This window comes from Arachis hypogaea, chromosome 12, assembly GCF_003086295.3.
Source record: "Arachis hypogaea cultivar Tifrunner chromosome 12, arahy.Tifrunner.gnm2.J5K5, whole genome shotgun sequence".
NCBI lineage: Eukaryota > Viridiplantae > Streptophyta > Magnoliopsida > Fabales > Fabaceae > Arachis > Arachis hypogaea.
The window spans coordinates 85435107-85497783 of NC_092047.1; the positions used below are offsets into that span (position 1 = coordinate 85435107).

The window sequence follows — 62677 nt, forward strand, 5'->3', positions numbered from 1 at the left end:
CGACAACGGCAAAAGTAGCCAGAATCTCTGGCGGTGGTTCCGGTGGCCTCAGAACTCCGGCAGCAGCGCTGTCAGACTCCGATGGTGTTTCAGGACAGCTCCGGTGACCATACACAGTAGACCCCCAACCACAGCAGCGACTAGGAGACCGGCGGCCATGGCGGCAGACTCTGACGGCACGGCAGCAAGGGTGGTGGAGCCACCCACGGCGATGGGGATACCCTCAACCACAACCGTGGCAGCAGCGGCGATGGAAGGGTAGCGTTGCTTCCTCGTGACTCATCCCTTTCCCTCTTCTCTGTTCGCAGCTTCAACGGCGGCGGCAAAGGACGGGTTCGACGACGGCGACGAGACGGGCTGGTCGGCGATGAGGAGGACGGCGGCGACGAGACAGAGAGGCGCGGCGCTGGTAGCGGCAGAGCACGACGACGCTTTTCTTCCTCGTGTTGTCAGTGACCGTAGCGACCTCTACCTGGTGCGCCCCTGACTTGCACGTCTTCTTCCTCCATCGATCGGCGTCGGCGAGCGGCAGGGCATGACGGAAGCCCCGACGTCGGTGACCCACGGCCACCCTCTTCCTCGCGTAGCTCTCTGTTTTAACATCTCTCTCTCCTCTGTTTGCAGTTCATGGCGGTGGCAGAAGCTTCACCCATGGCGGCGCTGCAACACGGTGACAGATCAGCAGCAAGGCGCGGCTTTACGGGGCGGTGATGCATGCGAAAACGGCGGCGGTGAGACAGCAGACGCAACCGGCTGTGGCGGCAGGGCGTGTCGGGTTCGGCGAATCAGTGGGGCGGCAGTGGCAGGAGGCGCGGCAAGATGCACGGCGGCGCCAAGCCCTTCTCCCTCTCTACCTCACTGCTCTCTTGGACCTTCCCCCTTTCCCTGATTCCGTTTTTCCCCGTTCACTTCCTTTCTTCCTTTCTTTCTTTCTGATGGCAGCTGCGGCTATGTGTGTTTAGGGGGGTGGCTAGGGTTTCATTTTTTTGAAAATTAGGGTTAGGGGTACTTTTGTAATTTCAAATAAAGTGGGGATATTATAGTAATTAGAAATAAATTCTAATCCATTAATAATAATGTATAAAAATACTATTTGCTCATCAATTTCATAAATTATTTTCAATAAAATGTCCCCACCAAATAATTAGAAATAATATACTTATTTTCTTCATTTTCCAAAATAGTAATATCAATATTCTAAAATATTAATTACTTAGTCCAAAATCATATAAAAATCCTTTTTATTTCATAACTACCAACTATATGATTCAAATATAGAAAATAATCCAATAATTGTAAAATTGGATAATAACCATAACTTATCTCAAATTCAATAAATCAAAATTTGCCTTAATTATCTTTAATAAAATAATTTCTGAAATTAAGGCTATAAATAACAATATGATTTGAGACTTGATCATAATAAAACTTTTCAAAAGTTCTGGGTCTTACATCCTACCCACCTTATAAAAATTTTTGCCCTCGAAAATTGATACAAAATGAAAGGAATTTCATAACAGTTCACCCTTGAACACATTTAAAGAAGAAGCAAAAATATCCCCAAAACATAAACATATATACGGTTTTCAAATACTTGGGTGGTCGTATGCATAACGATACAAAGGTAGGAGTGTGATTGCAAAGCAAACGTTACAAGATAGGCTCAATGCACAAGGCCATATGATCTCAAAGCTTTACAAAAACTTGAGGTACCAAATAGGATGCAAATCAAGATGGGCGTTCACAAAGTAATGATGACATGGTTCAAACATGTGATAGTAAGGCAAGGCATTGAAGGTTATAAAACATGATGGGGTTAAAACGATGTGCTCAATATCCGCACACTAATCTTATATCAACCTCAAGGTTTCAACTTTCCAACTCCATCAACCACTTTACAATCCCCATACTCGATCACAAGCCTGACAACCGCAAACCCGTTCGCAAGGAACAAAACACCCACAACTTATAACGTTGCACACCTACCGCTTCAACTTCCGTATACACATATCACGCCTTAAAGAACTAACGCATCGCGTTACTACGTCTACAAGTCGCACATGATATCAAAATAATTCTCGAGTCTACTCAGAAGGATACAAGACTTTAGAAAGGAGAGTCAAATGTCAAGGATAATACTCAAAGATTTGAGAGAGTGTATCCAATTCCAGATAAACAAGGATGCTCAAGCAGTGAAGTTTGCTAGAAATGAATCAATTGACAACTTCAAAGATAACCCTTGGATCAAAGAAGTTCAACAAGATCAATAGGAGGAAAACTAGCACATCAGTCTGAAACAAACTCAAGCTGGGTCGAAGAAGTATAAGGTTTACAGAAAAAAAAAATATTTCAAACCCAAGACAAAACTCACAGAACTTAAGAGCATGATTAAAAATACTTCTGAATACATTGTTCTTAAAAGAATCGGAAACTTGCAGGAAAATCACCTCGCAGTCTAAAAGAAAAGTTAAGCAACAAATATCCTTCAAGAGAGTAACAAAAGCATGAATGTGACTTTACTTCAATACAATTTCATGTTGAAGTAGATTTTGTAGAGTTCCAAAAACAAATGCACACAACTTTGGCTAAGAGCTAAAATATTTCCTCAAATATTTTAGAAAGATAATTAGATGCACAACTTAACCAAAAGCAGTTCATAAAAACTCGGAAGTATCAAATGCTTGTTCAAAATTCTCAAAATTTCATATTCAAACAAGCATGTATAACATTTATAGCAAGTACGAAAGAGGAAGTTAAACTCTTTTTAGAAAAGAAACTCCGAAGTAAAAATTTGCTTACAATTTGGTAAAGGAAATAAGTGGTGCGTTACAAACGAATCGGTTTCCACTAAACAAGGAAGTCCTCCAAAACCTCATTTAAAATAGCGCATGCCGAATTTTAAATTAACTTCATCAAAATTGAACAATGGTTTCGATCTCAATCAAGCAACAGAAGGTAAATTCCGTTTAATGTGTCTTCAAAGAGAATTCAAAACTTCTTTAAAAAGATTCAAAACAAGACTCCAAAAGTGTTCTTGAAATCACCATCTCAGAAGAACATTCAAGAAGTTTAAGATGTACTAAAAAGGAGTCAAGCCATACTAGAAAAGATCTTAAATCAAAGTAGTTTAAACAAGATCCACTAGACATGCGACATCAAACAAGCTTTCAATTGATCTAAAAGAAAAAGTCATAGGAAAAGACAACTCAATCATTTGTGATTTCTAAATGATAAATCTCTGACTAAAAACTCTTGTAGAGATAACGGGAGAATAAACAATGCACTAACTTGAACGAATCAAACTGACTCATATACGAATGAGATTCATAAAAAGGAAAAACCAAGATCAATGGCAATATTCACAAGATGTAAAAGATCAGTTAAAAACAAGGTCAAACATGACATTCATGGAGATGGAAGATTTAATAGAGAATTTAGTCTGTCCATAGAAAGAAAGCTATGAGTCCAACATTTTCAAAAGAACAACAATGGCATAAACCATGTAGTATGTTAAATCAAACTCCAATCAAAATGAATTAAGTGAAGTTTACCAAACGAAACTCAACCTAAGTAAAAGCGAAAAATTCTTTCTTTCTAGAATCTTGAAGAATAACCAAATACATAATCAAATGAAGATATCCATTGGAACTATAGTAAAGTTACTAGAAAGTCAAATTGTATTTTAAGTAGGTGCAGTTCTATAAACCAGTAAAAGTACTGTCGAGGTAATAGGAGTAAATAATTGTTAAACTGTATAAGAAATCTTCAAAATTTGTATATAGATAAGTATGTATCTAATCAACAGCAATTTTTATAAAAATCTCAAAATTAGCTGTAATCACTGTCAAATAAGAGGAAAACTGAATCAACAAGTTCTCTAAGAATGAACACGGAACCCGGAGTTAAAAGTCACAGCACATTAAGATAAGTTCAAGACTATATCAAAGAATACTTGAATCAAGAAGAACTCAAACAGAGAAAGATAGATACAACAAGGAGTTCAACCAAGCATATGCACTTAAGATCAAACAAGAATGCATATGAATAGAGGAATAGAGTCGAGAAAATCAAACTACTTTTCAAGAGGATTAGCAAACAAGAACTTCAGGTTAGGGTATAAAAGAACAGATCGACTCGAATAAAATTCAAGACACACAACTGAATAGCCTCGAGAAATAGTTTTTAACGTTCCCAAAGCCCGCGATTCGATTTACTCAAAACTCGTATTTCATCTATGATAACCCATCAATGCTTTCATATACATAATTCACTAGTATTAAGCCGGCCAAACTTAATATCAGGAAGTATGCAATGCAAGACTAACAGCGTTAATCAATAGATCGTCATGTGCATAAAGCTCTAATTCTTGTCATTCGACAAGGCCTAATACATGACAAACACTCAGAGTATGCAACTGAAGCATAGTCAGTCCATTCCTCAGGCTCTACAGGAAGAACTGCTCTGATACCATAATGTAACATCCTAACTACCAAAGCTCACACTTCCGGCTGCGCGACTCTGATAGTTCGGACATTACGACGACTTTATATTATTTAATACTAAAATATGAGCCTGTTTAAAACTTTAAATCGCAATACCGATCCAAAAATACTTTCATCCGATATCATACATCCATAAATACCATACAACTTACAAAACTCATAAAGAGTACATCCATATATATACATACATATATATAAGTAATATTACAACCATAATCTAATACAATTCCTATCCCTCTTACAGATTATATCAAGATAAAGGCGAGGGTACAATAAACCATAGCTAAAACAATACAGAGCATCACAATAATTAAATAAACTCTTCGTAACTTCGGCGCCCATATCCTGAAAGGGGAAAAATGTAGGGGGTGAGAACATCATCCTCGAAAGGGTTCTCAGTAGAGGGTTTTTGGGAATTACTGTAATAGGATACATGAAGATAACCGCACCAGTGATTCATAACCGTCTTATGCCTCTTTTCAAAAACAACGGTTTACAATAGAAGTAAAGTCGGAAATCTTTTCTGAAAGAGGAACCATTCAATTCTCAAAAACTCAAAAGCCTTTCAAAACGGTTTATCTATACTGAAACAAAATAGGCTTTCATATTTTATTCCAAATCAGAAACATAAAACCGAAATCAACCATCGGTTCATCTCATTCCAACCACGGCCCTAGGCCCAAACAATCCAACAATCAACCAATCACCACAGTCCAACAGAGTCCCAGTAGCAAACACAATTAGGAAGTTCAAGCACAAACAAACAGTTATTACAAGTAGAACAGTTAGCAATTAATCACATAGGCAAACCAAGTATAATATGCACACCCAACCAATGTCACACAAATGCATATGATGCATGCCTGTCCTTAGTGGCTGATGATATCATCTGTCGGTTACCAAGCCAACCCGACGTGTCCGGTAGCTAACCCAGACACAGTCTCTCTGTTGCGCTTTATTATCATTAGAGGGTATCTGCGCCCTGTCGCCATTAGAGGGTATCTGCGCCCTGTCGCCATTAGAGGGTATCTGCGCCCTGTCGCCATTAGAGGGTATCGGTGCCCTGTCACCCTTACAACCAGAGAGAAAACACAAGCATACTCGCATACAACATTCATCTCAGCCATCCGGCTTAAATTCACAATTCATTCAATTGCATACATGCATTTATACTCAACCATGGATCACCATCCATCTCAGCCATCCGGCTCACGGTTCAATCCAGAACCAGCCAATTTATCAATAAATACAGCCCTTCGGCTTAAGTTCATAATTCATAATCAGTCATACGGCTCACAACTCATTCGGCAATCAGCCATAGTTCAATAGCATACACGGCCATTCCGGCTCACAACAAAACAACACTTCCACCATTCAACATCATCAAATTCATAAAACCGGCATTTAAGCCATAAATCACTTTTCTCAAGCCATTTCACCTTGAAATCAAATTTCAACTCTTTTTAGCCTTGGCTTTAAAGATCTCATTTCTCAAATCATCTCAGGCTCATAAGCCAAATCTACTCAAAGTGAGTTCCCTTTTTAAAACAAAGCCACTCTCGGCATTCTCTTTCCAAAACTTCCAAAACCATGGAAAGTTAAAGATTCTTTTTGGGAACATTCAAAATCACCCATCCAACAATGGGATTTTATAACAAAAGTTTCTTGCCAGAGTCCCAAGTCTTTAGGGAAGGTCAACTTATATAAATTCCTTAAAATTCATTGAAACTTTTAAAATCATAGATTCCCGGTTCAAGTAAATAAAACTGAAGTTATTATGAAACCGATCATACAAAATCACAAGTTCCAACCCGGTCCAAAAATCAACTCATTTGAAACGGAACCGGTTCATTTGAATCAAACCACTTTCAGGTTTCTTTTTGGAACCCATTTTTCTAGCTCTTCCAAAATGCCTCAAACTTGATTATCAAAAGTCTAAATTCCTTTAAAATCACTAAAAGCTCCTTTTTATATTGAAATCAATATTAGAGCATCATTCTTTCCTTCAGTGATTCAAACTGTACAAATAGTTCATTTCTAAATAAGCCGAAATCAACGCATAAAGTTCATTAAATAAATTAAGCTTGAAAACATAAATATTCTCTTAATAAATCAAATAATACAATTTCTCAAATCCAACCCTTTTTAAATAACTTTACAAACAAGTGTAGGATTTTGTAGAAATTTCGGCAGCACCTCCCCTAAAACTTAGACTTTTGCCACCCGGTTTGGGTCCCAACTAAACCGTTTCTCATTCCTTTTCAACAGCTCAAAACCAGAAATCAATTCAAAAGCAAGCTAATTCAACAGTCGCCTCAGTGGCATACCTCAAGGAAACCATTTCAAAAATCAACTCAATATCAACCGATTTAACTCATTTCTAAAGCTTTAAAGAAATGGCTCAATAACAAATCATTTGTCCAAAACCAAATCAATTAAAGTAAACCAGGCTGAATTCAAAAGTGCATTCGACTTTGCAATTCATCAAAACAATTAACTCAAATCAAATCAATCCTCAGCGGATTAAACTCAGATTTCAAATCTTTAAAGAATCAACTTCAAAACATTACATTTTACAAAGCCGCACAACAATTCAGCCAAACCAACATCCATAATCATTCGAGTCAGTCAAATAATACATGAGACAGATACAATCACCAAACACACAATATCTCACATCAGTATCCATATGTAATAATTCCAATACATAAAACATAGTTTTTAGAAAGCGCCCCTACCTCAAAACGCAATTCCATAACCCAAACGCCTCACAGAGTCCTTTCCACCTCAACCCGAACTGACGGCAACCAAAACCTTAGCTCCCAGCCACTTTCGCAATAATCATAGCAACACTAATCGCAACATATAATAATCAGGACTCGATCCCACATTACCAAGACTCATATTCATTAATCAAACACAACCGAATACTAACGCGATGCTTTTCGAAACATAATTTCTTACCGGAATAACAACACGAAGCAGTTGCGATTTCGAACCGGCCTCGACAACAGCTCCGGCGGCAGCCAGAAGCTCCGGTGGATCAACTATAAAAACCGCGCAACATTAAAACCTTCTCAAGTTCCAAAATGACCAAAACTGCAAATTAAAACCCTTACCGACAATGGCAAAAGTAGCCAGAATCTCTGGCGGTGGTTCCGGTGGCCTCAGAACTCCGGCAGCAGCGCTATCAGACTCCGATGGTGTTTCAGGACAGCTCCGATGACCATACACAGCAGACCCCCAACCACAGCAGCGACTAGGAGACCGGCGGCCATGGCGGCAGACTCTGACGGCACGGCAGCAAGGGTGGTGGAGCCACCCACGGCGATGGGAATACCCTCAACCACAACCGTGGCAGCAGCGGCGATGGAAGGGTAGCGTTGCTTCCTCGCGACTCATCCCTTTCCCTCTTCTCTGTTCGCAGCTTCAACGGCGGCGGCAAAGGACGGGTTCGACGACGGCGACGAGACGGGCTGGTCGGCGATGAGGAGGACGGCGGCGACGAGACAGAGAGGCGCGGCGCTGGTAGCGGCAGAGCACGACAACGCTTTTCTTCCTCGCGTTGTCAGCGACCGTAGCGACCTCTACCTGGTGCGCCCCTGACTTGCACGTCTTCTTCCTCCATCGATCGGCGTCGGCGAGCGGCAGGGCATGACGGAAGCCCCGACGTCGGTGACCCACGGCCACCCTCTTCCTCGCGTAGCTCTCTGTTTTAACATCTCTCTCTCCTCTGTTTGCAGTTCATGGCGGTGGCAGAAGCTTCACCCATGGCGGCGCTGCAACACGGTGACAGATCAGCAGCAAGGCGCGGCTTTACGGGGCGGTGATGCATGCGAAAACGGCGGCGGTGAGGCAGCAGACGCAACCGGCTGTGGCGGCAGGGCGTGTCGGGTTCGGCGAATCAGTGGGGCGGCAGTGGCAGGAGGCGCGGCAAGATGCACGGCGGCGCCAAGCCCTTCTCCCTCTCTACCTCACTGCTCTCTTGGACCTTCCCCCTTTCCCTGATTCCGTTTTTCCCCGTTCACTTCCTTTCTTCCTTTCTTTCTTTCTGATGGCAGCTGCGGCTATGTGTGTTTAGGGGGGTGGCTAGGGTTTCATTTTTTTGAAAATTAAGGTTAGGGGTACTTTTGTAATTTCAAATAAAAGTGGGGATATTATAGTAATTAGAAATAAATTCTAATCCATTAATAATAATGTATAAAAATACTATTTGCTCATCAATTTCATAAATTATTTTCAATAAAATGTCCCCACCAAATAATTAGAAATAATATACTTATTTTCTTCATTTTCCAAAATAGTAATATCAATATTCTAAAATATTAATTACTTAGTCCAAAATCATATAAAAATCCTTTTTATTTCATAACTACCAACTATATGATTCAAATATAGAAAATAATCCAATAATTGTAAAATTGGATAATAACCATAACTTATCTCAAATTCAATAAATCAAAATTTGCCTTAATTATCTTTAATAAAATAATTTCTGAAATTAAGGCTATAAATAACAATATGATTTGAGACTTGATCATAATAAAACTTTTCAAAAGTTCTGGGTCTTACATTGTAAGCATAGGTTCCAAACGGACATGTGAAAGTGGTCTTTTCCTGATCCTCAGGAGCTATATGAATATGGAAATAACCTGTGTAACGATCTAAAAAACAATAATGTGATTTACCTGACAGGCGATCCAGCATTTGATCAATGAATGGAAGAGGATAGTGATCCTTACGAGTGGCCTGGTTGAGGCGTCTGTAGTCAATGCAGACCCTCCATGCATTCTGAACTCTGGTTGCCATGAGATCTCCATGCTCATTCTTCACTGTAGTGACTCCAGACTTCTTGGGCACCACTTGTACTGGCCTTACCCATTCACTGTCTGAAATGGGGTAGATGATATCTGCCTCTAGTAGTCTGGTCACTTCCTTCTTGACAACCTCTAAGATAGTGGGGTTCAGTCTTCTTTGGGGTTGACGGACAGGTCTTGCTCCCTCTTCTAAAAATATCCTATGCTCACAGACTTCAGGGTTGATGCCTACTATGTCTGCCAAACTCCAACCAATTGCCTTCTTGTGCCTCCTCAGCACATTAAGTAACTGCTCTTCCTGTTGAGAAGTGAGTTCTCTTGCAATGATAACTGGAAACTTCTGCTCGTCTTCAAGGTAAGCATATTTAAGGTGTAGAGGAAGGGGTTTTAATTCTAACTTCTGATCATGGTCAGGCTCTGGGTTGTCTGGAGCTGATAACAATGGTAAAGCACTGTCATTGTCCTCTGAGAATGTCCCCACACTTGGACCTTGTCCTATGTACTTCTCTTCAAATTCCTCCTGGTGAACTTCAGCCACGGTTTCATCTATGATGTCACACTGGAGGATAGAATGATCCTCCGGAGGATGCTTCATAACTCCATTCAGATTGAAGATTACTACTCGGCCATCTATTTCAAAAGAGTATGTTCCTGAAAAAGCATCTAATTTGAACTTCGAGGTCTTTAGGAATGGTCTTCCGAGTAGGATTGATGATGGCTTCTCTGAGTCATTTTGGGGCATCTCCAGGATATAAAAATCAATGGGAAATGTGAGCCCCTTAATGCCCACTAATACATCTTCAGCAACTCCAGCCACTGTAATAATGCTTTTATCTGCTAACACAAAACGAGCTGCCGACCCTTTTAAGGGAGGGAGCCTCAAAATATCATATATAGACAAAGTCATTATACTCACACATGCTCCTAAATCACACATGCAGTTAGAAAATACTACACCACTAATAGTACAATTAACCATACATGGACCTGGGTTACTACACTTTTCAGGTAAACCTCCCATTAAAGCAGATATGGAACTACCTAAAGGAATAGTTTCTAATTCATTAATTTTGTCTTTTTGTATACATAAATCTTTTAGAAACTTTGCATATTTAGGTACATGTTGAATAACATCAAAAAGAGGAACAGTTACCTCAACCTTTTTGAATATCTCTACCATTTTGGGATCAGGTTCCAGCTGCTTCCTGGGCTTCCTTGCAAGTTGTGGAAATGGAATGGGAGTGGTATCTTCTACAGTGTCTGCGCCCTTTGGTGCTTCCTCCTATGGTTGAACTTCTTCTTTTTTAGCCATGTCCTGTATGTCCTCTTCCTCTTCAACATCTTCTATTTCTACTATCTCTTCAGCTGAGGCGTGTTTTGGTGGGCTTGGCTCCTCCTGATTCCTCTCTTGCAGTGTGGTTCCGGACCTTAGGGTGATGGCATTAATGCCACCCTTTGGATTGGGTAATGGTTGAGAGGGGATGCCACTGGAGCTCAAAGGCTGGTTATTGGAGTTATTCATTGATCCAATCTGTGAGACAAGAGCTTGCAAAGTAGATTTCAGACTATTTAGTGTAGCATAAAGGTTATTTTCCATGGTCTGTTGTCTTCGATCAATAGATTGTAGTAAGTCGTCATTAGAAGATGAAGAAGGATAAGTAATTTGAGAGGTCTGCTGTTGGGTATTCTGTGGTCCTTGGGATTGCCTCAGGTGAAGTGCTCTATAAGGCTGGTTCTGGTTCTGCTGCCTGTTGTTGTTATTATTCCACCTCTGATTTCCCGGATTGTCTCTGCCTCCTCTGTTGTTGTTGTCCCTCCAATTCTGGTTAGAATTGTCCTGCCATCCATGGATGTAATTGCCACCTTGATTGTACAATTGGTTGGGGCGGTCATAGAAGTTATGAGTGGCTGCCATAGTGTTGTCTTCCTGCTGGAGCTGCGGACATTCATCAGTATAATGGCTATAATCAGCACAGACTCTGAAAACTCTCTGTGGGACTAACTGTTGGCTTTGCTGTGGTGGAGAAGGTTGAGCTTGCTGAACTTGTTGTTGATTCAATTGCATCTGCTTTAGCAAGTTGGTCATTTCACAGATACTCTGAGTTAGAGCAGCAGTCTCTCTGCTAGAGGATACTTCTGCAACGGCTTTTGAACGGCCTTGTTTCTGCCTGTGATTCCGAGTAGATTCAGCTAAGTCACTGATCAATTGCCATGCCTCATCAGTGGTTTTGTACTTTTTCATAGACCCATTGCTAGCACTTTCCAATGTGGTCTTATCTTTGGGCCTCATGCCCTGTGTGACGTAACCGAGTAATACTATCTTGTCAATCATATGGTGGGGGCATGCTTCCAGAAGATTATTGAAGCGCTCTCAGTATTCATAGAGAGTCTCGAATTCGTCCTGAACAATCATGGAAATGTCTTTCCTCAGTTTATCAGTAACTTCAGCTGGAAAGAACTTTTCCAAAAATTCTCTTCTAATTGTATCCCAGTCGGATACAGTTGCTGCGAGTTGAGTGTAGTACCACTCTCTTGCCTTTCTCTCAAGAGAAAACGGAAAAGCTTTCAACAAAATTGAAGTTTCATTTGCACCATCACGCCTGATAGTAGAACAGGCTGCTTGAAAATCTCTCAGGTGCTTGATAGGCTCTTGAGCAGGTAAGCCATGAAACTTGGGCATCAAATTGAGCAGTGCAGTCTTTATTTCAAAGTCTGTAGCCACCGCTGGGTGATGCGCTTGAAACGGTTGCATTGAAAAATCAGGAGCTCCGGCCTCCTGGATAGTAACTCTCCTAGCTGCTGCCATGTCACCTACACGTAAATAAACCGAATTAGTAGAACGGGGGCTGGTTTCTTCCTCAAGTGACGTTTCAGATCCACCCTCAGAGAGGACTAACCGACGCCGAGCTTGCCTTATTCGTGAATAGTTCTTTCAATCTCAGGATCGAATACTGGCAAACTTGGATCAGGAAGTGAACGCGTCATCTAACAAAAGAAACAAGCAGCTCATAGTAGCAAGATAAAATAAAATGCAAATAAATAAATTTCAATTAATAACTTAGCACTCTATTGCAACTCCCCGGCAACGGCGCCAAAAATTGATGTGGCGGAAATTGACGAGTCAATAATTGTTATAAGATATGCATTGCAAGTATAGTTCTTAACCAACCAGAAATCCGCTTATCAATTTAGAAGGGTGTCACAAAAATTAAAATTAAAATACCGGGAGTATGAATCCCAGGTCGTCTCCCAACGAGTTGCAGAAAGGTGTGCTATTTTATTAATCAGATGTTTTCAAAAAGGGTTTGAGTTGAATAAACAGGAATTTAAATTAGAGAAATTAAATAATTTAAATAAAAGCCTTGACTGGGAGTAGATTAGTTGGAAGCCCTATTCTTGTTGAAGTACTCTCTAGATTAATTGATAATTGAAGATTGTTCTGTTTAGTTATCCCTTACTAGGTAAGGAAAAGTCAAACAAGTTGGAATGCTACTTCTATTCACAAGTTCCAACCCACTCAATTAAAAGGGATTGCTGTCAGTGACTAGAGGGCAATCCAACAATAAACCCAATTACAATTTTTCTTTTGAGCATTCCAACTCAAGGGTTCCTTTCAATCAACTCTCCATCAAGTTAGTGAACTACTCACTCATTGTGAATGTAGAATTCATAACATAGGAAAGGGAATTAAGGAAAGTCATGATAAATAATAATCAAAGAAATCAATTAAAAATAAAAGTAATTCTTGTATTAATAAATTATAAAATAATCCAATAGTAAAATTGAGCAAATTAAGGACATGGAAGAGTAAGAGCCAAGTAAACAAAACGAACTAGAATGACGAAGTCTTGCTAAGGTAATAACTCTTCTCAATATTCCAATGCAAAAGCAGTAAAATAAAAAATCCTAAGAACTATGAATGTGTAGAGAGAAAACCTAGAGGAGGAGTAATACTAGATCTAAAAACTAATATTGTGTAGAATGAATGTTGTTGTTGGTTTCTACATGTTCTTTGGCTCTAGTATGCTTTTCTGGGCCAAAAATTGGGTCAAAACAGGGCCCAAAATCGCCCCCAGTGAATTCTGCAGATTATGCAGATCGTGCACGTCACGCTATCGTGTCATTCATGCGGCCACATCATTCGGCATTTTGCCCTGCCACGTGAGCGCGTCGTCCACGCCTCCGCGTCACTTGTGCTATTCCAATCCGCCCGGTCGCGTGAACCATGCGGCCGCGTCACTGCGATTTCCTCTCTTTCGCGCGGTCGCGTGAGCCATGCGGCCGCGTCACTTCTCGATGGTCATCTCCTCAATTTCTTGTGTTCCTTCCATTTTTGCAAGCTTCCTTTCCAATCTCCAACTCATTTATGCCCTATAAAGCCTGAAACACTTAACACACAGATCACGGCATCGAATGGAATAAAGGAGAATTAAAATACATAATTAAAAGTCTCTAGGAAGCAAGTTTTCAATCATGTAATAATTTTAGGAAGGAAATATAAATGCATGCTAATCATATGAATAAGTGGGTAAAGATCATGATAAAACCACACAATTAAACACATTATAAACCATAAAATAGTGGTTTTTCAGTACTCTCCACATATCGTGCAAATTGGTAGTAGTTTTGAGAAGTAAGTTACATTGAAGCAGAATTAAAATCGTAGCTGGGCTTTCACTCGGATGCAGGTAATACGGGCTGATAGGATCAGAGATTGGAGAATAAGAGTTCGATCTGTTGAGCTGAGCTTGAAATTGCGAGAACTGACGCATAAACGCTGTGAATCGTTCGAAATCTACAGCGAAATCTACTTAAGTGTTAGCATTTGTGCTGTTTTCTTCGTTTGTCTCCATTGATGTAACCTAATTTTGATACCATATAAAAATGGTACCAATCTTGAGCAACAAATTAGCAACAAAGGGAGAAAGAATGGTTATTGACTGCCAGTGAAATAGCTGTAGCAGAATGAAAAAGAAAAAAAAGAAAAGAATGATTAGAGAAGAAACCGAGAGAGAGAAGAATATGGTGATGATGAATATTTTAATTGCAATTGAATAATACATCATAAGAATTTTACACTATGCTATACAGTTTATATAGTTATACAATAAGTGTGAAAAGAATGAAAGAAAATAACAAATTATTAGTTAACCTTAACAAATTAACTAATAGTATAATTTAACAAACAAAAAAATATATTGACAAATATTTTACATTTAAAAATATTATTTTCAACATCTATATTAACTAATAAAATGAGTGCAAAGATACAATTACTACCATATGGGAATACTTACTAGTTACTGCTTATGGCACTATATCACACGACATATATAGTTTTAAAAAAGAAAAATGGGGTTTGGCGATTTTAATGCAAATAAGTTGAATGTTGACAGTTGAAAAGGATGAATTTACTTAATAGAATTATGTTTTTCCTTCGAACACAAAAAATACAACTTTAAAAGAATTTTATTATAATCTTCTTCGTGTGTGTGTCTATATATATATATATATATATATATCAAAATTGTTACGTGATGATTTTAATTCAATTATATTTTAATTAGCAATTTTGACTATTGAAAATTCAATCCGACTAATTTATAAAATAATTATGATAATAAATTAATTGTTTTGTGAGTTAGATAATAATGTATCAATATCACATGTTAAATGATTTATTGCATGTCATATTAGTATTACGTGATATTATCTAATATATTATAAATTTATACAGTTTAATTAATTAATTTGTTTTTTAACCCCTATTTGATAAACATGGTCTGATCTGGTTTGTTTGCTTGTTTATATGGTTCTTGTATCTGTTTGGTGTTCTTACATTATTAATTTTATTATTTTTTATGTATCTAATATTGTGGATATGAGTAATAATAACCATTGATAGAAATAATTAATTATTAAATTATTACAAAGTCACTTTTTCAAATTCTTGTTTTTTAACATTTTTAAATGTCAGTAACCTTTGTAATGGACAAATTTTTTTTAAATGATTTTATCAAATAATTCTTAATTATATACTTACTAGAATTTTTTTTAATGAATTCCATATGGAATAAATATAGTGTTTATTTTAAAATTTTAGTCACTTGGGCCATTCTCTTTGAATTATAAAAATATTCTTAGTTTAGAAAAATAGTAATCCTCTTAAATAATTAACTTATAATTACTTTGTAAATATAGATTGGCCAAGAATAAATAGAGAGAAAGTCTCAATGGCTATCATTTTTAATAATTTTTAGCCAAAATTTAATTAGCATTAGGCCTTTAACACTTTGTTGTTTTGATTTTTTTTAGAATATAAAAATACTAATTGTTCCGAGAATTATTTAAAATTGATGTGGTTTGGACCTGAATATGAAGTTCAGACTTCTTTTGATGAGAGTTTCGACGTCTTTTCCGACAAAGCAAAATTGTCCGAATTCCTTAGTGAGAACAGGGGGTGTTACCTGTAAAGGACTTCAATATGCTTAAGTTAGCAAAGATTTTAGATAGATTTTTATAAATTAAGACTGAGAAATACCTATGTGTGATGGAATATTTATATAGTTAAGGTGAAAGCTTGACCATCATGTTGTAACTCTTCCACCTATAGTGGTGGGTAGTTACTTTCTTTTGTTTAGAGAGTTGTTGAGTAAAAAATTAATTTTGGGTTAATAATATGATGACAAATATTGTTATTGGGTTAAAAGCCCAAAAGTGTGCTAATGGGTTTATGAGTATTGCAGACCTAAGATATTCATCTCAACCCACTTCATGTTGCTTCAACAAACTTCCACAATGTAAAAATAAAAGCATCATCCTAATGCATATGAAGACAAAAATCATAACCAAAATACAATGAGAGAAGGTTCTGCATTTGCTAAGAGAAAGAAAAATGCAAATGGAACATTTGGCAACATTATGGAGAACAAGAGACAACAAGGACACAAAGACAACAACATTGCATTAAAAACAACAAAGAGTCAAACATCAGAGGTTGGTAGAGCAAAAATGAAATGTATGAACAATAGAGGTTAGTGGAGCAGCTACAAGGACAACAGAAGTGGTGGAGCAAAATAGAAAAGCAATGCATGCCAAGGAAGATAGCTACAACAGACAGAATCAACAATGAAAATAAAAAGGCAATGAACTAATTTGATGGAGCAAACTTCTCACTATATAGTTGGCCCTCAACAACATTTGAAGGGAAGAAAAATAGAGTGAAAAATTCAGAGCATCATCTCATACATGTAGAATTATCTTTCTTCTTCTTGAGCTTCATTTTAAATTTCATTGTTATGGCTATCTAATGCTTATCTTTTAATAATTGAGAAAAAGACATCATGGTGAGGTAAAAATTGAAAAAGTCACGAGAGAAAAGAGGAAAGAGAAATACATTTAAAAAACCAAAAGAAATTTTCTATGTATTTGGTATTGAACTAGGATTAGTTTCTCTTGCCAGGTTGGGATAATACTTGGTGGCTGTTGAACCAGTTAGGTTTTCCTTAGCCAAGTTGGGACAGTATTTGGTGGTGATTAGGCTTCGTTAGAAGTTTAGTAGTTAATACTAGAAGAATTAGGTTATAATTCATTAGTATTGGTATATGTAATTAGTTTGATTATTGTAACACCTTATCACCCTAAGCCTTACTTCTAGCCATAAAGCAAAGAATAACAAAGCGTCACGACAGTTTTAAAGCTCCATACAATAGTATATAATCAAGAAATATTAAGACTAGAAGCTCAATGAAGGAAAAGAAGACCAAAGATGTATAAAACAGAGATACAAAGCGCGAAAAGTTCACACACGATAACTAAAGCACATTGGTACGAAAGGAACAGAACATAACATATAAAACCTTATAAACAGCTCCAGGATACAAAAGGTAATAGATAGAGTAAACAAGTTAAAACCTGATATAACAGAGTGTTTGATAAAAATAGATACATCATGTCTCTCAAAGTTTAAGCCTTTAAGGCAATCATATACAAAAAGAGGAGAGATACTACAACAAAATAAAGCAAAAGTAAAGTTGAGCCATCCTCCGCTCTGTCACCATCCGCAAATTCACCGAGGTGGGTTGTTACCTGTATCTTAAAAACAACAATATATGGTATGAGAACTGGAGGTTCTTAGTATGGTAACACTGCCCAATAGATAAGATATAATGTTCCGGGAAGGCAAAGACAATCCTAGAACTTCAAACTGATGTAAAAATTCAACTTATAATAAAATTCTAAACCATAAAGGGTTATCTAATTTAAGGATTTTCTATTCTATAGAACACCTCTGTCCCACAACCTTCTCTAACCTATCCTCCATGCAATCCCATCGTCACTGCCTACCGAACCTCCTCAATCCCAGCAGAAAACATAGATAGATACAAGCAAGTAAAACACAAGTAAACAACTTATATCGCAAGTAATTCAATTAGCAATTAAACATGTTATACAAGTTGGCATAATGCAAGTAAACAAAGCAAATAAACACATAAGAATGCATATGATGAATGTTGTCCTATTGGCGATGATATCACTTGTCAGTTCAACTACTAACCCGACACATTCCCTCGGAATGTCGCCTTTCTGTAACATATATAAATTGCGCCTTGGGATATAGTACTGGTACACGAAATTGTGATTACACTTTTCACAACTCCGCACAACTAACCAGCAAGTGCACTGGGTCGTCCAAGTAATACCTTACGTGAGTAAAGGTCGATCCCACAGAGATTGTCGGCTTGAAGCAAGCTATGGTTATTTTGTAAATCTTAGTCAGGAGATTAATGATAAGAATGATTGTATTTATGAAAAATAAATAACATGAAATAAATAGTACTTGTGATTCAATAATGAGAAATAGGCTGAGGTTCCGGAGATGCTCTGTCGTCTGAATCTCTGCTTTTCTACTGTCTTCTTCTCCAAACACGCATGGCTTCCTTCAATGGCAAGCTGTATGATCCTCTCGGATGAAAACAAATCCATATGCGCTGTCACCGCACGGCTAATCATCTGTCGGTTCCCACTAGCATCGAAATAGGACCATTGTCCTTTTGCACACTGTCATTGCGCCCAACATTCGCAAGTTTAAAGTTCATCACAGTCATCTCTTTCCAGATCCTACTCAGAATACCACAGATAAGGTTTAGACTTTCCGGATCCCAGGAATGCTGCCAATTGGTTCTAGCCTATACCACGAAGGTTCTAACCTCCGGATTCGGTCCGTGGATTAGAAACCCAAGAGATACGCACTCAAGCTGTCACCCAATGACTACGTTGAGCTCAGATAGAACGGGAGTGGTTGTCAGACACGCGTTCATAGGTTGAGGATAATGATGAGTGTCACGGATCATCATATTCTCTATATTGAAGTACGAGTGAGTATCTTAGAACAGAATCAAGCGTGATTGAATAGAAAACAGTAGTAATTGCATTAATCCATTGAAACACAGGAGAGCTCCTCACCCCCACCTATGGGGTTTAGAGACTCATGTCGTAGAAGATACAATATGAAGTGTAAAATTTCATGAGGTACAAAATGAATCTCTAAAAGTAGTTTTTATACTAGACTAATAACTTAGGTTTACAGAAAATGAGTAACTAAGTGCAGATAGTGCAGAAATCTACTTCCGGGACCCACTTGGTACATGTCTGGGCTGAGCTTCCAAGCTTTCACGTGCATATGCCCAAAGTTGGCGTTAAACGCTACCCTGGGTGCCAGAATGGGCGTTTAACACCGAAAAAGGTGCCAGCTTTGACATTTTACGCCAAAAAGATTTAGGCTGACTTTGAACGCCAGTTTGGGCCATCAATGTTCGGGCAAAGTATAGACCATTATATATTGCTGAAAATCTCAGGATGTCTACTTTTCAACGCAATTGAGATCGCGCCAATTGAGCTTTTGTAGCTTGCAAAAATCCATTTCGAGTGCAGGAGGGTCAGAATCCAATAGCATCTGCAGTCCTTTTTCAGCCTCTGAATCAGATTTTTGCTCAGGTCCCTCAATTTCAGTCAGAAAATACCTGAAATTACAGAAAAACACACAAACTCATAGTAAAGTCCAGAAATATGATTTTTGAATAAAAACTAATAAAAATATAATAAAAAGTGACTAAAACATACTAAAAACTATGTAAAAACAATGCCAAAAAGGGTATAAATTATCCGCTCATCAAGTGCCCTAGCACATTCTTATGGGATATAGTGCCCGAGCACACTCTTGTGACCAGAAAGGATGGGAGCGAGAAACACTGCCTCAGACCTCACATCTCAATATAAGTTAGATTAACCACTGTTCTTATGCCGGCGCCGCAACCTCGACAAGCGGGATTAACTACCGTCCTTTCCAAGTGCATAACGACTTACTAATCATAGCACATCAGTAGTATATTACTCAGTTTCAGTGATCACTATCATTTTCATCAGATTCAACAGCCTCAATCTTTCACTTATCTCAATTTATTCACAATGCAACACTCCGCTAATTCGCTCTAGTTATTCCATCCACAGGACTTCCCAAGCCTAAGTCACCATCTTTAATCTCATAATAGAAAATATATAACTAAGTCCACCCAATGTACTCTCCCTTTTCCCAAGGTCTAAATACTAGCTAGGGGATCCTAAAGTAGTTACAGAGGTTTAGAAAGTTAGAAGAGCACTTAAAAACTCAAAAATCATATTTTCAGCAAAACAGGAATCATGTGTACGCATGCCCATTTCCACATACACATGAGTGTGAAAACAACAGTGTCACTCGAAACAGAAATGGGTTCCTGCATACGCATGAGTGTAAAATGGGCATTTTTGCATACGCATGCTAGTGTCGTGTATGCATGAGTATTGGGTAGAAGCCTATTCTTGCGTACGCATAGCCTGTTCTGCGTACGCATGCCTTCAAAATTTCAGAAAAAGCTGTTTTATTGCAGAATTTATTTTTTACACCAAAACTTCAAATACGCATGACTCTTTCGTTAAAAATAATTTTTCATTCATTTATTGAATGAGATAAACTACATGGACCCAATTTTCATTCAAACAAGTTTCACAAATTTTGGGAGTCCGGATACCAAGTTATGGCCCGTTGAAGTTCGTCAAAAACAGGTTTTTTGACTAAAGCTTGCAAAATCCTCTAGTTTTTAAAACACTCAAACCAAAACATAATGTCACCATACCAAAATAATACCAAAACACCCAACATCAATACCACACACCTCTCCATCATTTCTCAAGCATTTCAACCCCTAAATCATTTATCCTTCACCTTAGCAAATCATTCAAAAATTACAAATCCAACCTAAAATCACATCAATAATCCTAAATTTCCATTAATTCTCATCATCATCATATTCATTCACATGCTCATCAATATTCGTCATTAACCTATAACATCACATTCAATCTCCACTTCAACATTCTCATATCACGAACATTTACAATTCTCAACAACAATTCAATCATTCATACAAATTCAACATATCTTAAAGTAACTAGCCTAAATCTCACGCAACATTATATATTAACTAAAGAAAATTGAAACCATACCTTTGCCGATTTCTTCCAAGCACAAAATCACCACCAAAACCTCTTATGCTCAAGCTTTTAGCTTAGCCACCAACATCAACAAGTTCCAACCACAATATAACAATTCTAAACACTTCAATTCTTCAATTCAACTCCCATTCAAGCTAGTTGATATAATATACCCAAAAATTAACACTAGAGTTCACATATATGACAAACCACAAGGGTATATAGCTTTCTTATCTTACCCACTATGGATTGGAGCAAAATACAATAATTACCCAATGCTAGTTTGCACCTAAACAATCAAAATCACAAAATCTACTCAATCACTATAGCAAAAAATGTGAAAATATATGAAAGAGAGATCTGGAAAAGAAATTAAAATTTTTTTACCACTTTGTTCAGATAAAATCGAAGAGTTCGACGAAAGCTTCGCGTGGCCGCAAATGGCATGCCAATCAGAACTCCAGAACGCAAGTTATGATTGAAACAAGATTGGGATGAATAGTAAAACCCTTCTCCTCTCTCTTCTCAACTCAGCTGCACCTTTCCGTCTTTGGTGGTGAATGAGGCTGAAATGCCTCATCAAAGTGTTTATATATGTTGGGCTTTGGCCCAATTTGGGTCCGGTCTAACCAGTTTGTATTTTTAGTTCGTTTGGCGTAACGTCGGGACAAAACCTTTAAAATAACTGACCGATTTTCAATTCTAAATATTTTTCTAAGTATTTCTTCAGTTTGTATTTTCTCATACGTAGTACTGGACAAACTTAAGCCAGTACTGTAGGCTAAATTACCAGTACAAGTTTTTATGCATTTTTGTAGCAAAAATTATATTTTCCCACTCGGAAAAATCCGCTGAATCCAATTCTCTGATAACTAGTGAAATGTTATGGTATATTATGTTTGGTTTAGAGCTTTACAAATAAACTATGAATTTGGATTTTTGAATAATTAACCGTTGATTTTAAAAAGGATTCATAAGACGAGAGATGATCAATGCGGTAGAAAATAGTTTTATATATATATATATATATATATATATATATATATATATATATATATATATATATCTTCTTATGACAATTCTGAAACTCCTATAGTGAGACTGTGTGGTTAGGTTCTCACCCCTCACAGATTTCTCCTTTAAGGACGGACGAAGGAGTTTATTGTGTTTTTTCTGCGCATCTGATTATGTTGTATATTTACATATTAGTTATAGTTTTTCCCTCGCCTTTGTTATTATATTTCTGTAAAGAGAGATAGGACTTGTGATTTTATGATATGTTTGTATAGTACTTGATTATATTATTCTTATATGTATAAAAGTGTTGTTATGATTTGTATGTATGTATGAATATGTGAAAAGAGAAAAATGTACTTTCGGTTTTCAAAGAAAAATCTGATGAGGTTTTTAGTTAAAGGCTCCTATTCTATGATTAAGTATATAGAAGTCATCGTAATATCCTTGCCATTAGAGTGACGCAGCCAGAAGCGTGATATTCTGATAGTAAGGATGTTACATGACATTCTGGTAGTAAGGATGTTACATTATGGTATTAAAGTAGTCTTTCTTATAGAGCCTTAAGAATGCATTGACTATGCTTCAATTGCATACTTTGAGTGTCTGTCATGTTGTAGGTCTTGTTCAGATGATGAGAGTTAGAGCTTTATGCACGTGACTGTTTACTGATTTAACTCTGTTAGTCTACCGTGCATATTTTATGGTATTCGATTTGGCTAACCTAATACTATTGATTTGTGTATTTGGAAACATTAATGGATTATCATAGACAATATATGAGTAATAGGTTATGTAAATCACAGGGCTTAGAAATGTTAGGTGTTCTTCTTCGAATGGTTTGAATTGATGAATGCGCCTGGATCGTGCCACGCGATCTTACGAATCGTTTATTCCTCTATTCTTTGTCTTGAGATTCTTATTTCACTGTCTTTTCTTGAAAAGTGATTGGTTCTTTTGCTTCATGTCTTGCATTCGCTTCCTTCGTGGACCATAGTTGTCATCATTTGTGAACTCTGTACTTCTCTTATTTAGCTTGAACCTGTTTCGGCCTAAGACACCATCTTTTTTTTTTTTTGTTTTTATCGAATTTCTTTGACTCATATTTCTTGATATACGATTTGACACTCTTTCGGCATATCTAACCACGTCCATACATCTTTGTTAAATTGCACCCTATTATGTTTTTCCTCATGTTTTAGTAAAATAATAAGATATATAATATTTTGTATATTATGTTAATTTTCGAGGACAAATTTTTTATAAGTGGGACAGGATGTAAGACCTCAGATTTTTTAAAATTTAAAATATGAGTTATTTGAGATTTTGAACTTTATTTTATGAAAGACAAGAAAAATATTTAGAATGAAAATCCAAGCACTTATTTTAAAAGGTTTTGGCCTAAGAAAGGGCCAACGGGATCAAAATTGCAAATAGGCTCATGTTGGGATCAAGTCCAAGGCTTTTAAGCCCTTCATTTAGGGCATTTCAGCACTCATTTTCCCCCTTTATTAAGAGAGCCATGGATAGAGAAGAGAGGAAAAGAAGAAAACTTTTGTTCACTATTCATTACCACACTAAAATCCATATATCTCTTAATATGGAGCTCCGATCAACGACTTGATTGTGGCTACGCGTTCGTCTTGAATCCCTCGTTTGTGGAATGGAGCGAATTGGAGGTTTTGTATGAAAATGTCATTTTGGAGATTTTGGTAAAAATGGGTTTTTAACTAACTTTGATGGGTCATAACTTGGCGCTCAGAGTTAGGAATTTGATGAAATTATCTTAAATTAAAGATAGTGATGAGAGTTTTAAAAAGGTTTAAGAAGGAAAGAAAATTGAATTTCATAGAGAAATTTATGAATGATTAAAAACTAGTATAAAAATATGAAATATGAGATTATGCGGAAAACCAGAAAATTTTGTTGGTGTGCCTAGGCACAAGCTTGTGCGTGCGCACTGATGAGCGGATAATTTATACGCTTTTTGGCATTGTTTTTAGTATGTTTTTAGTAGGATCTAGTTACTTTTAGGGATGTTTTCATTAGTTTTTATGTTAAATTCACATTTCTGGACTTTACTACGAGTTTGTGTGTTTTTCTGTGATTTCAGGTATTTTCTGGCTGAAATTGAGGGACTTGAGCAGAAATCAGATTCAGAGGTTGAAGAAGGACTGCTGATGTTGTTGGATTCTGACCTCCCTGAACTCAAAGTGGATTTTCTGGAGCTACAGAACTCGAAATGGTGCGCTTCCAATTGTATTGGAAAGTAGACATCCAGGGATTTCCAGCAATATATAATAGTCCATACTTTGGCCAAGAATAGACGATGCAAACTGGCGTTCAACGCCAGCTCTCTGCCCAATTCTGGCGTCCAGCGCCAGAAAAGGATCCAAAACCAGAGTTGAACGCCAGAAATGGATCAAAACCTGGTGTTCAGCTCCACAAATGGCCTCTGCACGTGGAAAGTTAAAGCTCAGCCCAAGCACACACCAAGTGGGCCCTGGAAGTGAATTTATGCATCAATTACTTACTCATGTAAACCCTAGTGACTAGTTTATTATAAATAGGACCTTTTACTATTGTATTAGACATCTTTGGATTATCTTTTGATCTATTGATCACGTTTTGGGGGCTGGCCATCTCGGCCATGTCTGGACCTTTCACTTATGTATTTTCACGGTAGAGTTTCTACACTCCATAGATTAAGGTGTGGAGCTCTGCTGTTCCTCAAAGATTAATGCAAAGTACTACTGTTTTCTATTCAATTCATCTTATTTCGCTTCTAAAATATTCATTTGTACTTCAATATGAATGTGATGAATATGAAAATCATCATCATTCCCTATGAACGTGTGCCTGACAACCACTTCCGTTCTACCTTCGACTGAATGAGTATCTCTTAGATCTCTTAATCAGAATCTTCGTAGCGTAAGCTAGAATGATGGCGGCATTCAAGAGAATCCGGAAAGTCTAAACCTTGTCTGTGGTATTCCGAGTAGGATTCAATGAATGAATGACTGTGACGAGCTCCAAACTTGCGATTGCGGGGCGTTAGTGACAGACGCAAAAGGATAGTAAATCCTATTCCAGCATGATCGAGAACCGACAGATGAATAGCCGTGCCGTGACAGGGTGCGTTGACCATTTTCACTGAGAGGATAAGATGAAGCCATTGACAAGGGTGATGCCTCCAGACGATTAGCCGTGCCGTGACAGGGCATTGGATCATTTTCCTGAGAGATGACCGAAAGTAGCCATTGACAGTGGTGATGTATCACATAAAGCCAGCCATGGAAAGGAGTAAGACTGATTGGATGAAGATAGCAGGAAAGCAGAGGTTCAGAGGAACGAAAGCATCTCCATTCGCTTATCTGAAATTCTCACCAATGAATTACATAAGTATTTCTATCCCTATTCTATTAATTATTATTCGAAAACACCATTATCAATTTATATCTGCCTAACTGAGATTTGCAAGGTGACCATAGCTTGCTTCATACCAACTCCGTGGGATTCGACCCTTACTCACGTAAGGTATTACTTGGACGACCCAGTGCACTTGCTGGTCAGTTACACGGGGTTGTGAACCATGGTTTTGGCATCATGTTTTTGGCGCCATTTCCAGGGAAAGAAAGAGCAATGAACTTTACATAATTAAAGTGTAATCACGATTCCGCGTACCAAGTTTTTGGCGCCGTTGCCGGGGATTGTTCGAGTTTGGACAACTGACGGTTCATCTTGTTGCTCAGATTAGGTAATTTTCTTTTTGTTTTCTTTTCAAAAAATTTTTCAAAAATATTTCAAAATTTTTTCCTTTGTTTTCGAGAAAAATAATAATATAAAAATGTTTTCAAAAATTTTATTCAAATTTTTTAAGAATGAATTCTAGTGTTTCATGAAGCATGTGAAGCCTGGCTGGCTGTAAAGCCATGTCTAAATTTATTTGGACTGAGGCAGCAATTTGTTATCAAGAGCAAGCTAGTTGCTGCTAATCCACCTGCTGCTGTTCCTGATTCACCTGCTGAAGCTTGGCTGGCCATTGGCCATGTCTAGTGTTTTGGACCGGAGCTTTCATTGAAAGCTTGGCTGGCTAGTGAGCCATGTCTAATTCCTGGACTGAAGCTTTAGACTAAGAATGCAAGATTCCTGGAATTCATGTTAAAAATTTTGGAATCCTTATTTTTTCTTTTTCATATAATTTTCAAAAAAATCCAAAAAAAAATAGAAAATCATAAAAATCAAAAATATTTTTTATGTTTCTTGTTTGAGTCATGAGTCATGTCATAAGTTTGGTGTCATTTGCATGTGCATCTTGCATTTTTCGAAAATTTCATGCATTCATAGTGTTCTTCATGATCTTCAAGTTGTTCTTGGTAAGTCTTCTTGTTTGATCTTGATGATTTTTTGTTTTGTGTTGTATGGTGTTTTTCATATGCATTCTTGAATTCTTAGTACGTAAGCATTAAAGAATTCTAAGTTTGGTGTCTTGCATGTTTTCGTTGCATTAAAAATTTTTCAAAATTGTGTCTATGATGTTCATCTTGACATTCAAAGTGTTCTTGGTGTTCATCTTGACATTCATAGCATTCTTGCATGCATTCATTGTTTTGATCCATAACTTTCATGCATTGCATCATTTTTCCTGTTTTCCTCTCTCATCATAAAAATTCAAAAAACAAAAAAATATCTTTTCCTTTTTCTCTCATCAAATTCGAAAATTTGAGTTGACTTTTTCAAAAATTTTTAAAATCAAGTTGTTTCTTATGAGTCAAATCAAATTTTCAATTTGAAAATCTTATCTTTTTCAAAATCTTTTTCAAAAATCAAATCTTTTTCAAAATTCTTAGTTATTTTCGAAAATTCCAAAAATCTTTTTAAAAATATTTTTCTTATTTTTATATCAAATTTTCGAAAATAACATAATCAATTAATGTTTTGATTCAAAAATTTGAAGTTTGTTACTTGCTTGTTAAGAAAGATTCAAACTTTAAGTTCTAGAATCATATCTTGTGATTTCTTATGAATCAAGTCATTAATTGAGATTTTAAAAATCAAATCTTTTTCAAAACTAATTTCTAAAATATCTTCTTATCTTACCTTTTTCAAAAAGTTGGTTTCAAAATATCTTTTCTAACCTCCTAACTTCTTATCTTTTCAAAATTTGTTTCAACTAACTAACTAACTTTTTGTTTGTTTCTTAACTTTTTCAAAACTACCTAACTAACTCTCTCTCTCTAATTTTCGAAAATATCTTCCCTCTTTTTCAAAAATTTCTTTTTAATTAACTAATTATTCTTATTTTTATTTTTTATTTTAAAAATTTTCGAAAAATACTAACATTTTTCAAAAACCATTTTCGAAAATCACTAACCTTTTTTCAAAAATTATTTTCGAAAATTCTCCCTCTCCCATCTTATTCTATTTATTTATTCATCTACTAACATCTCATCTCACATCTCTACCCTCCTCACAGTTGTGTTTCTTCCATTACATTACATTCTTTATCTCCCTCTTTTCTTCCACTCACACAGGGATCCCTATACTGTGGTATAAAGGATCTCTATTATTATTATTATTTTTCTGTGCCCTCTTCTTTGTCATATGAGCAGGAGCAAGGATAAGAACATTCTTGTGGAAGCAGATCCAGAACCTGAAAGGACTCTGAAAAGGAAACTAAGAGAAGCTAAAATACAACAATCCAGAGATAACCTTTCAGAAATTTTCGAACAGGAAGAGGAGATGGCAGCCGAAAATAATAATAATGTAAGGAAGATGCTTGGTGACTTTATTGCACCTAATTCCAATTTACATGGAAGAAGCATCTCCATTCCTGCCATTGGAGCAAACAACTTTGAGCTGAAACCTCAATTAGTTTCTCTGATGCAGCAGAACTGCAAGTTTCATGGACTTCCATCTGAAGATCCTTTTCAGTTCTTAACTGAATTCTTGCAGATATGTGATACTGTTAAGACTAATGGAGTAGATCCTGAAGTCTACAGGCTCATGCTTTTCCCTTTTGCTGTAAGAGACAGAGCTAGATTATGGTTGGATTCTCAACCCAAAGACAGCCTGAACTCTTGGGATAAGCTGGTCACGGCTTTCTTAGCCAAGTACTTTCCTCCTCAAAAGCTGAGCAAGCTTAGAGCTGATGTTCAAACCTTCAGACAGAAAGAAGGTGAATCCCTCTATGAAGCTTGGAAAAGATACAAACAGTTGACCAAAAAGTGTCCTTCTGACATGCTTTCAGAATGGACCATCCTGGATATATTCTATGATGGTTTATCTGAGCTATCAAAAATGTCACTGGACACTTCTGCAGGTGGATCCATTCACCTAAAGAAAACGCCTGCAGAAGCTCAAGAACTCATTGACATGGTTGCTAATAACCAGTTCATGTACACTTCTGAAAGGAATCCTATGAGTAATGGGACGCCTATGAAGAAGGGAGTTCTTGAAGTTGATACTCTGAATGCCATATTGGCTCAGAATAAAATATTGACTCAGTAAGTCAATATGATCTCTCAGAGTCTGCATGGAATGCAAGCTGCATCCAACAGTACTCAAGAGGCTTCTTATGCAGAAAAAGCTTATGATCCTGAGAACCCTGCAATAGCAGAGGTAAATTACTTAGGTGAACCTTATGGAAACACCTATAACTCATCATGGAGAAATCACCCCAATTTCTCATGGAAGGATCAAAAGCCTCAACAAGGCTTTAATAATGGTGGAAGAAACAGGTTTAACAATAATAAACCTTTTCCATCATCCACTCAGCAACAGACAGAGAACTCTGAACAAAATGCTTCTAATTTAGCAAATCTAGTCTCTGATCTATCTAAGGCCACTGTGAGTTTCATGAATGAAACCAGATCTTTCATTAGAAATTTGGAAGCACAAGTGGGCCAGCTGAGTAAAAGGATCACTGAAATCCATCCAAGTACTCTCCCAAGCAATACAGAAGAGAATCCAAAAGGAGAGTGCAAGGCCATTGACATAAGCACCATGGCCGAACCCAAAGAGGGAGAGGAAGACGCAAATCCCAAGGAGGAAGACCTCCTGGGACGTCCAGTGATCAATAAGGAGCTTCCCTCTGAGGAACCAAAGGACTCTGAGGCTCATCTAGAGACCATAGAGATTCCATTGAACCTCCTTATGCCCTTCATGAGCTCTGATGAGTATTCCTCTTCTGAAGAGGATGAGGATGTTACTGAAGAGCAAACTGCCAAGTTTCTTGGTGCAATCATGAAGCTGAATGTCAAATTATTTGGCATTGATGCTTGGGAAGTTGAACCTCCCTTGTTCATCAATGAACTAAGTGATCTGGATCAACTGACATTGCCTCAGAAGAGACAGGATCCTGGAAAGTTCATAATACCTTGTACCATAGGCACCATGATCTTGAAGGCCCTGTGTGACCTTGGTTCAGGAATAAACCTCATGCCCCTCTCTGTAATAGAGAAACTGGGAATCTATGGGGTGCAAGCTGCTAAAATCTTATTAGAGATGGCAGACAATTCAAGAAAACAGGTATATGGACAAGTAGAGGACGTGTTAGTAAAGGTTGGAAGCCTTTACATCCCTGCTGATTTCATAGTCCTGGATACTGGAAAGGAAGAGGATGAATCCATCATCCTAGGAAGACCTTTCCTGGCCACAGCAAGAGCTGTGATTGATGTTGACAGAGGTGAACTAGTCCTTCAATGGAATGAGGACTCCCTTGTGTTTAAAACTCAAGGATCTCCCTCTGCAACCATGGAGAGGAAGCATGAAAAGCTTCTCTCAAAATAGAGTCAACCCAAGCCCCCACAGTCAAACTCTAAGTTTGGTGTTGGGAGGCCACAACCAAACTCTAAGTTTGGTGTTGAACTCCCATATCCAAACTCTAAGTTTGGTGTTGGAGAGTTTCAACAATGCTCTAAACATCTGTAAGGCTCCATGAGAGCCCACTGTCAAGCTATTGACATTAAAGAAGCGCTTGTTGGGAGGCAACCCAATGTTTATTTATTTAATTTTTATTTTCATTGTTTTTCATGTCTTTATAGGTTCATGATCATGTGGAGTCACAAAATAAATAGAAAAATTGAAAACAGAATCAAAAACAGCAGAAGAAAAATCACACCCTGGAGGAGCATCTGTCTGGCGTTCAGCGCCAGAACAGAGCATGGTTCTGGCGCTGAACGCTCAAAATGGGCAGCTTCTGGGCGCTGAACGCCAGAACAGGCATGGTTCTGGCGTTCAACGCCAGAATTGGCACACAAATGGGCGTTGAACGCCCAAAATGGCCACCAACCTGGCGCTGAACGCCCAGAGTTGTGTGCAAAGGCATTTTTACATGCCTAATGGGTGCAGGGATGTAAATCCTTGAACACCTCAGGATCTGTGGACCCCACAGGATCCACTCAGGATCTGTGGACCCCACAGGATCCCCACCTACCTCCACTCACTTCTTCTCACCACTCTCTTTCACACAACCCCATAAACACTCTTCCCCAAAAACCCTTCACCAATCACCTCAAACTCTCTTCCCCATCACCTCTTCACCACTCACATCCATCCACTCTTCCCCATAAACCTACCTCATAAACTCCACCTACCTTCAAAATTCAAAACCAATTTCCCACCCAAACCCACCCATATGGCCGAACCTTAACCCCCCCTCCCTTCCCTATATAAAGCCCTCCATTCTTCATCAAATTCACACAACACACCCCTCTTGGCCGAAACACTTCCCACTCTCCCTCTCCTCCATTTCTTCTTCTTCTTCTTCTATTCTTCTTTTCTTGCTCGAGGACGAGCAATATTCTAAGTTTGGTGTGGTAAAAGCATAAGCTTTTTGTTTTTCCATTACCATTGATGGCACCTAAGACTGGAGAATCCTCTAGAAAGGGGAAGGGGAAGACAAAAGCTTCCACCTCCGAGTCATGGGAGATGGAAAGGTTCATCTCCAAAGCCCATCAAGACCACTTCTATGATGTTGTGGCCAAGAAGAAGGTGATCCCTGAGGTCCCTTTCAAACTCAAAAGAAATGAGTATCCGGAGATCCGACATGAAATTCAAAGAAGAGGTTGGGAAGTTCTAACAAATCCTATCCAACAAGTCGGCATCCTAATGGTTCAAGAGTTCTATGCCAATGCATGGATCACCAAGAACCATGATCAAAGTAAGAACCCGGATCCAAAGAACTATGTTACAATGGTTCGGGGGAAATACTTGGATTTTAGTCCGGAAAATGTGAGGTTGGCGTTTAACTTGCCCATGATGCAAGGAAATGAATGCCCCTACACTAGAAGGGTCAACTTTAATCAAAGGTTGGACCAAGTCCTTATGGACATATGTGTAGAAGGAGCTCAATGGAAGATTGACTCCAAAGGCAAGCCGGTTCAACTAAAAAGATTGGACCTCAAGCCTGTGGCTAGAGGATGGTTGGAGTTCATTCAATGCTCAATCATTCCCACTAGCAACCGGTCTGAAGTTACTATAGACCGGGCCATCATGATCCATAGCATCATGATTGGAGAAGAGGTGGAATTTCATGAGATTATACCTCAAGAACTCTACAAGGTGGCTGACAAGTCCTCCACTATGGCAAGGTTAGCCTTTCTCACCTCATCTGCCACCTATGCAATTCGGCTGGGATTGACATAGAGGGAGATATCCTCATTAAAGAGGACAAGCCCATCACTAAGAAGAAGATGGAGCAAGCAAGAGAGCCCATTCATAGAGCTCAAGAGGCGTATGAAGCTCATCACCATGAGATCCCGGAGATGCCTCAAATGCACTTTCCTCCACAAAACTATTGGGAGCAAATCAACACCTCCCTAGGAGAATTGAGTTCCAATATGGGACAACTAAGGGTGGAACATCAAGAGCACTCCATCATGCTTCATGAAATAAGAGAAGATCAAAAAGCAATGAGGGAGGAGCAACAAAGACAAGGAAGAGACATAGAAGAGCTCAAGGACATCATTGGTTCCTCAAGAAGGAAACGCCACCATCACTAAGGTGGATTCATTCCTTGTTCTTGTTTCTTCTGTTTTTCGTTTCTATGTTATGTGCTTATCTGTGTTTGTGTCTTCATTACATGATCATTAGTAGTTAGTAACTATGTCTGAAAGTAATGAATGTCCTATGAATCCATCACCTCTCTTAAATGAAAAATGTTTTAATTCAAAAGAACAAGAAGTACATGAGTTTCGAATTTATCCTTGAACTTAGTTTAATTATATTGATGTGGTGACAATGCTTCTTGTTTTCTGAATGTATGCTTGAACAGTGCATATGTCTTTTGAAGTTGTTGTTTAAGAATGTTAAATATGTTGGCTCTTGAAAGAATGATGACTAGGAGACATGTTATTTGATAATCTGAAAAATCATAAAAATGATTCTTGAAGCAAGAAAAAGCAGCAAAGAACAAAGCTTGCAGAAAAAAAAGAAAAAAAAATTTTAGGCGAAAAAAAAAATATAGAAAGAAAAAGAAAAAGCAAGCAGAAAAAGCCAAAAGCTCTTAAAACCAAGAGGCAAGAGCAAAAAGCCAATAACCCTTAAAACCAAAAGGCAAGGGTAAATAAAAAGGATCCCAAGGCTTTGAGCATCAGTGGATAGGAGGGTCTAAAGGAATAAAATCATGGTCTAAGCGGCTAAACCAAGCTGTCCCTAACCATGTGCTTGTGGCGTGAAGGTGTCAAGTGAAAACTTGAGACTGAGCGGTTAAAGTCAAGGTCCAAAGCAAAAAAAGAGTGTGCTTAAGAACCCTGGACACCTCTAATTGGGGACTTTAGCAAAGCTGAGTCACAATCTGAAAAGGTTCACCCAATTATGTGTCTGTGGCATTTATGTATCCGGTGGTAATACTGGAAAACAAAGTGCTTAGGGCTACGGCCAAGACTCATAAAGAAGCTGTGTTCAAGAATCATCATACTGAACTAGGAGAGTCAATAACACTATCTGAACTCTGAGTTCCTATAGAAGCCAATCATTCTGAACTTCAATGGATAAAGTAAGATGCCAAAACTATTCAAGAGGCAAAAAGCTACAAGTCCCGCTCATTTGATTGGAGCTATGTTTCATTGATAGTTTGGAATTTATAGTATATTTTCTTCTTTTTATCCTATTTGATTTTCAGTTGCTTGGGGACAAGCAACAATTTAAGTTTGGTGTTGTGATGAGCGGATAATTTATACGCTTTTTGACATTGTTTTTAGTATGTTTTTAGTAGGATCTAGTTACTTTTAGGGATATTTTCATTAGTTTTTATGTTAAATTCACATTTCTAGACTTTACTATGAGTTTGTGTGTTTTTCTATGATTTCAGGTATTTTCTGGCTGAAATTGAGGGACTTGTGCAGAAATCAGATTCAGAGGTTGAAGAAGGACTGCTGATGCTGTTGGATTCTGACCTCCCTGCACTCAAAGTGGATTTTCTGGAGCTACAGAACTCGAAATGGAGCGCTTTTAATTGCATTGGAAAGTAGACATCCAGGCTTTCTGGCAATATATAATAGTCCATACTTTGGCTAAGAATAGACGACGCAAACTGGCGTTCAACGCCAGCTCTCTGCCCAATTCTGGCGTCCAGCGCCAGAAAAGGATCCAAAACCAGAGTTGAACGCCAGAAATGGATCAAAACCTAGCGTTCAACTCCACAAATGGCCTCTGCACGTGGAAAGTTAAAGCTCAGCCCAAGCACACACCAAGTGGGCCCTGGAAGTGAATTTATGCATCAATTACTTACTCATGTAAACCCTAGTGACTAGTTTATTATAAATAGGACCTTTTACTATTGTATTAGACATCTTTGGATTATCTTTTGATCTATTGATCACGTTTTGGGGGCTGGCCATCTCGGCCATGCCTGGACCTTTCACTTATGTATTTTCACGGTAGAGTTTCTACACTCCATAGATTAAGGTGTGGAGCTCTGCTGTTCCTCAAAGATTAATGCAAAGTACTACTGTTTTCTATTCAATTCATCTTATTTCGCTTCTAAGATATTCATTTGTACTTCAATATGAATGTGATGAACGTGACAATCATCATCATTCCCTATGAACGCGTGCCTGACAACCACTTCCGTTCTACCTTCGACTGAATGAGTATCTCTTAGATCTCTTAATCAGAATCTTCGTGGCGTAAGCTAGAATGATGGCGGCATTCAAGAGAATCCGGAAAGTCTAAACTTTGTCTGTGGTATTCCGAGTAGGATTCAATGAATGAATGACTGTGACGAGCTCCAAACTCGCGATTGCGGGGCGTTAGTGACAGACGCAAAAAGATAGTAAATCCTATTCCAGCATGATCGAGAACCGAGAGATGAATAGCCGTGCCGTGACAGGGTGCGTTGACCATTTTCACTGAGAGGATAAGATGAAGCCATTGACAAGGGTGATGCCTCCAGACGATTAGCCGTGCCATGACAGGGCATTGGATCATTTTCCCGAGAGATGACCGAAAGTAGCCATTGACAGTGGTGATGTATCACATAAAGCCAGCCATGGAAAGGAGTAAGACTGATTGGATGAAGATAGCAGGAAAGCAGAGGTTCAGAGGAACGAAAGCATCTCCATTCACTTATCTGAAATTCTCACCAATGAATTACATAAGTATTTCTATCCATATTCTATTAATTATTATTCGATAACACCATTATCAATTTATATCTGCCTAACTGAGATTTGCAAGGTGACCATAGCTTGCTTCATACCAACAATCTCCGTGGGATTCGACCCTTACTCACGTAAGGTATTACTTGGACGACCCAGTGCACTTACTGGTCAGTTACACGGGGTTGTGAACCGTGATTTTGGCATCATGTTTTTGGCGCCATTTCCAGGGAAAGAAAGATCAATGAACTTTACATAATTAAAGTGTAATCACGATTCCGCGTACCACGCACCCATCAGAATGAGTTTACAAGCCTGTGCCTACATACAGTGTGGTGCGTACGCACCCGTCAGGAATGACAGTTAGATCTGTGCTTAGGCACAGTTATGTTCGTGGGCACACACCCTGTTTTCTTTAAAAAAAACTCTATTTTTGACTGTTTAGCCTTCTTGACAAGCTTGTAAACACATGTAATCCCTAAATTAAGTCTAATAACTTGTTTTTAAGCTTTGGATAGAGCATGACTAAGTCCAATGAATTAAATTGAATTATTTCTAGATAAATGCTTTGTTAAACCAGATGACATAGTTGCGGGGGATGGTGGTTTGTGCCACCTACGATGAGGACGGTGGTGTTATCCCATTAACGAGGTAATGGAATTTATAATTGACAAGAGATTTGGATTAATGAGCCTAAGCTTGATAAATTAACAATGAATTAGGGGTTAATGAGTTTAGTAACTTACATATGATATTGCTAAAAGATATTGATGTTGACTGTTTATGGCCTGAATGGCTGGATTGGTAAAGACAGAGGTTTGTCCTACTTGCGCATTTATGATTAATGAGGATTTTGTTTGAAAAGTATGGTAGGCACTACAGGTACTATATCCCGGAGCTAGGGGTGTGCATGGTTCAGTTTTTCCATAACCTGAACTAAAACTGCACTAAACCATTTTAAATGGTTTAGAAACTGAACCAAACTGCTTTGTCACATAAGAGATTGGTTTCTAATACAGTGTACCAGTTTAAACCAGTTCATAAAAATAAAACCAGTTTTAATTGAAAAATCCAGTTTAAATTGATTTATAGGCTAAAACTAGTTTTTACATCCTCTCTCTCTCTCTCTCTCTCTAAATCAAAAGTTGCAAGAATCATAAAATATGCACATACTAATAAACTAAAGCATTGTCTTACTTTTTGTTCAATGACAACATTCAAAACATGATTGATATAGCACTAACCTAAATGAAGTTAAAATAAACTAATTCTAATCCAACACAATTTTGGCCCATTACAATATTTTAATCATTTTATAAAGAAACAAACATGCCAACATTTGTTGCAAAATATCTCCCTACATTAAAAAATATCTCATTAATTATAGAAAACTAACAATTAGTAACAAACAAGCATAAAAAAAGGTATATTATCTTGTTCGGCTTTTTCAATCTCTTTAAAATTTTCAAGTAGTCCAAAAGGTTCATCTATTACCCAATCTTGAGTGTATACAAGAGCTTCCACCATATATGGTGTCAAGGAGCTCCGACAAGGGTCAATAATCCTTCCTCCTGTAGTGTACACACTCTCAAAAGCAACCGTAGAAACTAGTATGGCTAAAACTTCTCGAGCCATACGTGCAAGAATAGGGAATCGGGTTGAATTTTCCTTCCATCAACCCAAAATATCAAACTCTATTGACTTATTTCTAGGCTCACAATCTTCTTTCAGATATCTGTCAAGTTCAGATTTAGCATCTGAATCACGCCAGTTGATTGCAAATAAATATCCAGGATATCATCTTCATCCTCTTCATTAATCATTTCATCTTGATTACTTTGAGACTCGTCCTCTTTGCCTTGGTAGTGATTATAAAGGAAATTCAAGTAAATAGATAATTTTGACTTGAGTTCTCCTCCCTTTTTAACACCAAAGGACTCATCCAAAATCCAATTTACAAAATCTAACTTGTAACGTGGATCAAGCATAATTGCAATTAACAACAACATGTTAATGACATTTGGAGTTCCCCAATACTTATCATATTTCCTTTGCATCTTGGACGCCATTAGTCTTATGCTCAAATCAGTATTTTCACAATGCAACTTGATTTTTCTTTCGATGCTAAAGACGTCTTTCATGTATTTATTACTAGTAACATACAAACTCCCAGAAATGCGCAATGTAGTATCATAGAATATTTTCAAGAATGGTAAAATTGACTCTGTATAAGTCTAATAATCATCTATAAGCACACCATAAGATTTGTTCAGCTCATTTATGTATTTATCATCTTGCAACTCAAGCAAATCAAACGCCGCTTGAAGCTTCAATGCTGCCTCCAACATTAAATATGTCGATTTCCACCGAGTTTTTACATCCAAACAAACAAGCCCTTTATAGTTGATACTCTCTCGCTCAATGCACACTTTGAAGCTTTCACTTCTCATAGAGGTTGACTTGACATATTTCACTACATTGCGAATTCTCATAATCGAATCATCAATCTCTTTGAAGTCATTTTCACTATCAAATTCAGGATATGGGCACAACAACGCATATGAAGATAGTCTCCCTTCAAAACTAGACTATTCCATACATTTAATATCTTTTTCAAATATAAAATTGCACCATCATTAGAAGTTGCATTATCAATCGTTACAGTAAAAACTTGATGTAATTTCCAAGCATCCAAACAACTTTCAATAGCTCTATCAAGTAACTATCCTAAATTACCCTCAACCCAACAAAAATTCAATATCCTCTTTGTAACTTCCAATCATCATCAATAAAATGTGCCGTTAGAGACATATAAGTCAAATTTTGACTCGAAGTCCAAGTGTCAGTTGTAAGGCACACTTTTTGACAATGATGAGAGAGATAATTTTGTAACTTAACTTTTTCTGTATCATAAAGAGAAAGTATATCACGGGCCAATGTAGGAATTTTAAACTTACGTTGCAAGCTATGCAAGAGCCTTCGAAACACATTTCTTTCTACAAATCGGAAAGCTAGCTCTTCAGTCACAAACATTTCAGTGATGATACTTTGAGATACTGCTTGGTCAAGCTTGGTAACACTCGGTGAGGATATAAGACCACTTGTTCCCCCTTCTATCCTTTGTCTCTTGCTTTGTTTGTTATCCACGTCAAAGCATCGCTTCCAATGTTGCCGCATAGCACTTGTTTCCCTACATATTTTATTTGACCGTTACAGTTTTTACATCTTGCATACTTCTCTATACCTTCGACTGGAATGAAATGTTTCCATATCTATGATCGATTCTTATGCCCAGAAAATCCACTAGGTTGAGGAGGTAATGAGGGATTAGCAAGAGGAGTAGCAAGATTTGAATGCTCTTCTCCCTCATACAATATTAATATGAGCAACAAACTTAATTGTAAATTAAGTAACTAATTAAACAAAATCAATAAATCGATTTTGCTCAATGCTTGTTCATACAAAAGACACATGTAACATCTAGTCTACTTTAATAGAAAATGGCAGTGATAAGAATCGGGATCATAAATAGGACAAGCCTAATCTTGTAGAACAAATCACGTAAACATTACAAGAAGCAAGAAACGATTGTACATCATTATTATTGGTTACACCTAATTTTAGAATTTTGAACAACGCTAGTAGTTTGAGAACTTGTAATAGTGGTAGACATAAATGTTTTCAACTAATCAAAAATCTAGACTCAATGCTAATGATTGACCGAATTCTATAACAAGTTAACAAATTTTAACTATCACATGTTCACAACTACAAAGCTCTAAAAAGGAAAATAAATAAATACATAAATAAATAAAATGGCACAAACTATGAAATAATAAATACAGTATTACATGCTAACAGGGTTACTTAGACCTGGTTTGTAAAGTCACTTATATAGGAATACATATATGACAGACATGTTTAGAACTTACCTTTTCTTTAGGAGTGCTCTTTAGAAAAATGCCTCCGAAAATTGAAAGCCGCAGGGACCAGTTTGCAAGTCATCAATGCAAGGACATTCTAGATCTCTCTAAGCTTTCACCTCATCTAGTCTACAACAACATCAACAATAAGCAAATGTAAAAGTACTAACAGTGAATGAATTAAAACGTAAATTGGTCACTATTGATGCTGAGACAAAGCAAATGCTTCATTAAGCAAAGGACTCAAAATGTAATAACCATGGATTAAGACAAGCTAATTGGCCAAGGGCATATCTGATTTAAATTTATATAATAGAAGTTATTTCACCAAGTCATTATCAATGATAGATAACTGATAAACCACTATTTTATGGTTTATATTGTGTTTAATTGTGTGGTTTTATCATGATCTTTACCCACTTATTCATATGATTAGCATGCATTTATATTTCCTTCCTAAATTTCTTACATGATTGAAAACTTGCTTCCTAGAGACTTTTGATTATGTATTTTAATTCTCCTTTATTCCATTCGATGCCGTGATCTGTGTGTTAAGTGTTTCAGGCTTTATAGGGCATAAATGAGTTGGAGATTGGAAAGGAAGCTTGCAAAAATGGAAGGAACACAAGAAATTGAGGAGCTGACCAGCGAGAAGTGACGCAGCCACATGGATCACGCGACCACACGAAAGAGAGAAAATTGCATTGACGCGGCCGCATGGCTCACACGATCGCGCGGATGGAATAGCACAAGCGACGCGGAGGCATAGACGACGTGTCCGCGTGGAGAAGCAAAATGCCGAATGACGCGTCCGCATGAATGACGCGATCGCGTGACATGCGCGATCTGCATAATCTGCAGAATCGCTGGGGGCGATTTTGGGCCCTGTTTCGACCCAGTTTTCGGCCCAAAAAAGCAAACTAGATCCAGGAAACATGCAGAGACCAACAACAACATTCATTCTAGATAGTTTTAGTTTTTCAGATCTAGTTTTCCTCTCCTCTAGGTTTTCTCTCTACACATTCATAGTTCTTAGGATTTTTAATTACTTTTTGCATTGGGATATTGAGAAGAGTTGTTACCTCATCAAGACTTCGTCATTCTAGTTCGTTTTCTTTACTTGGCTTTACTCTTCCATGTCCTTTAATTTATTTCAATCTTATTGTTGGATTATTTTAGAATTTATCAATACAAGAGTTATTTTTATTTTTAATTAATTCCTTTGAGTTTTATTTATCATGTCTTCCTTTAATTTCCTTTCCTATGTTATGAATTCCACATTCACAATGAGCGAGTAGTTCCCTAACTTGATGGGGAGTTGATTGAAAGGAACCCTTGAGTTGGAGTGCTCAAGGGAGAAATTTTAATTGGGTTTATTATTAGTTTGCTCTCTAGTCACTAACGTCAGTCCTTCCAAGTAAGCGGATTGGGACTTGTGAATAGAAACAGCATTCCAACTTGTTTGACTTTCCCTTACCTAGTAAGAGATAACTAAACAGAACAACCCCAATTATCAATTAATCTTGAAAGTACTGCAACAAGAATAGGGCTTCCAACTAATCTACTCCCAGTCAAGGCTTTTATTTAAATTACATTAATTCTCTGATTTAATTTCCTGTCATTCAACTCAAATCTTTTTGAAAACTATATGATTAATAAAATAGCACACTTTCCTGCAACTCGTTGGGAGACGACCTGGGATTCATACTCCCATTATTTTAATTTTAATTTCTGTGACACCCTTTTTAAATTGATAAGCGGATTTCTAGTTGGTTGAGGACTATACTTGCAACGCATATCTTATAACAATTCTTAACTCGCCAATTTCTGCCACGTCAATTTTTGGCGCCGTTGCCGGGGAGTTGCAATAGAGTACTAAAGTTATTAATTGGAATTTATTTATTTGCATTTTATTTTATTTTGCTACTATGAGCTGCTTGTTTCTTTCGCTAGATGACGCGTTCACTTCTTGATCCAAGCTTGCCAGTATTCGATCCTGAGATTGAAAGAACTATTTCACGAATAAGGCAAGCTCGGCATCAGTTAGTCCTCTCTGAGGGCGGATCTGAAACGTCATTTGAGGAAGAAACCAGCCCCCGTTCTACTGATTCGGTTGATTTACGTATAGGTGACATGGCAGTACCTAGGAGAGTTACTATCCAGGAGGCTGGAGCCCCTGATTTTTCAATGCAACCGTTTCAAGCGCATCATCCAGCGGTGGCTACAGACTTTGAAATAAAGACCGCACTGCTCAATTTGATGCCCAAGTTTCATGGCTTACCTGCTCAAGAGCCTATCAAGCACCTGAGAGATTTTCAAGCAGCCTGTTCTACTGTCAGGTGTGATGGTGCAGATGAAACTTCAATTTTGCTGAAAGCCTTCCTGTTTTCTCTTGAGGAAAAGGCAAGAGAGTGGTACTACACTCAACCCGATGCAACTGTATCCAATTGGGATACACTCAGAAGAGAATTTTTGGAAAATTTCTTTCCAGCTGAAGTTACTGAAAAACTGAGGAAAGATATTTCCATGATTTTCAGGATGATTCTGAAACTCTCTATGAGTACTGGGAGCACTTCAATAATCTTCTGGAAGGTTGCCCTCACCATATGATTGACAAGATAGTATTACTCGGCTACGTCACACAGGGCATGAGGCCCCAAGATAAGACCACATTGGAAAGTGCTAGCAATGGGTCTATGAAAAAGTACAAGACCACTGATGAGGCATGGCAATTGATCAGCGACTTAGCTGAATCTACTAGGAATCATAGGCAGAAATAAGGCCGTGCAAAAGCCGTTGCAGAAGTATCCTCTAGCAGAGAGACTGCTGCTTTAACTCAGAGTATCTGTGAAATGACCAACTTACTGAAGCAGATGCAATTGAATCAACAACAAGTTCAGCAAGCTCAACCTTCTCCAACACAGCAAAACCAACAGTTAGTCCCACAGAGTTTGCGGAATTTGTGCTGATTATAGCCATTATACTGATGAATGTCCGCAGCTCCAGCAGGAAGACAACACCGTGGCAGCCACTCATAACTTCTATGACCGCCCCAACCAAGGGTACAATCAAAGTGGCAATTACAACCATGGATGGCAGGACAATTCTAACCAGAATTGGAGGGACAACAACAGAGGAGGCAGAGATAATCAGGGAAATTAGAGGTGGAATAACAACAATAATAGGCAGCAGAACCAGTACCAGCCTTATAGAGCACCTCACCTGAGGCAATCCCAAGAACCACAGAATACCCAACAGCAAACATCTCAAACTACCTATCCTTCGTCTTCTACGAATGATGACTTACTACAATCTATTGATCGGAGACAACAAACCATAGAAAATAACATTAATGCCACTCTGAATGGTCTGAACGCTACTTTGCAAGCTCTTGTCTCCCAGATTGGATCAATGAATAACTCCAATAACCAACCTTTGAGCTCTAGTGGAATTCCCTCTCAACCGTTACCCAATCCCAAGGGTGGTATTAATGCCATCACCCTAAGGTCTGGAACCACATTGCAGGAGAGGAACCAGGTGGAGCCAAGCCCACCAGAACACACCTCAGCTGAAGAGGTAGTGGAAATAGAAGATGTTGAAGAGGAAGAAGACATACAAGACATAACTGAAAAAGAAGAAGTTTAACCACAGGAGGAAGCATCAAAAGGCACAGACACTGCAGAAGACACCACTCCTATTCCATTTCCACAACTTGCAAGGAAGCCCAGGAAGCAGCTGGAACCTGATCCAAAAATGGTAGAGATATTCAAAAAGGTTGAGGTAACTGTTCCTCTATTTGATGTTATTCAACAGGTACCTAAGTATGCAAAGTTTCTAAAAGATTTATGTATACATAAGGACAAAATTAATGAATTAGAAACTATTCCTTTAGGAAGTTCCATATCTGCTTTAATGGGTGGTTTACCTGAAAAGTGTAGTGACCCAGGTCCTTGTATGGTTAATTGTACTATTGGTGGTGTAGTATTTTCTGATTGCATGTGTGATTTAGGAGCATGTGTGAGTATAATGCCTTTGTCTATATATGATATTTTGAGGCTTCCCCCCTTAAAAAGGTCGGCAGCTTGTTTTGTGTTAGCAGATAAAAGCATTATTACAGTGGCTGGAGTTGCTGAAGATGTATTAGTGGGCATTAAGGGACTCACGTTCCCCATTGATTTTTATATCCTGGAAATGTCCCAAAATGACTCAGACAAGCCATCATCAATCCTACTCGGAAGGCCATTCCTGAAGACCTCAAAGTTTAAATTAGATGCTTTTTCAGGAACATACTCTTTTGAAATAGATGGCCGAGTAGTGATCTTCAATTTGAATGGAGTTATGAAGCATCCTCCGGAGGATCATTCTATCCTCAAGTGTGACATTATAGATGAAACCGTGGCTGAAGTCCATCAGGAGGAATTTGAAGAGAAGCACGCAGGACAAGGTCCAAGTGTGGGGACATTCTCAGAGGACAATGACAGTGCTCTACCACTGTTACCAACTCCAGACAACCCAGAGCCTGACCATGATCAGAAGTTAGAGCTAAAACCCCTTCTTCCACACCTTAAATATGCTTACCTTAAAGACAAGCAGAAGTTTTCAGTTATCATTGCAAGGGAGCTCACTTCTCAACAAGAAGAGCAGTTACTTGGTGTGCTGAGGAGGCACAAAAAGGCAATTGGTTGGAGTTTGGCAGACATAGTAGGCATCAACCCTCAAGTCTGTGAGCATAGAATATTTTTAGAAGAGGGAGCAAGACCTGTCCGTCAACCCCAGAGAAGACTGAACCCCACTATCCTCGAGGTTGTCAAAAAAGAAGTGACCAGACTACTAGAGGCAGACATCATCTACCCCATCTCATGGCAAAGAAGTCTGGAGTCACTACAGTGAAGAATGAGCATGGAGAGCTCATGGCAACCAGAGTTCAGAACGCCTGGAGGGTCTGCATTGACTACAGACGCCTCAACCAAGCAACCCGTAAGGATCACTATCCTCTTCCATTCATTGATCAAATGCTGGATCGCCTGTCAGGAAAATCGCATTATTGTTTTTTAGATGGTTACACAGGTTATTTCCAGATTCATATAGCCCCTGATGATCAGGAAAAGACCACTTTTACGTGTCCTTTTGGGACTTATGCTTACAAGAGAATGCCCTTTGGCTTGTGCAATGCACCAGCTACTTTCCAAAGGTGTATGATGAGTCTTTTCTCTGATATTATTGAGGACTGTATGGAAGTTTTTATGGATGATTTTAGTGTATACGGCGATTCCTTTAGCCTTTGCTTAGATGGATTATCTAGAGTATTAGATAGATGTGTCAGTACAAACCTTGTATTAAATTTTGAGAAATGTCACTTTATGGTAAAACAAGGTATTGTACTAGGACATGTTGTGTCTAATACTGGCATTTCTGTAGATCCAGCAAAGGTGGATGTTATTTCTAGTTTACCTTACCCCTTGGTGCACGAAATTGTGATCTCTGGTAATGGCTCCAAAAACTTGGTGCTCTAATCTCAATTCATAATTTGTCACAACTTCGATACAACTAGCAAGTGCACTGGGTCGTCCAAGTAATAAACCTTACGTGAGTAAGGGTCGATCCCACGGAGATTGTTGGTATGAAGCAAGCTATGGTCACCTTGTAAATCTCAGTCAGGCGGATATAAAATAGTTATGGAGTTTTCGAAAACATATAATAAAATAAAGATAGAAACACTTATGTAATTCATTGGTGAGAATTTCAGATAAGCGCATAGAGATGCTTTCGTTCCTCTGAACCTCTGCTTTCCTGCTGTCTTCATCCAATTAGTCTTACTCCTTTCTATGGCTGGCTTTATGCAAAGGCATCACCATTGTCAATGGCTACATCCCATCCTCTTGTGAAAATGGTCCAAATGCTCTGTCACAGCACGGCTAATCATCTGAGGTTCCCGATCATGCTGGAATAGGATTCACCCTCCTTTTGCGTCTGTCACTACGCCCAGCAATCGCGAGTTTGAAGCTCGTCACAGTCATTCAATCCCTGAATCCTACTCGGAATACCACAGACAAGGTTTAGACTTTTCGGATTCTCATGAATGCCGCCATCAGTCTAGCTTACACCACAAAGATTTTGATTAAGAGATCTAAGAGATACTCATTCAATCTAAGGTAGAACGAAAGTGGTTGTCAGGCACGCGTTCATAGGGAATAATGATGATTGTCACATTCATCACATTCAGGTTGAAGTGCAAATGAATATCTTAGAAGCGGGATAAGTTGAATTGAATAGAAAAACAGTAGTACTTTGCATTAATCTTTGAGGAACAGCAGAGCTCCACACCTTAATCTATGGAGTGCAGAAACTCTACGTATGAAAATACATAAGTGAATAGAGGGTAGGCATGGCCGAGTGGCCAGCCTCCCATGGAGGTCTAAAGATCTACAAAATGATCAAAAGATGTCTAATACAATAGTAAAAAATCCTATTTATAATAAACTAGCTACTAGGGTTTACAAAAGTAAGTAATTGATGCATAAATCCACTTCCGGGGCCCACTTGGTGTGTGCTTGGGCTGAGCTTGAAGTCTACACGTGGAGAGGTCATTCTTGGAGTTGAACGCCAGCTTTTGTGCCAGTTTGGGCGTTGAACTCCACTTTGCAACTTGTTTCTGGCGCTGGACGCCAAAATTGGGCAGAGAGCTGGCGTTGAACGCCCGTTTGCATCATCTAAACTTGGGCAAAGTATGGACTATTATATATTTCTGGAAAGCCCTGGATTTCTACTTTCCAACGCAATTGGAAGCACGCCATTTTGAGTTCTGTAGCTCCAGAAAATTCATTTTTAGTGCAGGGAGGTCAGAATCCAACAGTATCAGCAGTCCTTCTTCAACCTCTGAATCTGATTTTTGCTCAAGTCCCTCAATTTCAGCCAGAAAATACCTGAAATCACAGAAAAACACACAAACTCATAGTAAAGTCCAGAAATGTGAATTTAACATAAAAACTAATGAAAACATCCCTAAAAGTAACTAGATTTTACTAAAAACATACTAAAAACAGTGCCAAAAAGCGTATAAATTATCTGCTCATCACAACACCAAACTTAAATTGTTACTTGTCCCCAAGCAACTAAAAATCAAATAGGATAAAAAGAAGATAATATACTATAAATTCCAAACTATCAATGAAACATAGCTCCAATTAAATGAGCGGGACTTATAGCTTTTTGCCTCTTGAATAGTTTTGGCATCTCACTTTATCCATTGAGGTTCAGAATGATTGGCATCTATAGGAACTCAGAGTTCAGATAGTGTTATTGATTCTCCTAGTTCAGTATGATGATTCTTGAACACAGCTATTTTATGTGTCTTGGCCGTGGCCCTAAGCACTTTGTTTTCCCGTATTACCACCGGATACATAAATGCCACAGACACATAATTGGGTGAACCTTTTCAGATTGTGACTCAGCTTTGCTAAAGTCCCCAATTAGAGGTGTCCAGGGTTCTTAAGCACACTCTTTTTTTGCTTTGGACCTTGACTTTAACCGCTCAGTCTCAAGTTTTCACTTGACACCTACACGCCACAAGCACATGGTTAGGGACAGCTTGGTTTAGCCGCTTAGACCAGGATTTTATTCCTTTGGGCCCTCCTATCCACTGATGCTCAAAGCCTTGAGAACCTTTTTATTTGCCCTTGCCTTTTGGTTTTAAGGGTTATTGGCTTTTTGCTCTTGCCTCTTGGTTTTAAGAGCTTTTGGCTTTTTCTGCTTGCTTTTTCTTTTTTTTTTCTATTTTTTTTCGTCTATTTTTTTTTTCTGCAAGCTTTGTTCTTTGCTGCTTTTTCTTGCTTCAAGAATCATTTTTATGATTTTTCAGATTATCAAATAACATGTCTCCTTATCATCATTCTTTCAAGAGCCAACATATTTAACATTCATAAACAACAACTTCAAAAGACATATGCACTGTTCAAGCATACATTCAGAAAACAAGAAGCATTGTCACCACATCAATATAATTAAACTAAGTTCAAGGATAAATTCGAAACTCATGTACTTCTTGTTCTTTTGAATTAAAACAGTTTTCATTTAAGAGAGGTGATGGATTCATAGGACATTCATAACTTTAAGACATAGTTACTAAATACTAATGATCATGTAATGAAGACACAAACATGGATAAGCACTTAACATAGAGAAAACAAAAAACAGAGAATGTAAGAACAAGGAATGAGTCCACCTTAGTAATGGTGGCGTTTCCTTCTTGAGGAATCAATGATGTCCTTGAGCTCTTCTATGTCTCTTCCTTGTCTTTGTTGCTCCTCCCTCATTGCTTTTTGATCTTCTCTTATTTCATGAAGGATGATGGAATGCTCTTGATGTTTCACCCTTAATTGTCCCATGTTGGAACTTAATTCTCCTAGGGAGGTGTTGATTTGCTCCCAATAGTTTTGTGGAGGAAAATGCATTTGAGGCATCTCCGGGATCTCATGGTGATGAGCTTGAAAGGGACCTCGGGGATCACCTTCTTCTTGACCACAACATCATAGAAGTGGTCTTGATGAGCTTTGGAGATGAATCTTTCCATCTCCCATGACTCGGAGGTGGAAGCTTTTGTCTTCCCTTTCCCTTTTCTAGAGGATTCTCCGGTCTTGGGTGCCATCAATGGTAATGGAAAAACAAAAAGCTTATGTTTTTACCACACCAAACTTAGAATATTGCTCGCCCTCGAGCAAGAGAAGAAAGAATAGATGAAGAAGAAGAGAGGGTTGTGTTGTGTGAAAATGAGGAAGAATGGAGGGCTATATATAGGGAAGGGATGGGGGTAATTTCGGCCATATAGGGTGGTTTTGGGTGGAAAATTGATTTTGAATTTTGAAGGTAGGTGGGGTTTATGAGGTAGGTTTATGGGGAAGAGTGGATGGATGTGAGTGGTGAAGTGGTGATAGGGAAGAGAGATTGAGGTGATTGGTGAAGAGTTTTGGGGAAGAGTGTTTATAGGATTGTGTGAAAGAGGGGTGAGAAGAAGTGAGTGGAGGTAGGTGGGGATCCTGTGGGGTCCACAGATCCTGAGGTGATCCTGTGGGGTCCACAGATCCTGAGGTGTTCAAGGATTTACAACCTTGCACCAAATTAGGCATGTAAAATGCCTTTGCACACAACTCTGGGCGTTCAGCGCCAGATTGGTGCTTGTTCTGGGCGTTGAACGCCCATTTGTTGCCCATTTCTGGCGTTGAACGCCAAAACTATGCTTGTTCTGGGCGTTCAGCGCCAGCTCTTCTCCAGGGTGCATTTCTGGCGTTCAAACGCCCAGATGCTGCCCATTTCTGGCGTTCAGCGCCAGAACCATGCTCTGTTCTGGCGTTGAACGCCCAAAACATGCTTCTTACTGGCGTTTAAATGCCAGTAAGGTCTTCCTCCAGGGTGTGATTTTTCTTCTGCTGTTTTTGATTCCGTTTTCAATTTTTATATTTATTTTGTGACTCCACATGATCATGAACCTAATAAAACATGAAAAACAATGAAAATTAGATAAATAAACATTGGGTTGCCTCCTAACAAGCGCTTCTTTAATGTCAATAGCTTGACAGTGGGCTCTCATGGAGTCTCACAGATGTGCAGAGCTTTGTTGAGACCTCCCAACACCAAACTTATAGTTTGACTGTGGGGGCTCTGGTTGACTCTATTTTGAGAGAAGCTTTTTATGCTTCCTCTCCATGTTTACAGAAGGATAACCTTGAGTTGTAAACACACGGGAGTCCCCATTCAATTGAAGGACTAATTCTCCTCTGTCAACATCAATCACAGCTCTTGCTGTGGCTAGGAAGGGTCTTCCAAGGATGATGAATTCATCCTCATCCTTCCCAGTATCTAGGACTATGAAATCAGCAGGGATGTAAAGGCCTTCAACCTTTACTAACACGTCCTCTACTTGTCCATAAGCCTGTTTTCTTGAATTGTCTGCCATCTCTAATGAGATTTTAGCAGCTTGCACCCCATAGATTCCCAGTTTCTCTATTACAGAGAGGGGCATGAGGTTTATCCCTGACCCAAGGTCACATAGAGCCTTCTCAAAGGTCATGGTGCCTATGGTACAAGGTATTACGAACTTTCCAGGATCCTGTTTCTTCTGAGGCAATGTCAGTTGATCCAGATCACTTAGTTCATTGGTGAACAAGGGAGGTTCATCTTCCCAAGTCTCAATACCAAATAATTTGGCATTCAGCTTCATGATTGCACCAAGGTACTTGGTAACTTGCTCTTCAGTAACATCCTCATTCTCTTCAGAAGATGAATATTCGTCAGAGCTCATGAAGGGCATAAGGAGGTTCAATGGAATCTCTATGGTCTCTAGATGAGTCTCAGATTCCTTTGGTTCCTCAAAGGGGAACTCCTTATTGATCACTGGACGTCCCAGGAGGTCTTCCTCCTTGGGATTCACGTCCTCTCCTTCCCTTACAGGTTTGGCCATGGTGATCAATTCAATGGCCTTGCACTCTCCTTTTGGATTTTCTTCTGTATTACTTGGGAAAGTACTAGGAGGGATTTCAGTGATCCTTTTACTCAGCTGGCCCATTTGTGCCTCCAAATTTCTAATGGAGGACCTTGTTTCATTCATGAAACTTACAGTGGCCTTAGATAGATCAGAAACTAAGTTTGCTAAATTAGAGGTATTTTGTTCAGAGTTCTCTGTCTGTTGCTGAGTGGATGATGGAAAAGGTTTACTATTGTTAAACCTGTTTCTTCCACCATTATTAAAGCCTTGTTGAGGCTTTTGATCCTTCCATGAGAAATTTGGATGATTTCTCCATGATAAGTTATAGGTGTTTTCATAAGGTTCACCCATGTAATTCACCTCTGCTATTGCAGGGTTTTCAGGATCATAAGCTTCTTCTTCAGAAGATGCCTCTTGAGTACTATTGGATGCAGCTTGCATTCCATTCAGACTCTGAGAAATCATATTGACTTGCTGAGTCAATATTTTGTTCTGAGCCAATATGGCATTTAGAGTATCAATTTCAAGAACTCCCTTCTTCATAGGCGTCCCATTACTCACAGGATTCCTCTCAGAAGTGTACATGAACTGGTTATTAGCAACCATGTCAATGAGTTCTTGAGCTTCTACAGGCATTTTCTTTAGGTGAATGGATCCACCTGCAGAAGTATCCAATGACATCTTAGCTAATTCAGACAGACCATCATAGAATATATCCAGGATGGTCCATTCTGAAAGCATGTCAGAAGGACACTTTTTGGTCAGTTCTTTGTATCTCTCCCAAGCTTCATAGAGGGATTCACCTTCTTTCTGTCTGAAGGTCTGAACATCCACTCTAAGCTTACTCAGCTTTTGAGGAGAAAAGAACTTGGCTAAGAAAGCTGTGACCAGCTTGTCCCAACAGTTCAGGCTATCTCTGGGTTGAGAGTCCAACCACACTCTAGCTCTGTCTCTTACAGCAAAAGGGAAAAGCATGAGCCTGTAGACTTCAGAATCTACTCCGTTAGTCTTAACAGTATCACATATCTGCAAGAATTCAGTTAAGAACTGAAAAGGATCTTCAGATGGAAGTCCATGAAACTTACAGTTCTGCTGCATCAGAGAAACTAGCTGAGGTTTCAGCTCAAAGTTGTTTGCTCCAATGGTAGGAATGGAGATGCTTCTTCCATGTAAATTTGAATTAGGTGCAGTAAAGTCACCAAGCATTCTCCTTGCATTATTGTTGTTGGGTTCGGCTTTGTCTCTGGATTGTTATAATTTAGCTTCTCTTAGTTTTCTCTTCAGAGTCCTTTCAGGTTCTGGATCAGCTTCAACAAGAATGCCTTTTTCCTTGTTCCTGCTCATAAGAAAGAGAAGAGAAGAAGAAAAGGAATAGGGGTGAAGAAGAATGAAGAATCCAAACACAAGGGTAAGGATAGGAGCAGTGATGTGAGATGAAGAGAAGTGTTAGTAGATGAATAAATAATTAGAAGGAGATGAGGGAGATGGAGAATTTTCGAAAATAATTTTTGAAAAAGAGTTAGTAATTTTTGAAAATAATTTTTGAAAAAAAGGTTAGTTTTCGAAAATTAAAATAAAAAATTAAAATAATTAGTTAATTAAAAAGAAATTTTGAAAAAGAGGGAAGATATTTTCGAAAATTAGAGAGAGAGAGAGAGTTAGTTAGGTAGTTTTGAAAAAGATAAGAAACAAACAAAAAGTTAGTTAGTTAGTTGAAACAAATTTTGAAAAGATAAGGAGTTAGGAAGTTAGAAAAGATATTTTGAAATCAAGTTTTTGAAAAAGATATGATAAGAAAATATTTTTGAAAAGATATGATTGAAATTAGTTTTGAAAAAGGTTTGATTTTTAAAATCACAATTAATGACTTGATTCACAAGAAATCATGAGATATGATTCTAGAACTTAAAGTTTGAATCTTTCTTAACAAGCAAGTAACAAACTTGAAATTTTTGAATCAAAACATTAATTGATGATGCTATTTTCGAAAATTATGAGATAAAATTAAGAAAAAGATTTTTGAAAAATATTTTTATAATCTTCAAAAATAACTAAGAAAAATGAAAAAGATTTGATTTTTGAAAAAGATTTTGAAAAAGATAAGATTTTTAAATTGAAAATTTGATTTGACTCATGAAAACAACTAGATTTTAAAAATTTTTTGAAAAAGTCAAATCTAATTTTCGAAATTTTAAGAAATAAAAAGGGGAAGATATTTTTTTTTATTTTTGAATTTTTAATGATGAGAGAGAAAAACACTAAAAATGCTCAATGCATAGAAATTTTAGATCAAAACAATGAATGCAAGCAAGAATGTTATGAATGTCAAGATGAACACCAAGAACACTTTGAATGTCAAGATGAACATCAAGAACTTATTTTTGAAAATTTTTATTTGCAAAGAAAACATGCAAGACACCAAACTTAGAAATCTTTCATGTTTAGACTCTATGAATGCAAGAATGCATATGAAAAACAAGAAAAGACACAAAACATGAAAACATCAAGATCAAACAAGAAGACTTACCAAGAACAACTTGAAGATCATGAAGAACACTATGAATGCATGAATTTTTCGAAAAATTCTAGATGACTATGCAATTGACACCAAACTTACAATTTGACTCAAGACTCAAACAAGAAACACAAAATATTTTTTATTGTTATGATTTTATGATTTTTTTGTATTTTCTTTTAATTTTTTCGAAAATCATTTTGAAAAAGAAAAATAAGGATTCCAAAATTTTTAATATGAATTCCAGGAATCTTATGCTCTTTAGTCTAAAGCTCCAATCAAAGGGTCAGGCATGGCTTAATAGCCAGCCAAGCTTTAGCATGAATATGAGTGTAATTCATTCAATTTTTGGCCAAAACCTCAGTCCAAAAGAATTTAGACATGGCTTTATAGCCATCCATGCTTCATGAAACACTAGAATTCATTCTTAAAAATTCTGAAGAAAAATATATTTTTGAAAACATTTATTTTATTTTTTTCGAAAACAGATGAGAAAATTTTTTTTTTGAAAGGTTTTTGAAAAATTTTTTTTGAAAAGAAGACAAAAAGAAAATTACCTAATCTGAGCAACAAGATGAACCGTCAGTTGTTCAAACTCGAACAATCCCCGGCAACGGCGCCAAAAACTTAGTGCACGAAATTGTGATCTCTGGTAATGGCTCCAAAAACTTGGTGCTCTAATCTCAATTCATAATTTGTCACAACTTCGATACAGCTAACCAGCAAGTGCACTGGGTCGTCCAAGTAATAAACCTTATGTGAGTAAGGGTCGATCCCACGGAGATTGTTGGTATGAAGCAAGCTATGGTCACCTTGTAAATCTCAGTCAGGCGGATATAAAATAGTTATGGAGTTTTCGAAAACATATAATAAAATAAGGATAGAAACACTTATGTAATTCATTGGTGAGAATTTCAGATAAGCGCATAGAGATGCTTTCGTTCCTCTGAACCTCTGCTTTCCTGTTGTCTTCATCCAATCAGTCTTACTCCTTTCTATGGCTGGCTTTATGCAAGGGCATCACCGTTGTCAATGGCTACATCCCATCCTCTTGTGAAAATGGTCCAAATGCTCTGTCACAGCACGTCTAATCATCTGAGGTTCCCGATCATACTGGAATAGGATTCACCCTCCTTTTGCGTCTGTCACTACGCCCAGCAATCGCGAGTTTGAAGCTCGTCACAGTCATTCAATCCCTGAATCCTACTCGGAATACCACAGACAAGGTTTAGACTTTCCAGATTCTCATGAATGCCGCCATCAGTCTAGCTTACACCACGAAGATTCTGATTAAGAGATCTAAGAGATACTCATTCAATCTAAGGTAGAACGGAAGTGGTTGTCAGGCACGCGTTCATAGAGAATGATGATGATTGTCACGTTCATCACATTCAGATTGAAGTTCAAATGAATATCTTAGAAGCGGGATAAGTTGAATTGAATAGAAAAACAGTAGTACTTTGCATTAATCTTTGAGGAACAGCAGAGCTCCACACCTTAATCTATGGAGTGCAGAAACTCTACCGTATGAAAATACATAAGTGAATAGAGGGTAGGCATGGCCGAGTGGCCAGCCTTGCATGGAGGTCTAAAGATCTACAAAATGATCAAAAGATGTCTAATACAATAGTAAAAAGTCCTATTTATAATAAACTAGCTACTAGGGTTTACAGAAGTAAGTAATTGATGCATAAATCCACTTCCGGGGCCCACTTGGTGTGTGCTTGGGCTGAGCTTGAAGTCTACACGTGGAAAGGTCATTCTTGGAGTTGAACGCCAGCTTTTGTGCCAGTTTGGGCGTTGAACTCCACTTTGCAACTTGTTTCTGGCGTTGGACGCCAGAATTGGGCAGAGAGCTGGCGTTGAACGCCAGTTTGCGTCATCTAAACTTGGGAAAAGTATGGACTATTATATATTGCTGGAAAGCCCTAGATGTCTACTTTCCAAGGCAATTGGAAGCGCGCCATTTTGAGTTCTGTAGCTCCAGAAAATCCATTTTGAGTGCAGGGAGGTCAGAATCCAACAGCATCAGCAGTCCTTCTTCAACCTCTGAATCTGATTTTTGCTCAAGTCCCTCAATTTCAGCCAGAAAATACCTGAAATCACAGAAAAATACACAAACTCATAGTAAAGTCCAGAAATATAAATTTAACATAAAAACTATTGAAAACATCCCTAAAAGTAACTAGATTCTACTAAAAACATACTAAAAATAGTGCCAAAAAGCATATAAATTATCCGCTCATCACCCCTCTTCTGTGAGGGAAGTCTGTTCGTTTCTTGGCCATGCAGGTTTTTACAGGAGATTCATTAAGGACTTCAGTAAGGTAGCACTTCCCTTATCCAGACTACTGCAGAAAGATATTGAGTTCGAGTTCGGTGAAAATTGCAAACAAGCATTTGATAAGCTGAAGACCGCCCTGACTCAAGCTCCAATTGTGAGAGGACCAGACTGGAGCCAACCTTTTGAAATAATGTGTGATGCTTCCAACCATGCCGTAGGAGCAGCACTGGCTCAGCGTGAAGGTAAGGATCCTTTTGTTATTGCTTATGCGTCTAAAACTTTAGATGTCACTCAGTCGAATTACACTACTACTGAGAAAGAGCTTCTTGCTATTGTTTTTGCTCTGGATAAATTCCGAGCCTATTTACTTGGTACTAAAGTAGTAGTGTATTCAGACCACGCAGCTCTAAAGTATTTATTAGCTAAAAAGGAGTCCAAACCAAGGCTTATACGTTGGATACTGCTATTACAAGAATTTGATTTGGAAATTAAGGACAGGAGTGGTAACCAGAATTTAGTGGTAGACCACTTGAGTCGCCTTGAGCATATCACAGATGACTCCACTCCTATAGCTGATAATTTCCCATTTGATAACCTGCAAGCAGTATCTGAGATAGTCCCTTGGTATGTACCTGTAGGTAATTATCTAGTTAGCCGCACCTTCCCTCCGAACTTTTCTAAGCATCAAAGAGACAAGCTGAAAAGCAAGTCTAAATATTATATATGGGATGACCCATATTTATGGAGATGTGGCGCTGACCAGGTAATTAGACGGTGTGTGCCTCAATCAGAATTCCAGTCCATCTTAGAGGCCTGTCACTCATCTGAGTGGAGGACATTTTGGCCCTCAAAGAACTGCTAGAAAAATCTTAGACTGGGGATTCTGGTGGCCTACTCTTTTTAAAGACGCTGCTGAATTTTGTTGATCTTGTTTCCCATGCCAGAAATTTGGTAATATATCCAGGAGGGATGAGATGCCTCAACAAATTATTCTTTTTTGTGAAATTTTTGACGTTTGGGGCATTGACTTCATGGGTCCATTTTCAAATTCTAATAGTTATTTTTATATATTGTTAGCTGTAGATTACGTTTCCAAATGGGTGGAAGCAATTCCTACCCGCACTGATGATGCTAACACTATTGTTTCCTTTGTGAGAAACCATATTATTTGTCGCTTTGGATCACCACGAGCAATCGTGAGCGATCAAGGCACCCATTTTTGTAATAGGAGACCAACAGGATTAATGAAGAAGCATGGGATAATTCATAAGGTGGCAACAGCATACCACCCTCAGACTAATGGGCAAGCCGAGGTGTCAAACAGAGAAATAAAGCGTATCTTGCAGAAGATAGTCAAACCTCATAGAAGAGACTGGAGCACCAGGCTACAAGATGCACTTTGGGCGTACAGAATCGCATACAAAACACCCATTGGGATGAGTCCTTTCCGCTTAGTTTATGGAAAAGCTTGTCATCTCCCTGTTGAAGTAGAGCACAAAGCCTTCTGGGCAGTAAAGGAGTGCAACATAGGAATTGAGAAAGCCTGAGCTGAAAGGAAATTGTAACTGCAAGAATTGGAAAGCCTTCGCCTGGAAGCTTATGAGAACTCAAGACTATACAAGGAGAAGATGAAGGCTGTGCATGATCAGTACATCAGGAGGAAAGAGTTCCAACCTGGAGATTTGGTCCTCCTTTACAAATCTCGACTGAGGCTCATGCCGGGCAAGTTGAGATCAAGATGGGAAGGTCCATACAGAGTAGAGAAGGCCGAACCATACGGAGTTTATCACCTAAGCCATCCTTCAAGCTCTGAACTTATCAAAGTTAATGGACATCGTTTAAAGCTGTACCATGGCGAGCAGCTGAAGAAAAACAAGGAGCTCGAGATCTTCCTCTTGGAAGATCCCCACATAGCCGAAGACTGAGCTAGTGGAGCGTCCAACTTACGGATGTTAAAGCAAAGTGCTAGGTGGGAGACAACCCACCATGGTATGATCATTCTTTTCCTTATTTTTAATTTTCTTATTCAATAACTCTTCTCTTTATTAGTACATTTTGTGCATCTGCATTTGCATATTTTTATTTAAAAAAAAATTGTTACGCCAGGCGACCGCATCATTGACGCGTCCGCGTCGCAAGGAAATGGGAGAAAATAATAAACGAACAGAGAGTCATGCAGGAGCATGGCTGGAGGTGTGCCAGTGGCATAAATCGTCCCACGTGACCGCGTCGCTGACGCGTTCACGTCGATTGGGAATATTGTCCTCCCACGCGACCGCGTGCCCCACGCGGCCGCGTGACCTGGATTTCGACGTAACAAGGGTGCACGACCGAAAGTTATGCTAGAGTGGTGCTGGATTGGTGTTGAGCGCATAATCTTTCCCACGTGGCTGCATGAGCGATGCGACCGCATCATATCCTTCTAAAAGTCCACTCACGCGATCGCATGCCCCACGCGATCGCGTCACCCAAAATTTGGCACTAATATGATTTTGAACAGAGAGTTGTGCGAGTGCGAGGCTACCCTCGCCCCATTAGCCTAAAACGGGTCACGTGACCGCGTGACCGACGCGACCGCGTGCTCCACGCGACCGCGTTGCTTGCGCCGCACAGCACACCCTAATTTGCTAACTATCTTATCTTTTTCTCCTCAAATCCTATTTTCTCTTTTCCCTCCTTATTTCTTCTCCCTCCCTTCCTTCCTTCTTCCTTCTTTCTCACTTTTTACTCTCTCTCACCCCCATTAACAAGGTTTTTCTTTTCTTCTTCTACCCTTTACTCTTCTATTATTCTTCCTATTTTTATATGTTATCTTCTTTTCTTTTCTTTTTACTTTCATTACTCATATTCTCTTTTTCTTTCTTTCTTTTTCCTTTTTACTTGGTGTTATAAATTTATTTGAGTCATTGTTTTTCATTATATGCTTCTGATTATTATTACTTTGTTTGGCAATTATATATTACTTTTTAAAAGGGTTGCTTGCATGTTCAAAATCTTATTTTCAAGAGCTTATTCTACATGCATGCTATGTGTTTGTTAAAAAGCCCATATGGCATTATGCACTTCTCCACGTTATTCTACTCTACTATTCAATGCTTGCTTTTCACAAATTCCCTTTACTATTATATTCATTGAATTTAATTGTCAATACAAACGTGATGGCTAGTTTGTCACGAGTAATAACAATTTGACAATTTAAATGCTTGATCTATGCTGCTCATGCATTCGCCTGCATGCCAATAAACCTCTTACATTTGATTGTCCTCCAATGCACTTGCTATATTTCCATTGATGACTATCCACATGTAGTCATGACCATGTGTTAACGTCATTCTTCTTTATTGTGCATTGATTATCACTTATACCTCCCTCTTCCTCGCTCTATTTTTTTTAATTTAATTTACTTTCTCTTCCCTTTTTCAGGATGGCCACCAAGAAAGGAAAGGAGAAAGATACTCCTAAACAACCAGCAAGAAGAGGAACCAAGAGAGCATTAGTGGCAGAACCCTCTTCAACTGCAGTAAAGCCCTCAACAAAGAAATCTAAAAGGATTATAAAGGTTGATGATAAAGAAAAAGCCTTCCCAGCAAAGGACACTGCGCGATTTTCCAATCGCTACTGTGAGCAGATGTTCCCCATCCTGGCAGAAATGAGTTACAACAACGAATACCTTCTTCTCCTCCCGCCCAATACTGCTACCTTTGTTGAGCCGCAAATTGCCCGAAGACAATGGAGTTTCCTACAGAGACAGCCAAGGCAGGTCAATCTTTCTTGAGTAGTCGAGTTCTACTCAAACTTTCACCTGCCAACCCTGCAGTCTGTCTATGTCCGTCAGAAACAAGTCCCCATTACAGAAGAGGCCATTCAAAAAGTTCTAAGTCTTCCCCCTATTCTAGCAGGATTGGACGCCTTTCAAGAAGCCACACTTAAGCGCCAGATGTACCAATTTGACTGGGACACTGTTCTCAGAGTTATCGCACAACTTGGCAGCCGATGGATCTACAGATACCATCGTACTCGCCCTAAGGGAATATCGGCTTCAGCACTTACCTTGGAGGCTCGCGTATGGGCACAGATCATGTCTCATTACGTCTTTCCGAGCACTCATGAGTCCTTCTTCACTGCAGACATGGCCGTTCTACTATGGTGCATCCTTACAGACCAACCTCTGAATCTCCCACGACATATCTGGAATGCCATGGGACACGTACAAATTGCGGACAACTTACCTTTTCTCGCCTTGGTCTCAGATCTTGCCTCAGCAGCCAGAGTCTCCTACAGAGCTGGGGACACCAAAGCCATGCTTCCCCGGAATGATCAGTATGTCCTTAACGGGAAGTACCTTAGACTTCCAGCAGCCACTACTAGCCAGCCTACTGAACCAGTTGAAGATATTCCTTCTTCAACACCACAAGCACCTACAACAGCCCAACTGCTCCATCAGATACTTGAAAAGTTGGATCGGCAGGAACAACAAGCTAAGATGAGAGAGCGCCGTAACAAGCGCCGATTCACATACCTCAAGGAGCTGATTATGGAAAAATTCAAGGACTCAGACACCCTGGACTCCACTTCCTTTACCAGCACAAGGAGCCATGATGGTCCCGACTGTGGAGATACTGCTACCAGCCCACCTTTGTTCTTGACAGATGGCACCGAGGACGGTGCAAAGCCTTAAGTGTGGGGAGGTCGGTCAGTACCTGACTTCCGGAGGTAATTTCTTTTCCCTAACACCAATAAATTAGGATACTTAGTTAGTTTTTCTTTTGTAGAATAGGATAAATTGCATAGTAATAGATTAGTTGCATGCATGTTCTGCTTGATTAAAAAGACAATAAGTTTCTTCTAAGACCCTATCTTTGGAACAAAATTTCACTAATTTTAATTAAAACTTTTATGTTAAATTTGCTTGAAGTTGTATTTGGAACATGATTTTTGAGCTAAAGAACACACAACCTGTGAGAATTGAGCCTTTATGAATGGTTACATTATTTAACCATAATTATTTTATTCTTGTGTGTTTACTTCTCTATGATTGTAATCTATATTTTGTTTCATCCTATATATCCAATGTTTATTATATATATATATGTTTGTATATGATTGAGGCCATTATTTGTTTAGCCCACTTATCCAAATTAAGCCTACCCTCTTAATTACCTTTGTTAGCCACTTTGAGCCTTTAAATCTCATTTGTTCTATATTTTACCACATTACTAGCCTAAAGCAGAAAAATAATTATATATCCCAAATTGAATCTTTGGTTAGCTTAAGATAGAATTGTGTGAGTCAATCAAGTATGGGAAATTGTGGGAACAAAAGATAATAAGAGAATGTGTCATGATAATATAATGGGAATTTGGGTACCTACTCATGTGAAACTATAAGAATTAAAAATCTATGTGCATTGATAAGCTATGTTATCTTTATGTTTTTATGTTTATAAAAAAAATCCAAAAAATATTCAATAATTAAATAAGGGGACAAAATTACCCCAATGCTAAGTTAAGAATTCAAAGATCAATGCATGTATGATAAAATTAAAATAAAAAGTTGAAACATGAGTATGGAATGTGAAAGAGATTTCTGGGTAGCTAGGTATGAATTCTAAAGTTATATAGAATATATATAGGTTATGTTAAAGCTTGGGTTAATTAAAGATTCAAGTTATAAGCTTACTTAGCCATATATGTATCCTTACCCTTACCTTGACCCCATTACAACCTTGAAAAGACCTCATGACGTTTGCATTGGTATATTAAATGTTGTTGACTGGTCAGGAGAAGAACAAAAATTAGAAAGCATGATTAGAGAAGGATAGAGTGATGACCCTATACACTAGAGAGACTAGAGTGTACATACATCATCAGTGAGGGTTCCATGCTTGAATTTCTATGTTCTCTGCTTTCATGAGCTATCTTCTTGCATTTTTATCTATTCTTACTGTATAAGAATTGAGTTAGTAGAATTTGGTTTGTAATTGTTTTGAAGAGCTTATTTACTTTTGATCAAGTAGACAAGAATCATATAGTTGCATTCACATATATAGGTTGCATTGCATTGCATGAGTTCTACATGTTCCTACTCATTCATATTATCTCCTTCAACTAAGCATGAGGACATGCTAATGTTTAAGTGTGGGGAGGTTGATAAACCACTATTTTATGGTTTATATTGTGTTTAATTGTGTGGTTTTATCATGATCTTTACCAACTTATTCATATGATTAGCATGCATTTATATTTCCTTCCTAAATTTATTACATGATTGAAAACTTGCTTCCTAGAGACTTTTGATTATGTATTTTAATTCTCCTTTATTCCATTCGATGCCGTGATCTGTGTGTTAAGTGTTTCAGGCTTTATAGGGCATGAATGAGTTGAAGATTGGAAAAGAAGCTTCCAAAAATAGAAGGAACACAAGAAATTGAGGAGATGACCTGCGAGAAGTGACGCGGCCGCATGGATCACGCGACCGCGCGAAAGAGAGAAAATCGTATTGACGCGGCTGCATGGCTCACGCGATCGCGCGGATGGAATAGCACAAGCGACGCGGAGGCGTGGACGACGCGCCCGCGTGGAGAAGCAAAACGCCGAATGACGCGTCCGCATGAATGACGCGATCGCGTGACGTGCGCGATCTGCAGAATCACTGGGGGTGATTTTGGGCCCTGTTTCGACCCAATTTTCGGCCCAGAAAAACAGACTAGAGCTAGGGAACATGCAAAGACCAACAACAACATTCATTCTAGATAGTTTTAGTTTTTCAGATCTAGTTTTCTTCTCCTCTAGGTTTTCTCTCTACACATTCATAGTTCTTAGGATTTTTAATTGCTTTTTGCATTGGGATATTGAGAAGAGTTGTTACCTCATCAAGACTTCGTCATTCTAGTTTGTTTTCTTTACTTGGCTTTACTCTTCCATGTCCTTTAATTTATTTCAATCTTACTGTTGGATTATTTTAGAATTTATCAATACAAGAGTTATTTTTATTTTTAATTAATTCCTTTGAGTTTTATTTATCATGTCTTCCTTTAATTTCCTTTCCTATGTTATGAATTCCACATTCACAATGAGCGAGTAGTTCCCTAACTTGATGGGGAGTTGATTGAAAGGAACCCTTGAGTTGGAATGCTCAAGGGAGAAATTGTAATTGGGTTTATTATTGGTTTTCTCTCTAGTCACTAACGTCAGTCCTTCCAAGTAAGCGGATTGGGACTTGTGAATAGAAACAGCATTTCAACTTGTTTGACTTTCCCTTACCTAGTGAGGGATAACTAAACAGAACAACCCCAATTATCAGTTAATCTTGAAAGTACTGCAATAAGAATAGGGCTTCCAACTAATCCACTCCCAGTCAAGGCTTTTATTTAAATTACATTAATTCTCTGATTTAATTTTCTGTCATTCAACTCAAATCTTTTTGAAAACCATCTGATTGATAAAATAGCACACTTTCCTGCAACTCGTTGGGAGACGACCTGGGATTCATACTCCCAGTATTTTAATTTTAATTTCTATGACACCCTTTTTAAATTGATAAGCGGATTTCTGGTTGGTTGAGGACTATACTTGCAACGCATATCTTATAACAATTCTTAACTTGCCAATTTTCGCCACGTCAATAACATAATTCTAGGTAGCACTAACAAGTTCATTGCATTAACATTAACATTATAGATTAGTTACCAGTAAGCAACTCTAACATTCACCAATATCACTTGTATTACCTCAACTTTTCTCATTCTATCAAATCTACATTCTTATTTCTTCCATACATCAAACCTTAACTACTTATGAAAAATGGCAATAAATCACGGGTAACTGTAAAAATGGGTAACTGTAAAATCGAAATGTAGTTGTTATCTTCACCTGCAATAAGAATTAAATTAAAATAGAAATGGGTAACTGTAAAAATGGCTTACTAATTGACTATGTAAAAAAGTATTGTCTCTCCTGCTTCTAATCATAGTAAAACATAATGATAAATACAAATGATAAACCCAAGCTAAAAAGTGTAAAGAAGAAAATTAGAAATTAAAGAGAAAAGAGATGACCTACTGTGTTAGATGGCAGCAACAGGGGTTGGTAGCGGCGATGATAATGGCGGTGGTGGGTTGGTAGTGGCGGCATTATCACTATAGTCATAAACAGAGATGACTTATCCGTCACACTTCATTAACGATACTGTGTTAGAAGTTGTAGAAGTTGACGATAGTGAACGATGCCAGAACTGCAGAACTGCCCTACAGAGAGTTGTTTGACGACGGTGGCAGTGACGCTAGCAGTGGTGGCCTAGTGGGTTGGTAGCGGCATAAGCAGGGGAGAGACGAGAGAGGAATGTCGTTGGTCGTTGCTGTATTAGAAATTGACGACAGTGAGCGACGGATAGTAGTTCGACGATGGCGACTGTGACGGTGGCAGCGGTGGGTTGGTTGCGGCAGCAACAGGGAGAGACGAGAGAGGTTGCTGAAACAACGACTAGGGGTTTTCACTTTTTTTCAATTTTTTTAGTTTTGAAGATTGAAGTACTATTGGGAATAAACCAATTTTGATTTGGTTTGAAACTAAACTGAAGCATAAAATCCAGTTTTTAATAAATTGGTTTTTATAAAAACTATAATTTCAGTTCAGTTTTTTATTTGAAAAATTAGTTTATTTAAAACCGTTTCAATTCAGTTAAGTGAAACCAGTTTTTTTGCACACCCCTACCCGGAGCTAATAGGCACGTTGGGATTGAGGATTCTCTCTCTTGCTGTGATGAGAATAATTACGTTAATGATGTGTTTGATGATGATAATGATTATGATTGAAAATTGTGTCGAGCACTATATCCCAAGAGTGTGCCGGATACTATATCCCAAGAGTGTGCTAAGCACTATATCTCCGAGAGATGGTAATTATGATTATGATGGGGTTTGATTGAGAAATGATTATATTAAGTTGAGACTTTGCTTTTGATCTTGGTTGTGTATGATCTATTTCCCATTTGGTTGCATCGTACTCTCTCTCTCT

At 38.3% G+C, this 62677-nt stretch overlaps 2 non-coding genes across 2 annotated transcripts; one reads left to right on the plus strand and one right to left on the minus strand.

Moving 5' to 3' along the window:
• Positions 1-28000: 28000 nt before the first annotated feature.
• On the minus strand, positions 28001-28108 carry LOC112731597 (small nucleolar RNA R71). Its single transcript, XR_003167370.1, has one exon. It is a non-coding gene; the product is annotated as a small nucleolar RNA R71 (small nucleolar RNA).
• A 21491-nt stretch (positions 28109-49599) lies between these two features.
• On the plus strand, positions 49600-49707 carry LOC112732020 (small nucleolar RNA R71). Its single transcript, XR_003167762.1, has one exon. It is a non-coding gene; the product is annotated as a small nucleolar RNA R71 (small nucleolar RNA).
• Positions 49708-62677: the final 12970 nt, after the last annotated feature.